The sequence below is a fragment of the Molothrus aeneus genome, chromosome W (genome assembly GCF_037042795.1).
Source record: "Molothrus aeneus isolate 106 chromosome W, BPBGC_Maene_1.0, whole genome shotgun sequence".
Classification (NCBI taxonomy): Eukaryota; Metazoa; Chordata; class Aves; order Passeriformes; family Icteridae; genus Molothrus; species Molothrus aeneus.
In genome coordinates, this window is record NC_089679.1 from 4920398 (window position 1) to 4992486 (window position 72089).

Sequence of the window (72089 nt, forward strand, 5' to 3'; positions counted from 1 at the left end):
ATTCTGTGAGTGCCTGACTACAGCCGCAGCATTGTGCTGAGAGGAGTGGAGTGGCCCTGCTCCATGCAGTCACCCCAGCCTGCCAGCAGCACCTGGCCAAAATGGGAAGGCACAGAGTCCAAGTTCTCCCAGCCTGCTGCCCACCATCTTCTGCTGAGAGGAAGGTGGACTCCCTCCACAAGTTCTAGCACTTGACTGAGTACCAGCCACCGGAGTGTGTCAGCCACCTTCTCTGAAATAGCTGCCATGACAGGAAAGATAAGGGGGAGATGGAGAGACCTGCTGCCATTTTCCCTTTGTCACCCTATACACGGTCAACCATGGAGGGTGCTATCTTGGGGAAGGGGTCACACCATCATTTTGAGTTTGTCTTTGTTCCTGGGGAGTCCACAAGATTTCAGCAACTTTGTAACTAGTGACTATTACTGTTATTTTTTGCCCATTGTTATTTTATTTTTTTAGGAAACTTATTTTTTCAGGAAACTTATTTTTTCACTTATATCGGCTCATATTCATTTCTCCTTATTAGTGGAAAGGGATTGGCTAAAACTATAAGGGGACGTTGTCCGGTTCGGCTGTCTGTCTCTGCCCAGACACAGGTAGGGTGGTTCTGGGGCGGCTGAAATGCTCAGACAACAGCTGCCAATTCCACAATTTGTGGAGAGCCTTGAACTGTCTTCACGTCTGAGTCCCATCCCCCTGTCGTTGAGTTCATCCACGTGATCACTGACTCGTGTGTCTTCCCTGAGCCATCAGTGAACACTGTGATCCCGTCCAGAGGTTCTTCACTTATTCTTGGCTTTGCTCTGTAACATATTTGTGATTGCAACATTTTGTGCTGCGGGAAATTGATTGTGCAGGTTCCTGGAAAAGCTAACAATGCGATTAACAAATCTTTCGATTTTTGCATTGCCCAATCAAAATAATCTTGCTTCAAAGGTAAATGAATCTTTGAGAATTCTCGTCCTGCCATTGTCAGCAACCTTGTTCTCACCTTTATGATGATCTGTGCTGCCATCTCCAGATCTGTCAGAATTGTTTTTGAAGGCCTGTATGGTAAGAAAATCCACTCTGTGATTATCAAAGGATCTCTTTGAGATGAATCCCATTGGAAGAGCAAACCATGGAATTGCGTTTTCTTTCCGAGCACTGCCAACTGAAAAGGCAACGATTCAACGAATCAATGTGCTTGTCTCTTCTGAATAGCATCCGTAACTTTCTCCAATTCTTTTTTCGCTTCCCATGTGAGTGTCCTGGGAGATCAAATGTCTGTGTCTCCTCTCAAGAGATCGAGCAATGCTGGAATGTCGCTGTTTGTGATTCCCAAAATCGGTCTCATCCAGTTGATCTCTCCTAGAAGTTGCTGTAAATCATGCAGATTGTTGACTTTTGTGCTGATCTCCATCTTCTGAGGTCTTAATCATTTTCTCCAAGATCTTCCACCCTAGATATTTCCAAGGCGCGACCTCCTGAATCTTCGAAACACTGATTTCCAGACCTGCCTTTTGCACTTCTGCAATGACACAGTCACGAGCCTTTTGCAGCTCTTGTTGTGTTGATGCCGCAATGAGCAAATCATCCATATAATGAATGATTTTCACCTTCGGAAATTTCTTCTGCACTGGTGACAAAGCTCGTGCCACGTACCATTGGCAGATTGTCGGTGAGTTCTTAAGATCCTGAGGAAGAACCACCCAATGGTACTGCTGCAGAGGCGTTTCCTTGTTAATACTTGGAACTGAAAAGGCAAGTCTTGGCGCATCATCTGAATGAAGCGGAATACTGAAAAAACAATCCTTGAGGTCAATGACCACAAGTGGCCAATCTCTGGGAATCATCAAAACAGATGGAAGTCCCAGCTGAAGCGGTACCATGTCTTCAAGAACTTCATTGATCTTCCTGAGATCGTGCAACAGCCTCCATTTGCCTGATAGCTTCTTTTTGATGACAAACACTGGAGAGTTCCAAGGGCTGTTTGTTGGCTTGATGTGTCCCTTCTGCAATTGTTCTTGGACCAGGTTTTTCAGTGCACTCAACTTTTTCGCTCCAGGGGCCACTGATCCACCCAGACTGGATCATCTGTTCTACAAGTCAACTTCAGTGTGGCGAGTGCCGCAGTGACCCCTACTAAAAATCCACCTCAATCTTCGTGCCCCATTGTGCCAAAAGATCTCATCCCCAAACTGTGATTGGCTTTTGCACAACAAAAGGACAAATGATCGCCGTCTTGTTTCCTGGTCCCATGACAACAATGGAATTCTCACTCTGCAGACACAGAGAAACTCCCCCTATGCCTGAGAGAGATCCCAAGGGCCCAATCAAGCTCCAATTGCGAGGCCAAAAGATGTAAGATATTACTGTGACATCTGCCCCTGTGTCGAGCATGCCTCTGACCGTTATTGTTCTGTCTCCACAAGTCAACTGACAAGTGAGTGTGGGTCGGTCTCGACCTATGTGCTTTATCCATGTAGTGTGTATTTCAACATGCTCCTTCAAAGGAAGCCCTTCCTCATCGAAAATTGACATGACTTCTTCAATGGCATGTGGTGGCAAGGCGAAAGCTCTCGCGATCTGAGTGTTTTCTGCCACGGTCAACAGTGGACGAAGCGCTTTTGCCAAAACTGTCAACTCTGTATTCTTGTCTGCTGAAACAACTGTTGGATAAACAATGAGTCCAAGGATGCTGCTTTTGTCTTGTCCTACTATTAAGAAATCTTGTCTCTTATATGAATCTCCACGGATACCTGTTGGAATCTCTGCATGACTTTCATCCAGAAAGCATACTAATTTTGAGGCTGCCAATGTGCACTGTGCTCCTGGTGGAAGGAGGTCTGGGTCACTGGGGAATGGCTGAAGATTTTGCTGAGGGCGTCTGCTTGATGTTCTCCGATGACTGTCCTGTTTGCTGCTGTGTCACCGCCATCACTTGTGTCAACACGCGCTGACTGTTTGTGGGCGTGCTCCTTTTCCCGTTTCCTGGATATGGTAAAGGATTTCCTTCCACATCTGTCTGAGAATAACATTCTTTCACAGAATGTCTTCCTCTTCCACATCATGCACAAAGTGGCTTTTCTGGTTTTTCTGTCTGCACTTGTGCGTGCGCTTGTGGACAATTCTTCTTCAAGTGCCCAAACGCTCCACACTTGTAGCATTGTCCTCCCGACGGATTGTTCTTTTTCTGGATGGTTGCAAGAATTTTGCTCTGTTGTTGAAGTACTTCTTCCAGCATTTTTTCCAACACCTTGTCTTCCAACTGTTTTTCTGAGTGTTTTTTCATCTGTTCTTCCCATTCTCCTCTCAGCTCATCCCTCACGATTGATGTGACATGCTGAGGTGTTCCCACCTTGCTGCATGCCTCCACCAGCTCTGCCAAGGATGGCCGTCCTGGCATTGCGCTCATGACCCGTTGACAAACCGGGTTGGCATTGCCGAAGGCTAGACTTTCCATGAGAGGTCTTTTCACTGCCTCATCAGTCACCTGTCGATCCACAGCTTGCAAGAGTCAATCTATGAATGACGAGAATGGTTCCGTGGGACCTTGCCTGATGCATGAGAATGGAGTGTCCGGAACTCCCGCTGGAGCAATCTGCAAGTCGCTCTGCGCGCTGCTTCCTTGATGTCATTCAACACTCGTCATGGAAGTCGTGCTGCTTGCTCTGCTGGATTGTCACCTGGAGGATCCCCTGCAAACTGTGCCTCTGGGAGATTTGTGTTTGGCCCACCTTGATAACTGTTTCTCAACTCTGTGAGATACCTTCGCCATCTTCTTTCCCAGATGAGACTCTGTGTGTCTGTGAGAATCATTGACACAAGGCTTCGGATATCATATGGTGTGAGGTCGTACATATTGAATGTCCCCCTCAGGAGTTGTTTGAAGAATTGTGAATTCAGCCCATTATTCTGAATGGCCTTTGCTGTCTTTGACTACTTCATGACCCATCCTTTCCCACCTCGGATTTTCACCCTGTGCATCGTATGTCACTGGCATTATTTTATCTCCTGATCCTTTAATCAAACCCTTTTCTTTTGCCAACATTTTTCTAATTTTTTTCCAGTCCGTTGGTTCCACTGTCTGTTCTTCTTCCTCCTCTGAAAACCCCATTGGTATTTGCATGCACAATGGAATCGTGGAGGTCCTTGGTGATTCTTTGTTCCACATTCTTTGTTTTGAGGTTTTTGGTCTCGCTCCCAAATCTGAAAAAGAAACTTGAGGTTCTCGTGATCGTGCTCATCTTGCTGTATCAAAAGACTGCAGAAGGCTTTTTGCTGCTTCTACTGCCAAAAACATCCATGCCGGAATTCCTTCTGATGCTGTGATTCATCTCATGTCTTCTCCTTGTGGTTGCACTTCATATGAATTGTCTTCAACTTCATGAGATCCTGAAGTTGATGAAGGATTGTCCTTTTGTTGTTTTGTTGTTGTTGTTTTCTTCGATGTAGTTTTCTTTTTATACGTTGTTGGAAAAAATCGCTGCATTGTTGCAGTCTCGCCAGCAGGTGGCGGTGTGGCGCTGTCGAACAGGCCTGGCATGTCCTGCACTGCGGTCATCCCCCCATAAGGTGGCGCTGTCATCTGCCTGGACGACCGTGATGACGACACGAACTCGATCGACTCCTGTTCAACAGACTGCAACGCTTGCGATCATGTTTGAGACCGAGTCTGCATGGCTGTTGACTGAGCTGACAGTGGAGGTTGAATACGTGAATGTCTCCCTTGGATGGAAGAGGTTTGGACCACAGGGATTGAAACCGAAGGCATCGGGATCGGAGAGGGGGTGGAGCCCCAGGATGTCGACCCCCAAGCATGGCCCCTCCTACTCGCCCGAGACGTCACGGGGGATCGGACCCGCCTCTGACCGCGCTCTGCCTGTACTTTCCGCGCACGCGCACCCTCGGGATTGCGTCCTGCCTCCCCAGAACTGACGTCACTGTCTCCGCCCCGCTCCGCCTCCAAAGTCTCCTCCCTAGGATCCGTTCCTGACCCTCTCTCCTTCTCCTCTGATGCTGTATACACACCCCCCATCGGAGCGCGCAGCCCTCCCCCTGGCGGTACCCCCATTCGCACCGCGATTCTGCCTGATCTCCGCGTCCCGACTTCCGGGTTTGACATCATCACCGCACGGTCCTCACGTCTCCCTACGGTAGCTGGCTGGAGCCCTGCAGGTGCCCCACCCTCACTGCCCGTGTCTGACGCTACCGCGTCGGTTTGAGAGCCCTCCCCGGATGTCCCGCGAGCCTTGCCCTTCACGCACACTTTTGACACCGCGCCAGCCGAGATTGCCACCGCCCTCGGCGTTGCGCTCGCAAAAGCCACACCAGAACCCGTGTCCCCCATTGCCTCCGTGCCCCTCCCGCCAGCTAGCGTTGCTGCCGCGCAGCCGCGCCCACCGCGAGAAAGCGCATCGCCCCTCCCCTCTGATCCCCCTTCGGCCCCCCTTCCCGACTCCGCCGCTTGTCTCATCCCGTCTCCCTTTGACTCCTGCGAATCGGGAACGTGCGCTCCTAAGGAGCGACCTGTTTCCTTGATCTCACTGGGAGAAAACCTTAACTCGTCTAGGATTGGAATGGTGTTTTCTGTGCCTGAGTTGGAGCCTGAAGCCCCTGTACTCTCTGGGGTTTCAGGACGTTTTGGAGGTCCCTTGGGCTTTCGGGATGGTGGGACTGAAGGCAATGACATTTCTCCCTGCTCCCCTTCCTCGGGAGCTGTTTCCCCTGGGCCAATTGGGATCAGAGGCAATCTCCGTTTTGAGCCTTGCTCTCCTCCCTCCGCCCCTGTGGGATTTATAGCAAGTTGTTGCCTGGCCGACCCCCTAGACTGAGCTGATGTTGCTTCTAACATAATTCTTGCAGAAGACAGCAGTTTCAGGGCCGTCTTATCATTTTTAATAGCTAAGAGATAGAGGTGCCTATTAAATTCCTGCCAAAAACCCACTTCAAACAACAGACGCGTCTCTGAGTACGGGTAATTACACCGCACCCATACCAACAGATCTTTAAGCTTTTTCTTTGGGATCCCCATAGTGTGTGTTTCTGCCACGCCTTGCAGGTCGGACAGAATCTCTAATTGTTCCTGGGAGAGTACACCCCCCATGTTCTTAATTTTTGACCTTCTCACCAAATTTGTGTTGTCAGAGCAGTCCGAAGGCTCCTGGTCACTGGCCCACAGGTCACAGGAGATGGATTCAGAGGCGCCTTCCCGATTCCGATCCGGGCTGTTCTGCTACGAACCTTCTTCGGCAGAAGTGGAGTGCGATGTTCTCAGCGGCTGCTGTGTCTTCAGACTCCTCTGGCTGCTTTCCCAAGGAGTTATCAGCGCTCTCCTGGGAACAAGTCCAGCTCGGGAGCTGCCCACTCGGTGCTTCGAGGTCGCCCCTCTGCGAGAGGTGCACCCCAGAGCCTACCGGGGCTCAGCGGGTGCCCGCCGTGTGCCGCCGGGCGCCACCTCGTGCCCACCCAGGGACGCCAGATGTCCGGTTCGGCTGTCTGTCTCTGCCCGGACATGGATAGGGTGGTTCTTGGGTGGCCCGCGCTTCAAAGGACGAGTCTGGACTCTTCAGTTTTTCGGTCTTCAGATTGTTTATTATTTCTTATCTACAGAATTTTCTTTCTGCCCAGCCGAGGTCTGACCTGCAAGGCAGCCAAGGGCACTCTGACCACCCACGGGGCGGTTGTGTCTTTTTATACTAAAAACTATGTATATCATATTTACCTTGATTTCTCAATACCTTTCACCCATATTAGCAAGTGCACCTTCACCATGGACCAATCCCCAAGTGCCAACATCACCACAGAAAATGGATGACAAGAAGAAGAAAGAAGAAGGACGAGACACGCCCTGATCCCTCCATCTTGTCTCCATAACCCCCCTGTACCAAAAACCCTAAAATCCATATTTCACCCTGTAAATATATCTTTTTTGCACCCTTCACTCCCAAGTGACTCTCACATCCTCAAACAGGTGCCACATCCTTAGAAGGATCGAAATTAAGCCACCAGATGCTCCTGGCAACATTCCAGGATTTCCGAGCCCCCCAAGGGTTCTCTCGGTAACTCTGAACATCCGGAGTGATGTGCTGAGTTCCCACAGGACGTAACTCATTTTAGAGTGTCCATGTCTTCTATTTGTCTTAAACCAAGACACAACAGCTGTGGATAAACTGGCTTACTAGCTCTGTCAGTTCAAAGAGAAACTTATCCCAGATATGTAAAAATTTTTCCAGTAGGTCAAACAATTCAAAGAGAATGTCTTTCTAATTTTTCCTACAGGATAGTGTATCTATTTTCAAGAATGCTATGTGGATTCGGACTTTTTGTGCTCAAGAAAAAGGGAACTGTGGACCACACAGGGAGCTGAGCAGGTGGTTCCCTTCCTCATGTTAGCCATTCAGGCACAGGGAGGGGCTTCCTCCAGCCATTGGAGATGATTTTAAAGAAGGGTCTAGGGAGCATGGCAAAGACAAGCAGGCAAACAGGGGCATAGTACATCTTTGAGGGCGTGGCATGGCTTTGAGGGCGTGGCACAGCAGTTTGAATGGCAGTTTGCGCAGGCAGGGCAAGCAGGCAGGGTTGCAGCTCTTCTCCTGGTAGTGGGATTTTATTTTGTGTCAGGGTTTTGCTTGTTTTTGGGGGATTTTTTTCCTCACCAATGGTCTCCAGATGATTAAAAACTATAGCTAGTAAAAGTGTACCAACCCAAACAGAACCCCCGTCTCAGGTTACAATGTAAGATGTAACCAAAAGTATGTATTCTATTACCATCTTCATAAGCTGTTAAAACAGGTGGGGCAGTGTTCTTTATCATCTCCATGAGTCAGCCCTGATAACTCCCTCCTGGGGGCTATCTCCACTAATGGGCCATCAAGATCTCACAGAATGACTCATAAAATTACTTCTTCCCTCTGTGAGATGCTCCGCCTATGGGGAGGAACCAAACATTCCTATTTGTATATGATCTGAGGCTTGGAACACCACGGCAGTACTACCCACTGGATTCCCAGAGGACAAGAGCTCAATAACTACCACTAGACCTCCAGAGAAAGACCAGACCTTTCTACAGGATCACCAGTTTGACAAAACCCCATCCATCACTCCAACAGGACTGTAACCACCATTTAATCAGACTGCTACCAACACCCTGACCAACAGGGTGTCAGGTTGGATTCTGACTCTATCAGTTTAAGCCAGTGTTTCTGTACTATTACCTTTATTTTGATTTTCCTATTAAATTGCAGTTCTGACTTGGAATCTCCCACTGGTTTGCTTTCAAACTAGTACACCCCCCAAGAAGGATGCATCTGTCCAGACCCCTTCCTGTAAGGAGTGTTTGAGCCTGTCAGTAGTACCAGGAGATGGTGCAAAAGACACCTGCATGCAGTGCAAACAGGTGAATGAGGATCCAGAAGCCATGGTATAGCAAGAAAGCTATGACATAGTTGCCATCATGGAAACGGGGTGGGATGACACATAACTCAGGTGCTGAAATGGGTGGCTACAGGCTCTTCAGAAGAGACAGGAGAGGGAGAAGAGGTGTAGGGGAGGGCTCCATATATTAGGGAGGCCCTTGACGCCATGGAAATTGAGATTAATGATGATAAGGTTGAGTGCCTATGGGTAAGAATCAAGGGGAAGGCCAACAAGGCTGACATCCTGGTGGGAGTCTGTTATAGACCACTTAACCAGGATGTAGAGGTAGATGACTTATTCTATAAGCAGCTGGAGGATGTTTCAAGATCACCAGCCCTTGTTCTTGTAGGCAATTTAACCTGCCAGACCTCTGCTGGGAACTCAACACAGCAGAAAAGAGGCAATCTAGGAGGTTCTTAGAGTGTATGAAGGGCAACTTCTTGGCACAGCTGGTGAGTGAGCCTACCAGGAGAGGGACTACGCTAGACCTGCTGTTTGCTAATACAGATGGGCTGGTAGGAGATGTGGTGGTTGGAGGCCATCTGGAACACAGTGATCATGAAATTAAAGAGTTTTCAATATTTGGTGAAACAAAGAGGGGCATCAATAAAACTTCCACACTGTAATTCTGGAGGGCAGACTTTGGCCTATTCAAGAGACTTATCCGGAGAGTTCCTTGGGAAGCAGCCCTTAAGAACAAAGGTGTCCAGGAAGGATGGGCATGCTTCAAAACAGAAATCTTGAGGGCACAGGAACAGACTGTCCTTATGTGCTGAAAGATGAGCCAATAAGAAAAATGACCCGCCTGGATGGGCAAGGAGCTTTTGAAGGAACTAAGGGAAAAAAGAGGGTGTATCACCTTTGAAAGGAGGGTCAGGTATCTCAGGAAGTATTTAAGGCAGTTGCTAGGTCATGTAGGAAAAAAAATAGAGGGGCAAAAGCCCAGTTAGAACTCAATCTGGCCACTTCTGTGAAGGATAATAAAAATATTTTTATAAATACATTAATGGCAAAAGGAAGGGCAAGGACAATCTCCATTTTCTATTAGATGTGGCAGGGAATTTAGTAACTACAGACGAGGAAAAGGTAGAGGTACTTAACACTTTTTTTGCCTCAGTTATCAACAGAGTCCTGGTTTAGGGCAAATTTCAGGAGGAAACCTCCAAAGGGGTCTTCTCTAGAAAGCAGATTTCAGTGGCCCCTCCCCCTACCGGGTCGGGAGACAAAAGTCTCCTTTGAGAAAAGTGGAAAAAACCTGTTTATTTAAAAAGCAAAGTACTCACAAGCATGAAAAAATTAATAATATTAAACAATGAAACCTCTTGTTGTCCTGAAGAAATTACAAATTCAGAAAGAGTCCTTCTGTGGGTGTGGCTCAGTCTCTCAGTCACTCCAGGTCTCAGGTCCAGTGTGCCAGGCCCAGTGTGCAGCTTGGGGGGGGGGCCGGGAAATTCTCCTGATGTCCTGAACCAGAGAGAAGCTGAACAGTCCCAGAAGAAGAAGGCACAGTCCAGGTAAAACCTTTCTTGCCATAGCTAATAAGGAAAACCAGTGAAAAAAGCAAAGAAAAACCCCCATGTCTCTCTCTCTGCAAAAGCTGAGAACTCTGATAGCCTTATCTCTCTCTCTCGCTGTCTGAGCTTGGCAGCACAGTGAGAAAAGGAATTCCAGGGGAGTAAAGTGAAGCTTCTGCAGACAAACTGCACGTCACCTCTTCCCCTTCCCTTCGTTCTCCGGTCTAGTCTTAAAAGCGCAGAACTTAATATCCAGCATAAGCAGAACAGACAACTGGGGATACAAGCATCATAAAGTCACCCTAGGACAGACAGGTTGTCCTCAGGACAACTGTCTTCCTGGGCTGGTAGATGGTGTCAGGGAGCAAAATAGCCCCCCTGTTATCCAGGAGGAAGCAGTCAGAGACCTGCTGAGCCACTTAGATGCTCACAAATCTATGGGACCAGATGGGATTCATCCTAGGGTGATGAGGCAGCTGGCAGATGAGCTTGCAAAGCCACTCTCCATCATTTACCATCATTCCTGGCTCATTGGTGAGCTCCCAGATCACTAGAAGCTGGCCAGAAGGAGGATCCAGGTAACTACAGGCCAGTCAGCCTGACCTTGGTGCCCATCAAGATTATGGAACAGATCATCTTGAGTGCCATCACATAACACCTACAGAATGGCCAGGGAATCAGACCCAGCCACCACAAGTTTAGGAGGGGCAGGTGTCATGGTTTGACACTGGCACAGTGCCAGTGCCCCCATGAAGATACCTTCTCCCTGGTTTCTGCTGTGAGATGTGACCAGGAATAAGCAAAGCAGGCTCCCACTTAGGAAAGAAAAGAAAACAAAACTTTATTAACTACACTACAACTATAGATAAAAAGGAACACACACAAGGAAAATGAAAACCTTACAAATACATTTCCTCCTCCCCCCACCAAATTTCCAATACAATACATCTATTCCCCAAAATCACCAACTCTTGGTCCAGCACCACCCTTCAGACAATCAATCCTCAGTTCATCAAGAGGAGAGGAGTTCTTCTTGTACCATGGGCTTCCCCTGGAAACACAGCTGAAGCCTCGTGTGTTTCCGTGTCACTCGTGGCACCGCCCGGAGTACATCTGCCGTTGTGACCTCTTCCTTTCATGTCCAGTGCTCTCACCACTGAACACGGACCAGAGCTGCTTCTAGGGTTGTCTTTTTAAGGATGCTTTGTCCCGATCCAAAAAAGGCACAGTCTCTCCTTTGGGACACCTGTCCCCCCCATATTTGTCACCCCCTGGGGCCGAGGGGCACCAACACTGAACCCTCTTGGTTCTGAGGCATTGCCTCCCCCTAGAATGCAGTCTCTGTATCACAAGAAACATGGTTCTGTCCATGGCTGTACAAAAAGAGTCCAGCAAAAGCCACTCCATCCTCTCTTCCCACTAGGATTCTTCTCTATTCTTCCACTATCTCTCACTCGCCCAGACCTCTCTCACACTTGCACATTTCCTTCCTCATCTTCCACTCTATCTCTCTTCTAGGAAAGGTCAATGTTCTGTAAAGTTCTCATTCTCCGAAAAGGGGTTAAAAGCTCCTACAAGCGGCCGGCTGCACCCCCCCCTTCTTCTCCTTCCCAGCCGTGCTGCCAGCACAGGCCCATGTTTATCAAGTTTCAAGGTTAGTCTCAGGCACAGGCTGTACTCTCTCTCTCTCTTGGGGGGGGGGGGGGGGGCTGTCCGATGCCTCCTGTTACTTCTCCCACCCTTCCATCCTCGGGGGCCTCTTCACCTCCCCTCTCGGTCCAAGCCTCGGCCTACCTCACCCAGCCGCATGGTTCCCCTCCCCCGCCCAGCAGCAGCAGCTGGACGGGGGAGAGATCCGAACTCTTTCCTCACCGGAACCCAAGAGACCCTCCCAGGGGAGAGCTCTGCTTTTAACCCCGTGTTCTCAGAGGCAGATCCATGTCCTAATGGCCACAGTAGATGCCAATATTAAAATCTGAATATCCATTGGCCCAACCATAGCATCCCAAAAAACACATTTCCTGTCAAACCACCACAGCAGGTCATGCCTGACCAACCTGATCTCCTTTCATGACCAGGTGACCTACCTGGAGGATGCAGGAAAGGCTGTGTATGTTGTCTACCTGAACTTCAGCAAGGCCTTAGACACTGTCTCCCACAGCATTGTGGCAGGACATCTACCCCTCCCCCCCCCAGACAGCTGGTGCATAAAGAGATAACCTGGGCTGAAAGGCCCCACAAGGGGTCATCTCTGGCGCCATAAAGGGCTCAGCCCTCAGCTAAGAATCAACATCTTAGTCTGGAGACCAGATGTGGGAAAAGATAAAAGAAATATTCTTGACTAAGAGGCACTTTTACAAACAATAAAAGACACACGAGTTAGCACAGAGGCAGAAGCCTTCTACACACACACCCTGAAAGTGTTCGAGACTTCTCCCTGGAGTTTGGATGCAAATCTGTGGTTACTTCCCTGGGGATTGAGGGAAAGGATCTCGATGTGTGCCTGACCAACAACTGGATGTTAAGATACATTGAATCCTAAGTTATATTATTTCTTCACTAGCTGTAACATTAATAGGTACCTTTAACCTCACGCTGTATATATCTACTTGTAGTTTTTCTTTTTGTCCTTATTCCTGTGTAGTATTTAGTTTGGTTTAAGTCTTATGTTTGTTAGTTTTATGTCTATTAAATAAATAATTCTATAATAGACCAAATCATCAGCCATTATTAAAGAACTTGTGAATGAGAGGGGGGTTTGGGGTGCTGGCTGCCTCAATAAAGCTACTGGCTGCTGCCAGAGGCCTGGGCAAAAGGCAAGGACTTATCTAAACCACCACATCTATTCGTAATACCCTCCTGAACAGCCTGTGGCCCTCCATCCCAGCACTCCAGTTGTGGGGTTCATTCCACCAAGTCTTGCTAATACCAATGACATCATAGCTCTGGGAACTGACCAATAATTCCAGTTCATCCTGTTTGTTTCTCATACAACATCCATTGCTGTACAAACACTTCAGGTACACTCCTGAGCCCTCTGTGATCCCAGGAACGGTGTGTTTCCACTAGCATTGCCACCCTCATGCGATGCTATGCCAATCCTAGCAGAAGCCACTTGCTTGATCAGCGTCACCAACCTGGGCCCATCCAAACAAAACTCCTACATACTGTGGAAAGAGATAAGGTCTCTGTAGTGTGCATAGGGAACTGGTTTGGAAAGACAGGCTGGGTTATTCCTTCCTGGGGAAAAGGCAAACTCATTCATAGAGTTGCTTTTACATGAGGACCTGGATGTACTTGATCAGTAATACATCAAGATGGGGAAATCTGGTGTGTACCTTCAAGGAGATTTAACCTTGGGGGAAATAAGCCATGATGTGAGTTGCATAAGACTATTACTGTACAGTGCTCCAGCAGGAGCCACTCAAAACAGTGGAAAATGTTCCTCATTAGGAACTGGGCAAGTGCAGCAGTGATACAACCTGAACTGCATCAAGTTTGCCTGGGAGGGAATTACCTTTTTTCTCAGCAGCCCATATGGTGCTGTTTTAGATTTGTGACTAAAACAGTGTTGATAACACAACAGTGTTTTAGCTATTCCTGAACAGTGCTGGAGCAGCATCAAGGCCTTCTCTTTTCCCTTCTACCCCTCCTCAGTGAGTAAACTGGTGGGTGGGTAAGAGATTGGGAAGGGACACAGCCAGAACAGCTGACCCCAATGACCAAAGGGATATTCCATGCCATAAAACATCATGCTCAGAAAAAAAACATGGCTTTCCACAGTAGTTGTTGCTGGGAGACTGACTGGGCATCAGTCTGCTTGTGAGAGGTGGTGAGTGATTGCCTTTGCACAATTTGCCTTTTTCCCTCCTTTTATTTTTCCCCTTCACTTAAACTGTCTGGGGGACACCACTTGTTACCAGCAGCCTACTGGATGCAGCACCATCCCCCACCACTCTGGGTCCAGCCATCCAGCCAGTTCTCTACCCAGTGAACAGTGCACCCATCTAAGCCATGAGCAACCAGTTTCTCCAGGAGAATGTGGTGGGAGACAAGTGTCAAAGGCTTTACTAAAGTCCAGGTAGACAACATCCACAGTCTTTCCCCCATTCACCAATCTGGTCACCTTGTCATTGAAGGAGATCAGGTTAGTCAAGCAGTACTTGCCTTTCCTAAATGCATGCTGGTTGGGTCTGATCCCTTAGTTGTCCTCTGTGTGCTGTGTGGTGGCACACAAGAGGATCTGCTCCATAATCTTCCCTGGAACCAAGGTCAGGCTGACAGGCCTGTAGTTCCCCAGATCCTTCTTCCAGGCATTTTTTTAGATGGGCATCACATCTGCCAACTTCCAGTCAACAGGGACCTCTCTGGCTGACCAGGGCTGCTGGTAAATAGTTGAAAGTGTCTCAGTGAGATCTTCTGCCAGGTCCCTCAGTACCCTTGGGTGGATCCCATTTATCCCCATAGACTTATATGTGTCTAAGTGGCATAGCAGGTAACCAACAGTTTCTTCCTGGATTATTGGGATTTCATTCTGCTCCCCGTTTCTGCATTCCAGATCAGTGAGCTGGGTACTTTGAGGACAACTGGTCTTACTATTAAAGACCGAGGCAAAGAAAGCATTAAGCACCTTAGCCTTTTCCTCATGCTTTGTCACTATGTTTCCCCACAAACACAATAAAGGATGGAGATTCTCTTTAGCCTTCCTTTTGTTGCTGATGCATTTGTAAAAGCATTTTGTTTTGTCTTTTCAGCAGTTGCCAGATTAAATTCTAGCTGGGCTTTGGCCCTTCCAATTTTCTCCTTGCATGACCTCATGACAGCCCTCTAGTCCTCCTGAGTGTCCTGCTTCTTCTTCCAAAGGTCAGAAACTCTCCCTTTTTTTTCCTGAATTCTAGCCAAAGCTCTCTGTTCAGCCAGGCTGGTCTTCTCCCCTGTTGGCTTGTCTTTCAGCCCATGGGGACAGCCTGTTCCTGTGACTTTAAGATTTCCTTTTTGAAGCATGTCCAGCCTTCTTGGACTCCTTTGCCCTTCAGGACTGCCTCCCAAGGGATTCTGTCAACCAGCCTCCTAAACAGGCCAAAGTCTGCCCTTTGGAAGTCCAATATGGCAGCTCTGCTGATTCCCCTCCTTACTTCTCCAAGAATGAAAAACCTTTACTGTCACACGTCCCGGCTAGATGGTGACAGTGGGGGGGAGGTGACAGTCCCCCTCTTTCGGGGCTCCGCTGAATCCCAGCTACCAGTGGAGGCGCAACGTGGAACATAAAGGCACAGCATGGGCCTGGGTGGCACTGGGTTACTTTATTTGATGGTAAAACTCCCTGAGTCCGGGGTCCCAGGCGATGGACTGGGGGCAAACAACAGCTTATAAAGGGGGGCAGGTCACAAGGGAGGATACAATGTTCAGCTAATCAGGAGAACTGGGGGTGGAACACAAGGCAGGGAATACAAGGGAGGAAAACTGCTTGGGACAGGAGGGGTTAACAACTGGATGTGGGAGGAAGGGGTTTTAAACTTGGCAGGAAAGTTGCTAAGTAACAAAAGATAAACACCTGGCTCAATTGAATAACAAAGGCAGGTCTGTGTCCCTCTAAAATAGGGGGAGAAAGAGACCCGAAAGAACTACCAAAACACAAATCAAACAATAACCTGCAAAATAAAAACACATTGCAACACTTTACCATTTCATGATCGCTTTGCCCAAGACGGCCTCTGTCACAGTACATCTGGTCTGTAACTGGACAAGGTATATCTGGTCATAACATAAATCCAATTTGGCTAGCCTGGTTCATTCTAGAAAAGAGGTAAAACAAGTCCCTGGGTGAGCAATCAGTGGTTAGATTTGAATTCAGAGACCTCACCCAATCATGTTCCTTCTAGAATGCAGTCATATCACTGGTCAAGGAACTGGGATGATGTTAAGACTCAGATCAACCAGTTGTCTGAGCCCAGGAGTTTTAAACCTCCTATATAAGGAGGCTTCCATAATAAACTGTTGCTGTTGTTGCAAGGATCTCTGAGAGTCTGTGTAGTTTCTGTCTCCAACCAACGACCCCATGTAACAGGACTCCATCCATCACATCACTCACCAGTCCTTGTCTCTTCCCAAACAACAGGTCCAGCAGGGCACCATCCCTATTTGTCTCAGTCACCAGCTGTGTCAGGAAGTTCTCTTCCACACACTCAAGGAACCTCCTGGACTGTGTGCTCTCTGTTGTGTTGTTTTTCCAGCAGATATGGGGTAAGTTGAAGTCTCCCATGAGAACAAGGCCCAGCGATTGTGAGAATTCTCCCAGCTGCTAATCGAGTATTTCATCTGTCCCTTCATCCTGGTTGGGTGTTCTGTAACAGACTCCCACAATATCTGCCTTGTTGACCTTCCCCCTGATCCTTGTCCATAAACATTCAATCCTATTGTGATCAGCATTAAGGTTCAGACAATCAAAATGCTCGATTCCTACCCTACCACCTCTCCTTCCCTACTGATTGCTTCTCAAGAGTTTATAGCCATCCATTGCAGCATTCCAGTCATGGTGTTGCCAGAATGATTTTTTGCTTTTATATATTCTCTATATTCTTTACACATATATTTGTAGCATTGTAGCCTATTATTATATTCATCGCTAGTCCCAGTACATTTCCCTACCTTTTCCTGAGGTAGAAAGACAAAACACATTCCAGAGGCTCCAAGCAGGGGGCCCAAGGCTCCTATCTTATCTTGTTTTTTCCTGGGAGCCAAGGTTGAAACCTGTCGCTGTTGAGTAAAAAATGACATAGACTCACCAGAAGGCTGGTTTGCCAGCATCTTGCTTTACTTCAAAATTCTCTCCTTTATACACTGTTCTGATACAAGACATACCAGATTGGTCACTTAATCAGTACATTTCACCTGATTGGCTAATTAAAAAAAACACCTTTCTTATCAACAATCTTTGAGAAAAACAGGAAAACACCACCTGCAGGTTGTTTATAATAACAAGCTATCATTGTTTCTCTGTGACTCCCTAAAGTCTCACAAGCCAATCCTGGGAAAACTTATCTAGTATTTTGCACTCTGACCGGGCTGGCACATCCACAGGTCCCCCTTTTTGTTTAAAGGAGGAGGCGGTGTTTGTAGTCCTTTGAGGGGCCCCTTGCAGGAAGGAGAACAAACACAGCTCCAGAGGTTCCTCTAGCAGTTGCTAGTTATCAATCAGAACCAATCAATTGGATGCCAATTTAAAATGGTCGGAGAGATCAGATCTTGTGATTCTCTCTTATAAGAAATACACTATCAATCTTAAAATCAGTTACCTATTCTAATACAATCTCAATACTCAGTCTAATATAGTAACAACTTATCATTAATTTGTTCAAAGAAGTGACAGTCTTAGCCTGTCAACAGTCCTTTTTCAGAAGCAAAGAAAGGATGAAATGTTCACTCCCCACTCATGGAGGGGCCATCTGATTGATGGTCGTCATCTTGATCATCATTCGGAGGTTGCCTGTTGGCCACAATCTGTTTTTGCTGTTGCAAATCAGGGCAGACACACCTCGCAGGTACCCATCATACCCCAGTATCTGTGGAAACACATGCATACCTGCGTCCGCAAGTGATAAGGTCATACGGGCTCTCCCACTTATTAGTGGCTAGGTCCCGTATCTGGACTTTCGCTCGAGGAAGGTGCGTCTCACCTGAAGAACGCAACTAGAGAAAATAATTTAAAATGACAGGGTTCTCTGAATTCTGTGGCACTGTAAGGTGGTTGATTGTATATAGAGCTTTTTCCAATTCCAATTGACTGTGGGGGTTTCTCCAGGCATCCCCCTTTTTTTTTTTTCTGTCGATTGAAGGCACCATGAAGGCAAACTTTGGTTTGTCATCAGGATGCAAAGGAATTGTGAAAAAACAATCCTTCAAATCAATCATCAAGATCTCTCACGCCACAGGGATCATGGTGGGTGAGGGCATACCAAGCTGCAATGCCCCCATGCTTTCCATCACTGCATTAATTTCCCGGAGGTCCTGTAGCAGCCTCCATTTCCCAGATTTTTTCTTTATCATAAAGACGGGAGTATTCCAGGGACTCAGGCTCAATGTGTCCCTGTTGAAGTTGTTCCTGAACCAATTAACAAAGGGCAACCAATTTTTCTTCTATCAGGGGCCACTGATGAACCCAAATGGGCTCGTCCACCAGCCACCATAAAGGCGGCGTAGGATATCTTTCGCCCTTCAACACAGTGGCCCCAATTAAAAATCCGTCCCAATTTGCACTCCCCAGGCAGCCAATACATCCCGCCCCCAGAGACTGATTGGAGTTGGAATGACATAGGGCCAAACTGCAGCTGTCTGCCCATTCACATTACTGATCAGCACAAACCCTTGGCTCACCAAGGTACATGCGGCACCCCCCCCCCCCTCACTACTGTTGACCCCATGGGAGCCAAAGGCCAGGTAGAGAGGGAGATGACTGTCACATCCGCCCCTGCGTTGATTAAACCTTGAAGCCCAATCTTCGGTGGGTGGACACCTGGTAGGGTCAGGGTATACACCATCTGGGGTCACTGAGCAGAAATGTCTGCAGACCAGAGGGCCTGTGGCAGTCCCGTGGATCAGAAGCCACCACTCCCACGAGTCTGCTGGTCAGTCCTGGGGACACATGATTGAAAAAGCACAAGTTGAGCAATCTGAGTTCCTGCTGGAATAGTGACGAGGTGGTGGATGTGAAAACTGTAGCCCAAATTTGGCCTGAAAAGTCAGAGTCAATGACACCTGGGTGAACAAAGATTCCTTGGCAGGTGACACTAGATTTTCCCACAAGCAGCTCACTCAGTCCTTGTCCCAAAGGTCTGAACACATCCAAAGGAACCTTATATTCATGACAGGATTCTAAGATGACTGCGGTGGCGGTACGTACATCCACCCTGGCAGAGCCGTGGGTGATGCCTCCGAGCTGACTGGGCAGACCTGAGCCGGTGCCATGCTCTGAGGAATCACTTGTGTCAGAGTGCAACTCCTCTGTGCGCTCATCCTCCTGTTTCCCGGGCCTATAAAAGTTGGCCATTGGCATGAAATTGAGACTTACATTGGTTTGAATAATGACCTGCCCTTAGGCATCTAGAGCACAAGAAAGTAGCACCTGGCCCTGTTTATTTGCATGTTCCTTGCTTTTTCTTGCCCTTATTTTTGTTCTTCTTCTTCTGTTGTCCACCCCCTGAGGGTATCTGGCCTGGATGTAAAGCAACTGCCAGAGCAGACATCCTGTGGTCTACAGAACCTGTCTTGGCACATGCATTGACCTTGTCTGTTAGCGTCGGGTTGCCCTGGAAGAGCATCTATGATCTTCCGGCACTCACTGTTTGAGTTGTCCCGAGCTAACTGCTTGCATAAGATCTGCCTTAAGGTATCATCCTCAATCTGTTTCTCCAGGGCAGCTGCAAGCTTCTCGGCAAATGGCAAAAAAGGCTCACCTGCTCCTTAAGTTATTGATGTATACTGTGGTCTGAGGGAGGCCGTCTCAATAGTGTTTAACAGTGCATTCAACGCTACCCTTTGACTCTGCTCAAGAACAGCAGAGTCCCAGGTAGCCTGAAAATCAGGATTGGAAAAGGGCTGTTCTCCGAGGAGAGCATCCACCCCCATGCAATACCTAGGATCTCCCTGAGGCAAAAGCCTGTTGTTTGCCACAACCCTTTCAGCAGCCTGCCTCCAGTTGTCCAGATAAAACCCCATATTGCACAGGCTGGAACAGTGCCTGAGCAATATGCCTAATATCAAATGGAGCAAGCAGGTCTGAGTTTAGCACTCTGAGAGCCTGCATAAATTGCACGGAGCCAAAGCCATATTTTGCAACCTTCTCTTGCAAATCTTGGACCACCTGCCAGGCAATCACATCATGCCTGTTGGCATGTCCTGAATTTGGGATAGCTTTATACACGGGAAAAGCTTGCATCTCTCCTTGTGGCAGAACATGGTCTCCCTGAACCACCTGTGTCTCCTCCACAGATGCCAAATGAACTGTTTGACCAACATCTGTGGCCCCTTCCCCCAGATCTAGTGTGGTGTGTCAGCTGCACACTGTGGCGTTCCAACCCTGTCCAACAGGCCCCAATCCCCAGCTTCTGAAGCTCACGTCTTAACTGCGTCCCAAAAGCTGTGAGGGTTCTTGGGGCACATGGTCACCTGACAGGGGGGCGAAGTCCAGAGATTATGCAGGGACAACGACTTCTCCTGTCAGTGCTGGCATTCTGCCACCAGGGCACACCCCCACCCGGGGGATAGCCGTTGGCATTCATCGCTGTCGCTGTCTCCATCCAGGGATGGGGAGGACTGCCTGCGGGTGGCAGGGGGTGGTGGGTCGGCCGACGGCTCCGGAGTCAAAGGACCGACTGCAGACTGCAAAGCCGAAGGGCCAGTTGCAAGCCTAGATGCACGGGGGCCAGCCACTGGCTGTGCCATGGCCAGGGGCCCAGCTGCAGGTGGTGCAGCTGGAAGCGGTGGGGGGGGCGGGGCAGCCGCAGCCAGCAGCACTACTGCCGCCACCATGGGCTGCAGTGGCAAAGGTGTAAAAGACATTAAGTCAACCAAGACAGCCGCCGTGCCGGGAGGAAAAGGCGGTTGTTCTGCAACCAAAGATGGGGGAGCGAAAGGGGACACAGCTCCTGTTGTGTGATTTACCCTTTGGAGAGACGGTGCTGATGCAGCAGGCACAACTGCTGTGGTCTGTGCCGGCACCACGGAAAAGGAGGGGGAAGCCGGCGGGGGGTGTGACATTGGCTTGAACAAACACTCGCTGGCAGGTGCTGACGATGGGCGAGGCCGGTACAGCTGTGCAGGCTCTGTGGCTGACGACAAGGGACCTGACGGAGCAACCAGTGTGATCGTGACGAGTGCTGATGGCGGAGCTGATTCCCCCCTCACCTGCAATGGGGGTGGGGGGGGAACTGGAGTTGGGAACTGCAGCTCCTGCCCGCCATGAGAGAGTCGGTCCCTGGTGTGCAGGGGGGGGGCAAAGGTGGGACCGGCTGGTGGGTCCAAGCGGCTTGTGGGGCTGGGCGAGGCCGTCCCCCAGCACCCCACCGAATGGAGGAAGGCATCACTGGTGGCCGGAGCGGGGCTGGCTGCCACAGCGGCTTGCCAACTACTCTTTGCAGGAAAGGGGAGAACCGACCTGTCAGCCGCAGCGGTGATAGTCTTGGCGCTCCCAGTGGCGATGGAGGGGCTGAAAGCGGCATAGATGGAGACGAGCCGTCCCCCGGGTGCAGCCGAGAGATGGCTATCGCTCTCAGCGCCATTGGTGTTGCGGGAAGAGGAGACGGTGGCCTCACAGAGTCGTAAGGACAAGGACTTGTTGGTGGAACATAATCTCCAGACAAGAGATAGGTTCTGTAATATATGTTAGAAATAATTCATGCTATAAAAGAATGTATTTTATAAAGATTGTAAAACCCAAACAAGTCTCTGACCACAAGCAGCCTGAGAGGCAGATGTCTATTCAAACTCCAAAATTCCTGGAGATGGCCAGATAACGATCGGCATTTAGCTCAAGAATAAACGTACCCAGCACGATGATCACCATTACCCCGAGTCATCAGAAAACGCCTAAGAGCAATCATCACCCTGTGGATAACATCGACCAAGATAGCTGAAGTCGCCAAAAAGATACATGTGAATACATGACTTCCCGGGATTCAATCAACACTGGCTATCAACCAGGAAACGGCGATTGTCCAGCTCTGCACAGTGAAAGAACAAACTATGAATATGCAGAGTTACAAAAGAAACTTGGACTCCTTTGCCTCGGGCATAATAAACTGTATAAAACAACCTTGCAAGAAGCGGCTCTCATGAACAGGGGGATTCGATGCGATAGAGGTTGGATCCAGGTTCACCCAGCACCGATCCCGGGCTCGACGCTGTCTCTTTGGCTGTGGTGGTTTTGAGGACCGTATTTTGGTCGCGGAAAAAGATAAATAAATCTTTTCACAATTTTTGATAATTTGGCTTTCAATTGATCATTTACAACAATTCTGGTGACCCCGACGTGATTTGAATTTGGGGTTTGGGGACCCCTCTCTCATCAGGAGGAGCTCCACTGATTTCAGCGGCCTGACAAGATTGGGAGTCAGCGAAACCAATCAAACACTGAACCGAAGCCAGAACCACTGCCAAAGAGGGATAAAACGGGCCCATAGCTCTCGGAAACTAGGAGCGATCGGATGTGGGATCTCTGAGGCTGCGGTGCTTTTTTTTCACTCGGAAAATCAGCGTGCATGAAGAATCCATGCGGGAAAGGAACCGTGAGTACCGTGTGGTTGAGTGGGGTGTGATAGAGTGTGTGTGAGACGTGATTCTATCATGAAGTGAGTGTGGACCCCATGATTGCAGTTACACTCTCCCATGAGGGAAGTGGTTGGTCAAGGGGGAAGCAAGCGCTTTTTCTTGTCACACGTGGGACCTGGGACTCGTAGAGAGTTCAGGGGATCGATCACGGTTGGGTCAGGAGGGGAAAAAGGTTCCAAAAATATTTCGGGAGCCGGTCCGCCTTCTCATCCGGAGAATCAGGTAAGAGAGCTCGATACCAGTCAAAAGACTTGTGGAACGGTTCTCCGCATGGCTGAGTAGACTGGTAGTATTTCACAGACTTAGGAAATCAACATCGGACAAAGACTTGGGACTTGAGTTGAGAATCTCAGCTGAAGGACACAAGGTGAGAAAATTAGCGAATGGGGTGTTTTTTTGGAAAATGGGATTGAGAAAGAGTAAGTGCGAGAAAAAGCCCCAGGAAAAACCTCCTCAAGATCCCAAGAAGGTCCTGCCTGAAATCCTGAGGGGAAGCCTGTTGGGATGGATGTTAGAACACTGGGACGACAGCCGCAGGAGGGTGGGAAAGTCCAAGGAAAAGATTATACAATTTTGTATGGAAAAATGGGGGGGGAAGGAGATTGAGAAATGCGTGGTTTGACCAGTGTTCTGCACTTTTGAGATATGGACGTGTGAATCCCTGTACAACCACCTAGTCGATCACTGCCCGCAGGATTTTGAGGAAATTGAGTACACTGAGATGTGGAAATACGCTTGTTCGAGGTTATACCCGATCAGAGCTCTCAGATGCTCAGCAAACCTGGGCAAGGAGTGGGAACCGCTGGAAAACCTTCCACCTCCCTACCTTGTCCCTCCACTCCAGCCCATGCCAGCCCAGGTACCTCCGGTGCCCGCATTGCCTCCCAAGGCATCGATCCCGCAGGAACAGGCTTTGGCGCCACCACTCCCACCGGAGCTGGCTGCAGCACCTTCTCTCCCACATGGGCAGGCAACAGCTCCTTTGCTCCCATGTGAGCAACCCCAGCCATTGACCTTTCCCAAGACTGAGGAGAAACAGGTATTTTCCCCAAAGAAAGCAAACTCTCCTCCAGCCCATCGAACGAGGTGGAGAACAAGGAGGGCAACCACTGGAGACAGTGATAAGGAGGAGGAAAAGCCCGGTGTCGTCCCTTTATGGGAAGTACTGACAACTCTGGGTATTATCAGCTTCATACATGCGCCGATCGACACCGAGGACGTGAGGGCTTTCAAGAAAGAGATGGGGAAACTGATGGACGATCCTTTGGGGGTGGCAGAAAGACTAGATGAATTTCTAGGAACCAGCACCTACACGTACAAGGATCTCAATGCGATCCTGAGGTTGCTGTTCAACAACAAGGAGAGAGAAATGATCAGACAAGCCGCAGTCAGGGATTGGGAGAACAGGAATCCCTAGGGGGAGTGAGGGGATCAGAGGTGGCCGGACCAAAAGCCATCTTGGAACGCCCAGACTGAGGAAGGGAGGCAGAAAATGATAAATTTGAGAAATATGATAATACAAGGTATTAGGGAGGCTGTGCCAAAGGGACAAAATATGAGCAAAGTACTCAGGGAATGCCAGGGAAAGGACGAAACCCCCACGGAATGGCTGGAAAGGCTCCGAAAGAGCCTGAGAATGTATTCCGGGACGGACCTCAATTCTCCGATTGGGGCAGTTTTGCTGAAGACCCAATTTGTGGCGAAATCATGGGAAGACATAAGGAAGAAATTGGAAAAGATAGATGGATGGCAAGACAGGGAACTGCAGGAACTGCTCCGGGAAGCCCAGAAGGTCTACATGAGAAGAGACGAAGAAAAGCAGAAGATTCAAGCGAAAGTGCTGGTGGCTGCAGTAAGGGAAGCACAGAAACTGGAACAGTCAGATACTCGGCAAAAATGGTGCCGGCAAAGAAGCAAAATCCTTCCCAAGGAAAGGGTTCGAACAACCAGAAGAAGGACATCGAGTGCTACCACTGCAAGCAAAAGGGACACATTTGGTGGAATTGTCCCAACAAGGTCAAGGATCAAACTATGTTTCAGGAAGATTAGGGGTGTCAGGGGCTTTTCAGTTTGGGGTCCGGAACACAGAGGGAGCCCTTGATAAAATTGAGAGTGGGACGCCACAGGCAGGATATTTGGTTTTTAGTAGATTCCGGGGCTGAACAGACCATGGTGCAGCTGTTACCACGAGGGTGCTCTCTGAGCGATGATGCAATGATGGCAATTGGAACAAAAGGGGAACCTTTTAAGGTTCCGATCATAAAGAATGTCGAAATAGAGACAGAAACTAAAAAGTGTATAGGAAATATGTTATTAATAAAAGATGCAGACTTTAATTTGCTGGGACGGGATTTGATGGTGGCATTGGAAATTGGTTTAGCAGTGGAAGATTCCCAGCTCAAGGTGAGATTGTATAAACTCACCACCCAGGATGAGGAGAAAATCGATCCAAAGGTTTGGTATGTCCAAGGGGAGGCCGGGAGGCTGGACATAGAGCCAATCCACATTGAAATTGAAAGGCCAGAAGACCCCATTCGGGTCAAATAGTACCCCATCCCCATGGAAGGGAGGACGGGACTGAAACCGGTGATCGACCAATTGATAAAGAAAGGAACGTTGGAGCTGTGCATGTCCAGGCATAAAACCCCGATTTTGGCAGTGCGAAAGACGAATGGTAGCTACAGGCTAGTGCAGGATTTAAGGGCTGTGAATCAAAGGACTAAGACACTGTTCCCCACAGTCTCGAACCCTTACACCCTGCTGAATAACATCTCTCCCGAGGACACGTGGTACAGTGTGATCGATTTGAAAGATGTTTTCTGGACCTGTCCTTTAGCAGAGGACAGCAGACATTACTTTGCATTTCAGTGGGAAGACCCAGAAATGAACAGGAAGCAGCAGCTCAGATGGACATCGTTACCTCGGGGCTTTGTTGATTCCCCAAACCTTTTCAGGCAAGCACTCAAACAAGTGCTGAGTCACTTTGTACCAGCAGAGGGAACGAAATTGCTACAATATGTAGATGATTTGTTGATTGCAGGTCCAAGGGAGGAGGTTGTGAGGATGAGTACCATTGAACTTTTGAACTTTTTAGGGGAAAAAGGATTGAAGGTGTCTAAGTCGAAGTTGCAGTTCACAGAGCCCGAGGTCAGATATTTGGAACATTGGTTAACCAAAAGGAAAAAGAAGTTGGATCCTGAAAGGGTGGCAGGGATTATTGCCCTGCCACCCCCACGGACAAAACTGGAAGTTAGGCAATTGCTGGGGTTGTTGGGAAATTGCCGGCAGTGAGAAGGTGAAGTTTTTGTATGAAAAACTCACCACGGACAGAATCAAATAGACAGAAAAAGATGAGGAAGAATTCAGGGGAGTCAAGGAAGCGCTCACAGCAGCACCAGTGCTGAGCCTCCCGGATGTGAGACGGCCATTCCAGTTGTTCATGGATGTGAGCAATCACACAGCACCTGGTGTGCTGACACAGGACTGGGCAGGGGTCAGGAAACCGGTAGGTTACTTGTCTAGGCTTTTGGACCCTATTAGCAGGGGCTGGCCCACGTGCTTGCAAGCGATTGTAGCTGTAGCATTGTTGGTGGAGGAAGCCAAGAAAGTAACTTTCGGAGCATCTTTGGTAGTATTTGCACGGCACAATGTACAGGGTATACTACAACAGAAGGCAGATAAATGGCTCACGCGTGCTAGATTGCTGAAGTGTGAGGCCATTTTGATTCACTCACAGGATTTGGAATTGCGGACAACAACCGTGCAAAACCCGGCTCAGTTCTTGTTTGGGGAAGCTTCGGAGGAACTCATCCACGATTGTGTGGAAGCGGTCGAATTGCAGACGAAGATAAGAGCAGATTTGGAAGAAGAAGAATTAGACAAAGGGGGAAAATGGTTTTTAGATGGCTCAAGCAGAGTGATCGAAGGGAAAAGGAAATCAGGATATGTAGTCGTGGACGGGCAAACAGGGAAAGTGATAGAAGCAGACCCCCTGAACGTGGGTTGGTCGGCACAGGCTTGCAAACTGTACGCAGTTCTAAGAGCCTTGAAAGGACTGAAGGGAAAGAAGGGAACAATTTTTACAGACTCTAGGTATGCCTTTGGGGTGGTTCATACCTTTGGGAAAATTTGGGAAGAAAGGGGGTTGATCAACACACGGGGATGGGGACTGATGCACGGGGAATTGATCTGGCAAATTCTGGAAGCAATAAGGGAGCCGGAGGAAATTTTGGTTGTCCATGTAAAGGGACATCAGGCAGGGATGCAGTTCCGGACCCGGGGAAACAACTTGGCAGACCAGGAGGCCAAAACCGCGGCATTGATGATGGTAAGTACCCCAGAGATCAAAGGGATCGAGGTCCCCGATGACCCTCCTCAACCCTCCCCAAAGGAGATTGAAAGTTATGAGAAGACTGGGGGAAAATTGTAGGAAGGTAAGTGGAAATTACTGGATGGGAGAGAACTAGTCTCTAAAGGTTTTACCAGGAGAATTTTGAGGAGACTGAACCAGTGAACATATTGGGGGGCTCAGGCCCTGGCTGAAAAGTTTTTGAAATTTTTCGGGTGCAGAGGAATTTATGAATTGGCCAAACAAGAGGTACAGGGATGCCTGATCTGCCAGAAAATTAACAGAACAAAGGCAAGACAGGAAATCTTGGGGAGTTGCCCCATTGCGTACTGACCTTTTGAAAGAATTCAAGTCGATTTTACTGAATTTCCCAAGGTGGGAAGGTTCAAATTTGTGCTTGTAATAGTAGACAAATTGACCCATGGGGTGGAAGCTTTCCCCAGTCCAAGGGCAATGGCTCAGGCAGTGTCCAGGAAATTGCTGGAAGAAATTGACTCAGATCAAGGGACTCATTTTACCTCTAAGATTAAGCAGATGGCAGAGGCACTGGGCATTCGATGGGAATACCACACCCCGTGGCATCCCCAGAGCTCGGGACAAGTTGAAAGGATGAATCAGACTTTGAAGGCGCAGTTGTCTGAATTAATTTTAGAAACCCGGATGTCCTGGCTGAAATGCCTCCCTCTTGCCTTGCTTAATATCAGGACAATGCCTCATTCAGAGATGGGGCTCTCACCCTTCGAAATGCTATATGGGATGCCATATAATCACGGGATGCCGGTGGGACACCCCAGATTGGAGGACAGCCAAATTCAACCATATTTAGTAGCGATAAACAGAAATTTACAGGAACTGAGAAAACAGGGGATAAGTATCTCAGAGCGCCCCTCTGAGATTTGCTATCCACAAAATTCAACCGCGTGACAGAGTACTTGTGAAAGTATGGAAAGATGTACCCCTCTCCCCTCACTGGTAAGGCCCCTTTCTTGTCCTTCTGACAACAGACACAGCCATTCAGACAGCAGAAAAAGGTTGGACACACACATCCAGAATGAAGAAGGTCGAGCATCAGGAGGAGGCTCCTGAGTGGAGGGTCTCCTCTTCTCCAGGAGACCTGAAGATCAAGCTCCAATGTCCTCATAAATGACCGATGGTGAACATTTAGGTTGTATACTGTCAGATTGTGTATGCTATCCGTTTGTACACTTCAAGTGTGAATATTGTCAAGGGGATTTTGTTATACATTGCAGAAGGGGCAGAGGCCAAAGGGATTGTGCACCCAGTGTCTGGAAGAGGACCTTGAGCTGACTGACCGTATTCTAGCCCTAGCCACAAATTTAGGAATTATCGAATTAGACTCACAAGAGTGGTTCCACATTTTTCAGAATGGAGTGCATGGAAAACTCAAATCTAAGACAGAGATTTTAGATGTGGAGTGTCGGAAGTCAATCAAAGTACCGTGCAGCTCAGATGCTGTCAAGATCTCAAGGTGGGGCACCTTTAAGAGGAGGTATGCAGCAAGGTCTGAGAATGTATTCCCAGAAGAATACTCCTGCTGCTGCAAAAATGGTCTTCCTCGCCTCTGGTGGCACCCTAGGGGGCGGAGGCAGAGAAGTATGCCTGGTGGTAATCCTGATTGGCCTGAGCCTAGCCATGTGCGGGACGCAGACTCTGCACGCTGAGACCCTGATCCATGACGGAAACCAGAGTTCCATGGATGAGTGTAGTAAGTGCACTCAGATGGTCCCAATTGAGCAAAGGGACAGGGGGATCTCAGCATACCAAGACCCAGAGGAATGAATCAGGAAGTCTGGCAGGTACTGTTTGATAAACGGCACTCGGGTCAAATTGTGCAGATCAGGCAAAGAGATCTTGTGTTTAGATCTGAAGGCTGGGACACAGAATGGGCAGTCAGACAAGCACCAACACCGAGTACTGAAAAGGAATGTAGAACCAATGTCGATCCCCATTTGCAGTCAATGTAACCGAACAATGTGGGTTGGGGGAAAGACAGAATCAATTTTTGTAGCATATCACCAGGTGAATCCATTGTGTTATGACAATTCGAAACTGGGAATGTGCATGATGAACGGGAAAATGTACTGAGTGGGAAGAAATATAAAATTTGATAGCAAATTCACCCTGAACAGAGAGCCAATCATATTGGACTTAGCACAGACAAACGATGATAGAGTCTGCCTGCAATATGATAGGGCTGTCTGTTGGAATCGATCTTGAGGGCAAAATGAGAGAGATTACTCAGGAACTGGAAAGGAGGGAGTCAGAACTGAGAAAGAAAAGGGTGGAACAGGAAAGATTGAAAACTTTGGGCGAGCAGTAAGAACAGCTCAAGAAACAATACGTTGATGGGGAACTACCTTCCCCAGACCGGAACTTATTCATTGATTTAATGAAGGAAATTGCCACGGAATTGGGCTTGTCAAACTGTTGGATTTGCGGGGGGCTGAAATTGGCAGAGAAGTGGCCTTGGAAGGGTGAAGTTTTGGCTCCGGAACAGCTTTTGAAATGGGACAACCCAAGGGTCTCAAAATTGGCACAGAGACCTGAGGGATGGATGTTGGATCAGCGAGTGATTGGGACGATCTGCATCAGTCGAGAAGGGAAAGAATATACTGAAATGGTGGGATACACACTGTGTATAACCACTCTTACGGTAAATTCGAACAGCAAGAGCAAAGTCTGGCAACCAGAACCTCCTACAGGGTACTGGAGTCAGAAGAATGAAACAAATTGTGATTGGAATAGTCAAATAGGACTTTGCTGGGTCAAGAGTCCCGGAGCTAATCCTTACCAATCCTTGGCAGGCCTGAGACAATATTGGGGAGACCCAGGGAAAACTAATATCAGATGGAATTTATTGGATTTGTGGAAAGAAAACATACAGTGAGTTACCTCCAAGGTGGAAAGGATCATGCACTTTGGGCATGATACGGCCAGTTTTCTTCACTCTCCCCCGAACAAAATGTAACCTACTAGGGGCTCCTCTGTATGAGACCTTGAGGAGGGAGCGAAGAAGCTTGAAGAAAATAATACCTGTCATAAGTGGCAGGCAAACTTGGGGGGAGGAGGAGTGGCCAGCAGCAAGGATAATTGATTATTATGGGCCTGCCACATGGGCTCAGGACAGAAGCTATGGATATAGGACTCCAATCTATCTACTGAACCGGTTGATCAGGCTGCAGGCAGTGGTGGAAATTGTGTCAAATCACACCTCAAAGGCCCTGGATTTGTTGAGTCGACAGCACACTCAGGTACGAGCCTTTGTGTACCAGAATCGAATAGCTTTAGACTATTTGCTGGCCAAAGAAGGGGGAGTGTGTGGAAAATTCAATTAATCGGAATGTTGTATTGAAACTGATGATTATGGGGAAACCATAAGAGGATTGGCAGCCGAAATTAAGAAAGTGGCCCATGTCCCAATTCAGAAATGGAATTCGATCTTGCAGTCATCTTGGTGGGACAGATTATTTGATGGGGTCTGGTGGAACAAAATAATGGTTTTTGTGCTGTGTTCAGTAGCGGGAATCCTATTCCTCCCGTGTCTAATTCCTTGTTTTATTAGACTGATACACTCCGTGGTACAGGGTATGCAGATAGCTGTAGTGCCCGTGGACCTGGAGTTGGCTTCCGGAAACAACATGTCCAAGATCATGAGCCTGGGAGAAGGGAAGTGTGCAAGCAATGCTGCCAAGGTATTGGCAAAATTTGAGAAACAGGTCAAAACAAATGGGAACAATTATAATGGTTATCAGGGAATCCCGCAAGGAGAGCATGGAATGAGAATTTAATAAAGCCTTCTCTATGTAGGAGATCCTAAAGGTGGAGGGTAGAAGTAGGAAGTAAATAGATACTAGTAATTTGGGATGTAGAGGGAGCATGAATTAATGGGTTGATATTAAAGGGGAGGGATTGTAATATATGTTAGAAATAAATCATGCTATAAAAGAATGTAATTTATAAAGATTGTGAAATCCAAACAAGTCTCTGACCACAAGCAGCCTGAGAGGCAGATGTCTATTCAAACTCCAAAATTCCTGGTAGACGGCCAGATAACGATCGGCATTTAGCTCAAGAATAAACGTACCCAGCGCGATGATCACCATTACCCCGAGTCATCAGAAACTGCCTAAGAGCAATCATCACCCTGTGGATAACATCGACCAAGATAGCTGAAGTCGCCAAAAAGATACATGTGAATACATGACTTCCCGGGATTCAATCAACACTGGCTATCAACCAGGAAACGGCGATTGTCCAGCTCTGCACAGTGAAAGAACCAACTATGAATATGCAGAGTTACAAAAGAAACTTGGACTCCTTTGCCTCGGGCATAATAAACTGTATAAAACAACCTTGCAAGAAGCGGCTCTCGTGAACAGGGGGATTCGATGCGATAGAGGTTGGATCCAGGTTCACCCAGCACCGATCCCGGGCTCGACGCTGTCTCTTTGGCTGTGGTGGTTTTGAGGACCGTATTTTGGTCGCGGAAAAAGATAAATCTTTTCACAATTTTTGATAATTTGGCTTTCGATTGATCATTTATAACAGGTTCCATGGGGAGTCCCCACACCTCCCGCTGGCCCTCGCTGAGCCAGAGAAAAGACGGCAACTGCCCGGTCTGGCGATCTTCCCCCGGGGGGTGCAGCGCCCCTAGAGGCAACACCTCCACCCTCCGAAATCCCCATTTCCGACTCGCATTCCCCCTGGATGTGGGCTTGGAAGGCACGGAACAGGCGTCCCCATACAAGCATAAGTGGACGCATTGCAGAATCCCCTTTAGAAATCTCTCCCAAGAGCCGGTGGTCCAATGCCTCCCACAATTGCAGACTAAAAGCAGCATCCACATTCACCGGAAAGTCAGGAGACTTGGCCCATGTTAAGAGAGTGCAGAGTGAATCATCTGACACAAGGACTCCCATTAAGGAAATCATGTCCCTCCACACAGTTACAATCGTGTCTTCTTCCTTAGAAGCGTGACTTCCCATCACGGAAACACCTGCCCCCAACCCCCAGCAAAAGTATGGACTGTCTGCTGCACTGGGGAATTCGTCCCTGCCCGTTCTTCTAAGCTATCAGGGCAAAACCACGATCCCAGTCCCTTCCAGGAGGAAGCAGGGAAAGGTTGTTACCTCTCGGGGGGAACAGAGGGTGTCCGGATGCTGGCGGACTGCGTGGGTGCCACAGGGTCCCGGCAGAGGTCCGGCAGGGATCCAAAGTGCCTCCATCCGTCCCATGAACCATGAGGGGCCGATTGATGTGAAAAACAGTGTGGTCTGGTTCAGGTGTGTCGCTGTTGAGTAAGAAATGACACAGACTCACCAGAAGGCTGGTTTGCACAACATCTCGCTTTACTTCAAAATTCTCACCTTTATACACTGTTCCGATACCGATAGACCAGATTGCTCACTTAATCAGTATATTTCACCTGATTGACTAATTGTCACGATCCGTCCTTACGAACGGGGTTTGTGAAGGTTCGTGGATTGATCTCAGGGTGCAAAAAGAACCGACACGGTACAAGGGGGTTTGCAGTGATAATCAAAACAAATGCACCTTTATTGAATGACCACAGCAAAATGCGATAGAGAGATTAAGGGAGAGAAAAATATAGAGAAAGAGAGAGCAAAGAGAGAGAGAGGGGGATATAGCTACCAAACGTAGAGACAAAGTCCTTTGGTCCAGTCCAGTCGAGGATTCGCCTGTTACGTCGGGGAGATCTCAAAATCTCTAGCTAACTCAGAGGTTTTTATTATGATAATTCTTTTGAAAATTTTGAGGGGTGGAAACAGATACAGTAAGGAATAGATGTAACAGGTAGTCCGTGTTCTCAGCAGTAAACGAGAGCCATTGTTTTCTTGGTCCAGTGGTCACACCTGCAGGCAAACATCTCGCTTTGGTCAGCTTGCCTCCCCCCATGCACCTCCCCCGGGTTAGGGGTTTCAGTCCCAGTCCTTGGAAGGAGGAGAGGGGCCTTTTCACATGGGGGTTTCATGTCTCAGTCCTTGATGGAGAGGCTTCTTACATCTCAGTCTGTCTGTCACAGTGGTTGCAAACGAGTGAGAGGGGTCTTCTGCAGGGGACCACCCAGAACTCAGGAGAAGTCCAGCCAGGCCGAGAGGTGGGACAGCTTCCAAGGCTATTGTTGCAAAAAGGGCACGGTGCCCCTTTCTTTGGGCTCAGTGTAGCATACAGCAAACAACACCTGTGAAAACAATAGCTTAGCACTGTGCTCTCAGGTCTCAGGCCTGTGGCATGTGTAACTTTCTCCTACAGAGAAGACAGGGGGGTCTTCTCTTCACTGGTCCCCAAATGACGATCGTGAGGCAGATGAGGGAAAATTCAGACTCTCACACTAATTAACAAAAACACCTTTCTTATCAACAATCTTTGAGAAAAACAGGAAAACAGAGAGTAGGAAAACATCACCTGCAGGTTGTTTATAATAACAAGCTGTCATTGTTTCTCTGTGACTCCCTAAAGTCTCACAAGCCAATCCTGGGAAAACTTATCTAGTATTTTGCTCTCTGACCAGGCTGGCACATCCACAGAAACCAGCTCTTGGAGACACATTTTCATAAACAGAGTTTAGATCCTATCTGAGGGGGCAAGATTTAGAAAGGGATTGAACTGGGTGGGAATTGTCTTACCACTTATGTCTCTAATTGTGGATTTTTGTCAATTATGCTAATTTACTAAACTTATAAAACTGTATTCACCCCATACAGGGGGGGCAGGGGGGCATTAGGCATTTTACATATCTGCCCCTTGGAAGCCTCCTATAAAGACCTGCCTTTAAATAACCTCCTATACTAATATTATCTTGAAAATGTGTTGTTTTATTTCCAGGTCTTTGAGGCATCAATGGGAGTCATCCCATCATACCTCCACATTTCTGACATTGTCATAGTTTTCCTGCAGCACAATGGCTTCCAGGTCCTCCTGGTTTTGCTCATGCTGTGTGCATTGGTATAGATGCGATTCAGTTGGACTGTCAATCCCACCGCCTTTTTGGAGGAAGAAGTTTTAATTCCTCTGTTACTGTTTGCAGACACTTCCATGGTTTCTAACATGTCAAGAACACTTATCCTTGCTGCCGCATGGATCTTCATCCCCTACCTCTACTGATAGGGCAGACCAAAGGACCTCAATAGTATACTATCCCTCAAACAGTGGTGTGCTGCCCCATGTCTTATCTATAGTGTTCCTGGTTTTATCTCCTTCCAATACAGTTCAAAGCTCTCAATGAGCCCTGTTAACTCCTGAGCAAAGATCCTTTTCCCCCTTTGAGATGGGTGGACCCCATCTGTTGCCAGCAGGCACAATGTCAAGTAAACTGACCTGTTGTAGTGGTTTTGCATAGGAAGCACTCACGGAAGTGATGCAAAGAGAAAAGCTGATACACCTCTGTGAACACCCATGTAAAACATGGAAAATCCCAGGAACTCACGTTTCCGGTAGGCAAAGAGGTAACGGGGGCTGGGTGGCCCTTTGCCAGGGGGCTGGGCTCCTTCCCCCAGGGCGCCTGCTGCCCCCCCCACCATCAGCTGCTGGGCAGGGGAGGGGAGGCTGCAGAGCCGATGGCTGTGACTGCTAACATCTTGTTGTTTGCTAAGCCCTGCGCCCCCCCAGCCTGGGACCAAGCTGAGTCCACTGGCCCCCTGGAGCAGCCCCAGGCTGGGCCGCCTCAGCCAAGATTCTACCACCATTACCACCATTGAGATTCGCCCGCAACCACCTGGCAGGGTGTAGAAAGCTTTTTGGATAATTGGTTAGCTGAGAAAGGACATTTCGATGTGATACCAATGGATAAGGATAGGGGAAACAAGCTGGGAACTGAGCAACCAGTGTCCAATCACTGACAAAGGTCACAGTGACCTTCTCTGAAACGGGAAGACGGGGGAGAAAATCGCTTGCCAGAAAATGTAGTTATCTTAGGTAGAAAAGTTAGAAGAATGCAAACATAGAAGCAAAATAATTGTTAGAAGATAGAAGTAGGTGTGGTTGATCTAAGTGTGCTTTAACCAATAATGAGCTCAGCTTTTGCAATATGTATAAGCTTCATTAACACCAATATAAATATGTGTGGGGTTTCAATAAACTTCAGGATTTGCTATTCATCGCATATGGTGTGTCGCATTTCTCCCGCTGTTCACGACAAATGGTGACCCCGGACGTCTTTCTGCGGGAATAGCCACGGTCGGCGGCGTGAGCGAAGTCAGGTCCTATCGCAGCTGAGGACGGCAATAAGCACCGCTGAAAAAGGGAAGGTGCCGGCCCCAGGCGACTCCACAGGGGGGCCCGGCTGATACGTGCTGCCGGAAGCCTGAAAAGAGCTGCAAGAAGCACGCTGTTATCGTTTAACATGGATAAGGAAAGGCAAGCAGCATATGATTTATTTACTGATTTTCTACGAGGGCATCAGGTTAAGGGTATAGATTTACAGAAAGAGCTTCCTGGGTTGTTAGCTTATGGGTGTGCACAGGGGCTTTTTCGTAATCCGCACACGGTGCATGAATTGTCGGAGTGGCGTATATTTGGGGATAAGCTGTGGCAGGCAGTCATAGATGATGATAAGACCACGAGAAAGTGGGGGAAGTTATGGCGTGTCGTTCATGATGAATTGCTAAAATACCAGGCAGAGGAAAGAGCTGCCCGGCAGGCCAGCGCAGCTCATGAAAGGAACAGGAGTTATGGGGACTGGTTTGGTTCCCCGCTGCCTCCTGTTACACCCACTGTAAATCTGCCGCCGGCATCGCCTTCTACTTTAAACGGCAGTTCCCCACCCCCATCGGCGCCTGCTCTAAGCAGCACGGCCCCGCCAGCTTCGGCGCCTGTTTTAAGTAGCACCCCCTCACCGATTTCGGTTCCTGCCCCATATGGCGGTCTGCCGCTGGCACCGGCATCTGCAATAAGCGGCGGCTCCCCGCCAACCCCAGCCCCCGCTCCAGACAACGGCTCCCCGCCGCTACCAGTTCCTGCTTCGGGCAGCAGCCCCCCGCCTGCGTGTCCTCCGGCCGTGCCGTCCGCGCCGCCTGTCCCGGTGTCAAGCCCTACACCTCCTCCGCTTAATGGTTCGCTCGTCCCCGGGTCAGACAGTGACCTTGCAAGGGCCGTTGCTCAGCAGCGAAGGGAGGCATGGGCAGCGGTAGCTAAAGAATTTATGGACACGGGGGATGAGGAGGCAAGATCGGCTGCTATGGAAATGGCTTGCCCGGTGGTTTATTCTCCCGTGGCAGGGGGAGGATTTCAAGCCACAATAACTGCCCTGGATTGGAAACTGTTATCGCAGTTACGATCCACGGTTAGTCAATTTGGAGTAACTAGTGAACCTACAAAACAAATGCTGGATTACATCTGGGGCACTCAGGTTTTGCTGCCGGCAGATTGCAGGACGGTAATACGGCTCATTTTTACTCAACACCAACAGCTTTTGTTTAATGCCCATTGGCATGCGATTTGTAGGCAATGTGTCGCAGTGGTACGGCAACCAGGGGACCCGTTATACGGGGTGACCCTGGAGGAGTTAATGGGGTTCGGGCCGTTTCTTAGAACGGAGGCACAAGCATTAATTGGGCCCGAAAAGTGCAGGGAGGCTATGCGGTTAGCACGTTTAGCTATCGATAGAATTAAGGATCCGGGAGGAATTCCTTCTTACATGGGGATGAAGCAAGGTACGGAAGAGTCATTCGGAGCTTTTATAGACAGGGTAGCCAGCGCTATTGAACGAGCAGGAGTCCCTGAGTTCATGAAAGGGTCCATGCTTAAACAATGCGCTCTTCAAAACGGCAATCAGCTTACCAAGAATGTTATAAATACCCTGGGAGCTAATTGGTCTATAGAGGAAGCTTTAGAACGATTAGCTAATGTCCCGCTGGGATCACAGGCAATGTTAGTAGATGCTATTAAAGAGCTAGGGGTCGGGTTACAGAAGCAGGCAGAGTCTTCCCAAAACCAAGTACTGGCGGCCCTCGCCCCGCTCCAGGCAGCAGCAATCAATGCTCCGCGAGTTCCATCGACTAGCCGATTCAAATGCTACCAATGTGGAGGACTGGGACATGCGCGGCGGGACTGTCCCGCCGTCAGTGTTTGGTGTAAAGATTGCCGCCTGGACACCCACAACACCGGAGTCTGCAGACGCCGCTCGGGAAACGGCAGAGCCAGCGCGCCCGCCAGCTGCCGCGCCCAGACACAAATAGCAGCGGTCACAACTTCGGCTCAACCTGCCTCCAGCCCGCAACTGCCAGGAGCCTTGGACTAGACCTCGAAGCAGCAGCAACCGTGACTTTGATGACTACTCGCCCGGAAAAGGTTCCAACTGGGGTAAAAGGACCACTCATTATTGATGGATTACCTATGGGAGCTCTGCTTTATGGCGTTCCTCGGCTACGATGATGGGATTATTTGTTTTATCTGGAGTGATAGATGCTGATTACACAGGAGAGATTTCTATTATGGTGCATACTCTTTTTCCACCGATGCGGATCGAAAAGGGACAAAGGATAGCTCAATTAATTCCTTTGCAACAGTTGGCTAAAACTGTACCCCCTCGTCAGGCACAGTCCAGAGGAGAGCATGGATTCGGATCCACGGGGGGCCTTGCCTTTTTGACAATGAACTTAAATGAACGGCCAAAGAGCACTGTGATTTTGGACTATCAGGGCGAAAGGCAAACCTTGGAAGGACTGTTAGATACTGGCGCAGACTCCAGCATTGTGAGTCCGGATTTTTGGCCCCACAATTGGCCATTGCAGTCAACCACGATGCCAGTAACCGGAGTTGGAGGCCTGACACTTGCAAGGAAGACACCCATGCTATCTGTGACTGTTGAGGATAAAACTGTACGGGGTGTTTTGTCAGTTGTACCTTTGCCTCCTACTGTGCAGTGCCTTATCGGTCGGGACATTCTGGCTCAGATGGGTGTAGTCTTGACAAATGAACACCCTTTAGGCTAAGGGCCATTGCATGGACTTTCCCAATCCCATTAACCTGGACCACGGATGTTCCGGTATGGGTTAAGCAGTGGCCTTTAAAAAGGGAAAGTCTTGAGCAGGTTCACATGCTGGTATACGAACAATATAAACAAGGACATTTACAGCTGTCAACAAGTCCATGGAACACGCCCGTCTTTGTGATTAAAAAGAAGTCGGGAAAGTATCGCTTAATACATGATTTGCGAGCTGTGAATGAACAGATGGAGCCAATGGGAGCCCTACAACCTGGTTTACCTAACCCGGCTATGCTACCAAGGGACTGGCCACTTTTGATTATTGATCTGAAGGACTGCTTCTTTACTATTGCTCTGCATCCTCGAGATACTCGGAGGTTTGCGTTCACTCTGCCGTCTTTAAACAGGGCAGAGCCGGACAAGAGATTTGAATGGGTATCTCTTCCCCAGGGCATGCGGAACAGCGCCACCTTGTGTCAATTTTATGTCGATGCAGCTTTACAACCCTTGCGACATGCCTGGCCTGGCACAATCATTTACCATTATATGGATGACATTTTATTTGCACAACCGGAACCTTTTGCACGTCAACAAATTCAGGCAATACATGATGCTTTGAAGCTCCATGGACTGACTGTAGCTTCTGAGAAAATTCAGTTATCTGCACCGTGGAAATATTTGGGGTGGACACTTACTGATCAAATTGTTACCCCTCAGAAATTGCAATTAAACATTAAATTACATACATTGCATGATGTTCAGAAATTACTGGGGGACCTACAGTGGCTACGCCCCATTGTTGGTATCCCTAATGACCTCTTGGATGAGCTTCGACCTTTACTGAAGGGGACTGATCCGGCACAGCCTGTTCGTATAACCCCTGAGCAGGTTGAGACACTGCAGCAGATATTGGACTGTGTTACACAAGGCAGTGTTCGGAGACGTGATCTCGATCTTCCTATACAGTTGACAGTTTGGTGTGGACCAAAATTTTTGCTGGGTGCACTTACTCAGCATAACAGAAAAGCGGGGGAGACATGGGCCTTGGAATGGATATCTCCTCCACTTCAACAACATAAAACTCTTCTTCAGAAAATTGAAAGTTTAGCTGATCTGCTCAGAAAGGGCCGTGAACGGACAATACAGATTATGGGAAAGGAACCTGATCAGATACAGATACCAATGAAAAAGGATACATTGACATGGTATCTGGCAAACAGTATGGAGTTACAAGAGGCCCTGTTGGGAGCCGGTAGCGTGACTGCCACTGATGATATTCCCAATGTACCATTGAATTGGGTAGGACAATGGGGTTGGATTCAATGCCCAAAAAGATCACTGAAGCCCTTATCGGATGCTATAACTGCCTACACTGATGCAGGAAGAAAATCCAAAACTGCTGCAGTGACCTGGCGAGAAAAGGGACAATGGCATCATCACATACTCCGAGCTACTGAGGTGGACACTTTACAAACGATGGAGCTATTGGCTGTTGTATGGGCCATGATGCATTTCTCTGGACCTCTTAACATTGTAACAGATTCTTTGTATGTTGCAGGAGTGTGTGAGCGAATAGAGGATGCCTCTATAAAAGAGGTTCAGAACAAGAGGTTACATGAGCTGTTTATGCAACTACAGAGAGCAATTAAGCTAAGAAAGCATTCTTTTTGTGTTATCCATATCAGAAGTCATAAATGGAATATTGGTCTGGGAGAAGGTAACATGCGAGCAGATAAATTAGTCTCAATCACACAAACAACTCCGATTCCCAAACAAGCCATAGCCAGGGAGGCACACTCTATGTTCCACCAGAATGCAAAAGGCCTCCATAGAGAATTTCAGATATCTATGGAGGAGGCTCGGGCAATAGTCAAAGCCTGTCCTATATGCAGTCATCATAATGGAGGCTGTGGCTTAGGTCTGGGAGTTAACCCGAGAGGGCTGAGCACAAATGAGACCTGGCAAATGGATGTCACACATGTGGCAGAGTTTGGGAAGTTGAAGTATGTACATGTTACCATAGACACTTACAGTCATTTTATATGGGCCACAGCACAGACTGGTGAAAAAGCAGGGCAGGTAGAGAGACATCTCAGCAGTTGTTTTGCAGTAATGGGAGTGCCACAGCGCATCAAGACAGATAATGGGCCTGCTTACTGTAGCAAAAGAATAAAGCAGTTTCTGCAAATGTGGGGGATAGAACACATAACAGGCCTCCCCAATTCTCCTACAGGACAAGCGATTGTTGAGAGAGCAAATGGTACCTTGAAAAGATATCTGAGTAAATATAGGGATACCAGAGAGCCACAAGAGAGATTGTTAAAGTGCTTGTTTGTCTTGAACCACCTGTGTGTCTTTGGGGAAAATAAGGTTCCTGCTGTGATTCGTCACTATGTACATGAAACAGATGGTGTAAAGAAAGATGTATGGGTGAGATACAGGGATCCCAAGAGAGGACAATGGCAAGGTCCTGCTAAGGTGTTATACTGGGGCCGCGGATATCTTTGTGTTTCTACTCCTACAGGACCTTTGTGGGTACCTGCTAAGTGGACCCGAGCAGCTGTGTTTGATGGAACATCTCGACCGGCTGAGCGAAGGGGATCGTCAGCGGGTGGAGACGAAGCTACTGATCATCCTTCGACCGATACTTCTCAAACTGAAAGGACAGTGTGATGCTGCCATCGATCGAGCAGTTGATCGGTGCAAATCTCTTGATAACATATTAAGCTTGTATTCGATGATTTCTGAGTTGGAATTTGAGGGGCCTAGGAATTTAGCTTGTATTAAGTGTCAAGATAGACGTTGTACTGCATGGGTACTGCTTTTTTGTGGAGGTTGTCAGGAGACTAAGTGGGTACACCAAACTCGATTACCTGAGTTGTGGTGTGAAAGATGTGGCTTCTATTGGCGGTTTCATTCTTGGCACAGAGATCTTACATCGTTCACAGGACTGCCTGGTTTCCAAGGGTTACAATTGTATGAGTCCCCAGAACAGAAGATCCTCGCGTGGTTTAGGTGGGAAATACAACATTTAGTCAGACGTATTCTGGGGATATCTCAGTCCTGTATTTTGCAGACTAAGTGTGCTAGAAATATTCCTCTGGCACAGGCGAACGTGATAGGTCCTATTTTGGTGGGTCAGGATCCCAACCAAGTGTGGGAGGATTGTCTGAAAAGCTTAAAGGGGCTGAAGCTAAGGAGAAAGAGACGTTCTTAAGAGTTTGTGACAGGCATGATGGCCGAGTGGCCCAAAAGGGTGCCTGAGAAAATCAAGGAGGGATGGAAACTTTATGTTGTTGCTTTATCAATTTTTGCTTCTTTTGGGGACAGTGTAGACCATCAGGCATGGGCCCCACTGCAGCCCAAAACTAACATATGGGTCACCCTGGCAAACTTGACTAAACAGGAGACTATTTGCCTGTCACTATCTTCTCCTGGCAATCCATTCACAACCTGTTTGGTTGGATTACCAGCAGATCCCTGGCCGTGCCCTTTACATGTGCCAACTTGTAAGGTCAGCAATGCTAGGATGAGTGTGGACAATTGGGATCAGTGGATTTCCCGCTTTCCTCTAGCACCACAGGAGCCCCAAGAGTTAGAGTTGTTAGGGTCAGTGATGGCAGATGCATGCATTCATTTTAACCATAGAAGCCTGCTGTCAGTCAAGAACCATTCTAATGTTGTAACTTCCAGCATAGCTGTCTACCGGAATGCATCGGCCTGGTGCAGTTATACAACAAAGAGAGTGTCAGTCTCATCAAATGACCCTATTCAATTGCCAGCAGGATATTTCCTAATATGTGGAGACCGTGCTTGGGCCGGTATCCCATCAATGCTGCATGGGGGACCATGTACACTTGGACGGCTGTCTCTACTTACACCCAACATGTCCATGATACTAAACATGAGCCGCCGCCATCGTAGAGGCAGACGAATGGCTCATGCATTTGCAGCAGACTGCCGGGACGATGTAAAGTTTTGGTCCCCAGCGGCCATAGTTGCAGCATCTTTCTTAACCCCAGGGGTATCAGCAGCACGTGCTCATGCTATTTTAAATAGGTTAGGGTGTTGGCTTGCTAAACAAACAAATGCAACTTCTTTAGCGATTTCTAGTCTTTTGCTTGATGTAGATTCTATTCGCCATGCGACACTTCAAAATAGAGCTGCAATTGATTTTCTCTTACTTGCACAAGGCCATGGCTGTGATGAATTTGAGGGCATGTGTTGCATGAATCTCTCTGATCATGCACAATCTGTACACTCACAGCTCTCTGAGTTACGGAGGTTAACTGGGAACTTACAGGTGGAATCAGGCCTTGGTATTGATGGATGGCTCAAATCTTTAAACTTAGGATCATGGTTACGTTCTATTGTTAAGATTAGCATTGTAGTAGCTATTGTAGCTTTGTTGTTAGTATTAGTCTTGCCTTGTTTTTGTATATGCTTACAGAATATGGTGCGAAAGATGATAACTACCGCATTTAATCAAACCATGCTTGTTCAACAGAAAAACAGGGGAGATGTAGAGAGCTTTTTGGATAATTGGTTAGCTGAGAAAGGACATTTCGATGTGATACCAATGGATAAGGATAGGGGAAACAAGCTGGGAACTGAGCAACCAGTGTCCAATCACTGACAAAGGTCACAGTGACCTTCTCTGAAACGGGAAGACGGGGGAGAAAATCGCTTGCCAGAAAATGTAGTTATCTTAGGTAGAAAAGTTAGAAGAATGCAAACATAGAAGCAAAATAATTGTTAGAAGATAGAAGTAGGTGTGGTTGATCTAAGTGTGCTTTAACCAATAATGAGCTCAGCTTTTGCAATATGTATAAGCTTCATTAACACCAATATAAATATGTGTGGGGTTTCAATAAACTTCGGGATTTGCTATTCATCGCATATGGTGTGTCGCATTTCTCCCGCCGTTCCCGACAGCAGGGGAGAGGGGAAGCCATCAGCCCCCGCCCCGGCCACAGCCCCAGCCACCAGCTACTGGGCCCAGCCGGGCTCAGGTAGGCCCCGGGCTGGATGTTAACTCTGTCAGTGCTTCAATCCTCCCTTGAGTGAGATAAAACAACAAGATGCAAGCCTGTAGAGGAGCAACATGAAGACATCAAGGTCAGTGAAGAAGTCAAGTCCCAGATGGGAGGGATGAGGAGATGCCTTTAGTTTTAGGATGAAATCCTCTTGTAAAGATATGGAGAAGGACTCTTTTTCCCTATAAGTCATAAAGGTATGGGGACATGAAAGTGTTCAAATTATAGATATCAATCAAAGTCCTCCATGCTAAGTAAGCAGATGTTAAAGTAGCTGTGATGCTATGAGAAGTTTGAACAGAGAAGGAGAAAAGAGTGATGAAGATCCTGTGCCCCCAGGAAGAAGATGATTCAAGAAATAGATAATGAGAACTTTTGCCTTTGAACAGTTCACCTTTAAAACTGTACCCCATAAGTTGATATAGCCCATAAACACAGCTGTGGGAAAAGCTTGTGGGAAAGGGGAAGGATTTCACAATTGCAGATTTCCCAGGGTGGCTGCTATTTGTGACAAATTGAGAGCCATGAAAGAACTATTTTCTTGTGTAAAAGTCTCCATAACACTAACAAGATGGGCTTCTCTCCCTAAGTGAACTGAAGAAAGACTATTCTAGAGATGGTAAACTGAAATTTTAGGTTTTGTTTCTTTACATTGTCATTGGGAAAGAAAAGGTTGTAGGGGGAGGAGAAGTGTCCTGAAAGTTTTGTTCTGATTCCTATTACTCTTTCTTTTAGTTACTGTTAATAAATTTTTCTTATACCCTTTTAAAGTTTTGAGCCTGCTTTGCCTTTCTCCTTGCCCTACCTCACAGCAGGAAATGGGTGAGTTCATCCTTGTGAATGCACTTGTGAGAAACAGAATTCACTGCTTAGAATTTTTAAAACTTTAATAATAATAGGATAAAAAAGGACAATATTTCCAGCACTGGGGTGCTCCTGGCCAACAGCCAAAGAACAAGCCAGTGTATACAGACAATGTGTCCTGGTTTGAAAAGGAAGTGAATTTTTTGGGATGCTGTGGTCAAACCAACAGGTGTTCAGATTTGAATATTGGCACCTAGTGTGGCCACTGAGGACATGGATATGCCTCTGAGAACACAGGGGGTTAAAAGCAGAGAACTCCCAGGAAAACTTTCTCTTGGTTCCGGTCTGTGAAAGAGGTCAGACCTCCCCTGCCAAGCTGCGGGCTGGGCAGGGGGAGGGGAAGCCATGTGGCCGGGTGAGGTAGGCCAGGGCCTTGGACAGGGAAGGGAGGTGAAGGACCCTGCAGGATGGAAGGGTGGAGGAGCACTGAGAGGCATCGGGAAGCCCCTCCCAGGAGAGAGAGAGGGAGAGAGACAGTGTGTGTGCCTGTGCCACCTTGAAATTTGATATCATGTGCAGACAGCACGGCCAGCCAAGAAGGAGAAGGGAGGGGGCGGAGAGGAGGTGCCCGGCAGTCTTGGGAGAGTTCTGGGCAGGCAGAGCCCGAGATTTTAACCATTTTCTTGGATGATGGAAACCTTACAAATGCTGATCCTCCTGGAGCTGAATGAGAAGAGAGATAGAGATGAAATAGGAGGAAATGGGCCAGTGTGATGCAAGTTTGTGCAAGGGAAAGATGTCCGAAGAAGTTGAGAAGACTCCTAGGTGGGAGGAGATGATGGAGTGGCCTTTGGCTGGACTTTTCTTGTATAGCCATGGACAAAACCATTTTTCCTGTGACACAGAGACTGCATTTAGGGGAAGGCAATGGCTTGGAGCCAAGAGAGTGCAGTGACGTTATGTGAAGGAGTGGCATGAACAGAGACGTCGGGTAAGGAGGGTGGTTGGTGCCCTTGATCTTCAGTGAAGAAGATCTCTGTTCTCAAGACCCCTCGGCCCCAGGGGGTGAATTTGGGGGGGACAGGTATCTTAAAAGTGAGAGATTGCTTTTTCTGGAACTGGGCAAAGCATCCTTAAAAGGGGAACCCTAGAAGCAGCTCTGGTCCATGTGCAGTGGTGAGAGCACTGGACATGGAAGGAAGATTTCACAATGGCAAATGTTCTCCGGGCGGTGCCACGTGTGACATGGAAACACAAGAGGTTTCAACTGTGTTTACTGGGGAAGCCTATGGTACAAGAGGGACTCCTCTCTTCTTGATGAACTGAGAATTCATTATCTGAAGGGTGGTGATGGACTGAGAGTTGGTTATTTGAGGGGTGGTAACTGAATTGAGAATCTAAGGGTTTGTCCTATTGTGATGTATTGGAAATTTGGTGGAGGGAGGAGGAATGGTTTTGGAAGGTTTTCCTTCTGAGTTCTGTGTGTGTTTCTTTTTACATATAGTTGTAGGTTATTAAAGGGGTTTTTTTTCCCTTTATTCCTAATTTGGAGCCTGCTTTGCTCTATTTCTGGTCACACCTCACAGTAGACACCAGGGAGAATATATTTTCATGGGGGCACTGGCATTGCGCCAGCATCAAACCGTGACACAATGTTAACTTTATACTGTTACATTGCTGAGAGACATGCACATTCATGTGTTTCATGCATTATTCAAACATTCTTGTGAACTTTCTGATGTTTTGGGCACTCCTTTGTCTGACTTCTTCACATTCCAGCTTATCTGCATGACATCCTGTATGTCAGGTCCATATATTTTATTTCTTCTTGTGTCTCCATCCTGCTGTTTCACATCCTCTGATGAGGATTCAGTATGTCCTCCTTAAATTTAACATGGTGTTCTCTAATTGTCCTCCAGTGCTCTGGTTTGTGTCATGGTTATCTTATCACTTGGACAGGTTGGTCTGTGGATGGCCTTACACTGTTTTTAGTTACATAAAAGCCTTTTTTTATCTTATGTTTTGCTAAGGTCTATAACACAATACATTAATCACACTATTATTTCGGTAAGTGATACATAGATATTATATTCATTACACTACTATTTCTATGGACAACACAGTGCATACTTAAGCTGATAGATTATATTATATTAAAAGAGTTATAATTGATGCTATTTGTAAATACTTATAATCACTAACAACATGCATAAGCTAATACATAAATGCGAAAGCCAATATTATCTGGTCATTTTTCACACACTGGTGATTGGCCAGCACTGAACCCACCACACTCATTGGTGCATTGGCTGGGAAATCTCAAATTGGCAAACCAAAACCATTACACCTGTCACCAAAAAACCACAAATTCTGCCAGTAACACCAGGCTCTTAGACAGGTATTTGTGTGTATTATTTTCCTTTTTTTGTCTCTATAATTTTACCATTTCTACACAAATAATTTCCTGCAACTGTGTCCTAGGGTGACATTATGATGCTTGTATCCCCATTTGTGTGTTCTGTTTATGCTGGATATTATGTTCTGTGCCTTCAAGACTGGTTCTGAAGAGTGAATGCTTTGTTTTGGTTTTGCTATCAGCCACTCCCCCACGGCTGGCAGGACACAGACAGGGCAGTACTAGTGCTGCTTTTGCTTTTTGCTTAGCTTTTCGCTTTGCTCTTGCTTTTTGCTTCTGCTCATTAGTTAGTTTAGCTAAGCAGTCTGAATTTTTCCTGGACTGTTTCTCCTTTCCCTTTTTTTGGACCTACTCGAACCTGCTCTGGACTGGGACCTGGGAAACACCGAGAGTTTGCACCTTGTGGTTGCAGCAGCTACCCCAGCGCCAGATGGACTGATGACAGAGCGATCACCCCCAAGAAAGACTTTCTGAATTTGTCATCTTTTTTCAGAGAGGTGAAAGAGTGGTGGGGGGTGCTGTGCCTGTTAAATAAACAGGTTCTTTCCACTTGTCTCCAAGGAATCCTTCCTGACCCGGTTGGGGGGAGGGGCCGTGTGGGTTTGCTTTCTGGAGGGGCCCCCTTTTGGAGGTTTTCTCCCAACTTTGCCCTAAACTGGGACAAACTGACAGGACAGAAGAAGGCAGGACTGGCAGGAGAGGAAGGGATTCACCTGCTGCCATGAGCAGAAATCTGTTTCTATTTTCCTTTGTCTCTTAGGTCCCCTCCTTCTGCCTAGTGGACAGAAGGTAGGGGATCCTTCGATTCTTGTGGTGCAGCCAGCTGGTGCATTTGTGTCAGGGGTCGTAAAGAGTGGCTCCACCAGTCAACCTTCTCAGAGTCCCTGATGCTGCTTAACCTCACTTCCTCTCTTAGCTCTTCTACCAGGATGATCAGACCTGGTCACACCGATGCCTAAAGATTTTAGCTTTTTATACATTTTTCATATATTTGTAGCTTTGTAGACTGTTAATACATGGTTATATAGCTCCTGGGCTTTTTCCTACCCTTTCTCTTAGATTTTAGAATAATAAGCTAACCCTTCGAACACATACTTGGAATTCTGTTTAGTCTTACTCTTAAGAAGAAGAACCCTGACAAGGACATTTGGTTTTCAACTAGAACTTAGAAGACATAACAAGAAATGGGGCAAAGAAGCCCCTGGAACAAGTCCAATGGGGCAGAACCCGGGGGAAATTACCTAACCAACTGCTCCTCTAATTGGACAATACTTGTTATATATGCTAATTTGTTAAACTTAAAAAAATTGTAGAAATCTGACACTGGCTATGCCCATAACCCCATGGGGGTACCTGGAAGCTTCCATTAAAGACTTGCAACTTGCTTTTTATATTTTTATATTATCTATATTAATATTGTCTAGAAAGTGTTTTTTCTTTCTCGATTCAGGCGACACCACCTCACACAGCTGTTTTCTCTACTGCTGTCCAATACCAATGACTTTAACATTTAAGAAGTGCCATGTTTCCTGATACTCTGCTGAATGACTTATTTTCAAAGAAGAAATCAATAGCTTCAAATGTAAACAGCTTCAAATCCTGTTACACAGGCTTTAATTATTTTGTTTGTTAGCAAGAATGGCTTTGGACTTTGGATTTGGAAACTGGGAAACAATTTGAATTTTATCATTTAAGCTAGTGTGTGTGTGTGTGTGTGTCTTGGCTTTTTGTAATGGCTGAATAATTGTGGTAATGTTTTAGGAGTGTGTGACAATTTTACCTAAAATAAGGATTGCTTAAAATGCATATATAACTTAATATCACAATCACTAAAACATTCTGTTTTGTTATTTATGTACTCTATGTTTCCTATTCTTTGTATTGATAAAATATGCTGCCTTGATATTAAGAATGGCTTTTCATTTGTTTTTTAACTGTCCAGTATTTCCACTTCTTGTGTTAGACATAAGCATATTTATTTTAGTCTTTATGCCTTGAAATTTTTGGAAAAAGACTTGATTACTGTCACATTTGATGCTTCTGTTCTGTTCAAATTCCTCAGTATTTACTGTTCTCCTTTTACACAGTTTCATTAGTGAGTGTTTTTCCAAAGAATGCTGAGCATCCATGTCTATATTTCACTTTGTAAAATATGTGGGCAGTCAGTGTGAAAAGATATGGCTTACAGTTCTTGTTGATGACACAAAATTTATTAAATATTATCTATCATATCTTTATTTTCTTACTGTTATAATTGAAGTAAGGATACTTTTGTATAATGGTATTAATCCCCCTTGTATATTCTGGCTTCTAATATCTAAAGCAATTGTTATGATCTTCTTTCATTTGCTGAATCATGTATTGAATAAAAGCCTACTGAAAAAACCCCATTGAATTGATGTCAGTTCTAGGCATTAATGCTTTGGTTAAATGGTTTTGAATGGACTGTTTAGTAAGTTGAGTGACAAATGGGAAAGACTGAGATGTAATTTTATGTTTAAGTATGTTGTGAGGTTTTTTCTAAAATGTTTAAATCTAGCATCTTCTCTTATTTTTGTAGTGCTAATGGTAGCCCAGGATGGCTGCAGCTTCAATGATGGTGATGAAATCAAATGCAAAGAAAAATCTAAAGATAATGAAAAAATCTAAATATAAAAAATAAAAATGTCACCATCAAAATGGCAGCAATGGGAAAAAACACACTGATGCAGTGTTATAGTTTTGAGCTTTGCAGGTCTTGTTTTTCTCTTTTTCTTATCTCTTTCCTATGTGAGCTCTCTTTTATTTTAATTTTGTTACAGATGAATAACTGCCTTCTGATTGGTCCAGAGTGCCTCTGCTAATTTTGTAACACACAAAACATGTCTCAAGCATTCCATGCATGTGATTGTTTTCAATCACAGTAAGTCACACACTCATACAGTGGTCTTCCACCAAAGTAATTTTTTCACATCATTCTCAGCAAACACACGAATTACCAGAGTTTTTATGGTTAACATTCTCTTGTTCTAATCTTGGTTAGGATGCCAGGTGTTGGCACCATTCCCACACCTCGTATGACCAGTTGTTAACACAAGTTGAGGCATTAAAGATGGATGGAGCGGTGGCCGAATAAAAAGCAAAAAACCCAGGCTAGATGAGTGTCCAGCCAACCTCCAGCCAGTAAGGCACTTCCCCAACACGAAGTCAGGGCCTTGTGCCCAAGGCGATGTCAAGCCTTGCGGACGTTGGCCGCTGTGATTCTCCAAGGTCACAGGACGAAAGGAAGAGGCGACTCTCAGTCTCTTCGGGGTAGGAGGTTTTATTGGTAGGGGATGCGGAGGGTTTAGAGGAAGAAGCTGAGAGCCCCGAGGCAGGGAAAGCCTCGGGTTTTAAAGAGGGTGGGAGGGGTGAAAGATAGCAAATCAGAGAAGGCTACATTAAGGATTGGCATAATCGGAGAACCAATCAAACACAGTTGTGGGGGGGACCCTGGCCCCTAACCCAATCACCCGACACCCTGGCCCGAACTTTCTAGAAAAAGAGGCAGGGGTGTCGAGTGACAGGCAGGCAGCCAGGGGTGGGGAAGAAGAAAGATACATTTAGTAACCAAGACAACTGGGGAGGGGTTTGGGGATTGACACAAACTGGTAACAGGGCAGGACCTTCTGAGAGAACAATGGGGGGAAACTGAACAAACATAAAACACACCACAACAGATGGAGAACTCCAACCTTTGACAAGAGCTAGAGGACACCTCAAATCATCTAACAAAACTGGAAACCAAGGAATCTAATATGAAGATATTGCAACCTATATGTCTGTATCACCATTTCTGTTATTGCCTTTTGGTTTTGATTATGTATGAGTGTTTTAGTGGACTGGTAGCTGCTCAAGGAATTTTATGTACTTTTAGATTCCTACAGAAATGCCTTTTCAGGCTGTGTAGGGAAAAACTGTTACTCAAATCTACTTGACTATGAAAACTGTTTTTGAAATTTGAAAACTAAAGCAATAATTCAAAACAGTTTTTAGATACACTTTTCCATTTTCCTATCTTCTTTTCTGGTCTGTCATGATAAGCTCTACCATTTTACCACTGCTGTAATTTCCAGCAGGAAATCCAGTCTGTATACATAGTTTATGACAGAGCAGGCATTGCTCAGCTTTTGAAAACAGTGGAGAGATTGAAAATTTTCACTGTTTTAAGGTAAGTTTAAAACGTTTTAGGTTTATTACAATATTTACTTAACATTCCCAAAAGAAAAGCTTCATTTAAAATAATACCAGAAGTCTCCAGTGTCTCCTAAGGCCTAAATTTATACTGATTAGTTACACCCAAATGAGTCTGTGTAGTGTTTATTGGCTAGGTCTAGACCTTCAGAGTCACCTGTCCATGAGGAAATACTAAGCTCCAATGGAATTTATCTTCCTACTGCTCAAAATCCATCTATAGGTACAGTTGTATTTGTGTAATACATGGCACTGAACGAGGCAGAATTTCACAAGCAATATAGCTGCATTAATGTAGCATTTTCTGAGCTGACAGATCCTGTTTCTTGGTGCTACAGCTGGGAAAAGTGGGCTCCTTTTGGCACCTAACACCACTTAGACATTTTTTCTATCTCTGCATATACTGTATAGTGTAGTCATACTCTAAACATTACACATTTGTATGCCCATCTCCTTGATTTACCATGTTCATGTGGTACATTTTTACTTTATAATGTTCCTGGCGTGGCTGCTATCCCCATTCCACCCCCCATCCTCCCTGGCTCTGGGACTATTGTGATGAATGGGAGCCAAGCCAGGGTTTCTGGAGGGAGTTGGGGGCAGGGTTTCTGCGGGTTTTTCCTGCTTCTTTTTTGGTTTCTTTAGCTTTGGCATTGTGACTGAGCTTGCTGGCTTAACTTCTTTTGCTGCTTTGCTGTCAGGAAGCCCAGAGCCAGTGCGTGCCCTGCTGGGACCTGGAAACATCCTCTTTTTTCCGCCCCACTCCTCCCCCTCACAGCCCAGTCCCAAAGGACCAGCCAGCGCCAGTGAGAAATCCTGGGGAGCCTTTCCCCTACTATGTTTGGGAGCTGGGCTGCTGCTGCCCAACCTCCACTGTACCTCTGCCATTCATCTGGGTTTGTGCTATACTGTAGCTTTTCACCCTCTGCCTGCCGGGAGGTCCTGATGTTCCAGCTTGCTTCTCCTGAGGTTCCTGCTACAGCTCCTTTTGCTATCTAGAAGGAGTGTTGGGATTGGCTGCCCCTGGGCACTTGTAAAGGAAGCCTCTTCTCCATCCCTTTCTGCTGGCTGCATCTGCCATTGTCCATGTGAGAGAGAGATGGCTGGAATCGTGCCACAGTACCCCTGCAGCCACAGGTGAATCATTGCACCTGCCCTGCCTGGCTGGGGAGCCACCAGTGCCCTGCCCAGCTGGGGAGCCACCAGTGCCCCTGCTGAGTGCAACCGTAACTGCACCAAAGGGGAAAGTGCAGCCAAGAGAAGGCTATTATTGGGTTTTGGAGGGGGGTGTGTGTATGTAAGGTTCCACAATTTCAATATCTAGCATTTATTCAAATTTTTTCTTTCTTTTTCTGTGCCTTGTCGGTGTCCTTATTTTTTTTTTGTTAATAAACTGTATTTTTTTTCACTTTCACCCCCTGGTATCCATTTCTCTCATTGGCAGAAGAAAAGGGAGTTCTTGAAGCCCTTTCTCTTTGGAGGAAACACTAATTCCAGGGTGTTTTCTGCTAAAATTTGTTTCTAAACTGAGACAAGATGTCAAAAAGGCCTCTTTCTTTCCAGGTGGCCCCACGTGCATGTACCACTCCAAAGGCATATTTTGAATTAGTCCAAATGTTAACTTGTTTTCCTTTACTCAATTCCAAAGCTCAAGTGAGGGCAATTAGTTCTGCTTTCTAGGCCAAAACATCAGAGGGGAGTGCCCCCAATTTGATTACCTCATGGTATGTAGTCACTGTGTATCCAGAGTCCCTTTCCATTTTGGACAAAGCTGCTCCCATTGGTAAACAATTCCCAATCAGGTCTTTCCAAGGGGCTGTCTCCTAAGTCAGGTCTGCTGCAATACATTTCTTCTATAGTCTGTAAGCAAACATGTGCTGGGGTTCCTTCTACTTGTTGGGCAGATAAGAACATAGCAGGGTTAATGACAGAAGTTGTTTTGAGTGTCACATTGTCTTGCTCCAGCAAGACTACCTGATATTTTAGCATCTGTCTAGGAGATAGCCAGTGGCCCCCTTTTTGCTCGAGTACTGGCTGCACCATATGTAGCAGATAAACATCAATGCTTTGTCCTAAAGTCACGTTTTGAGCTTCCTGGATCAAGAGAACAGTAGCTGCTACTGCCCTCAGACACCTAGGCCAGCCCTGGCTGACATTATCTAGTTGCTTTGAAAAGTAGGCCACAGCCCTCCTCTGGTCCCCAAGGAATGGTGACAGCACTCCCAGTGCTATGTTTTGTCTTTCATAGGTAAATAGTTCAAACGGGTGCATGGGGTCTGGCACCCCCAAAGGAGGGGCTCACATAAAGGCTCGCTTGAGTTGTAAAAAGGCAGCCTGTGAATCATCAGTCTAGACTATAAAGTCCTTCTGAGCCATCTTCAAGAGCTCATACAGTGGCTTTACCAGCAGCCCATCATTGCTGATGCACAGGTAACACCATTCAACCATCCTGAAAAATGCACACAACTCTCTTACCATTCGTGGCTGTGGGAGTTGGCAAAATGCTTCTTTTCGTTCCTGTTACAGCCTCCTTCGTCCTTGGAGGATTTCAAATCCCAAGTAGGTTACTGTGGTTTGGACTATTTGTGCTTTGTCTTTGGATATCCTATATCAACTTAGTCACAGAAAATTCAACAATGCCACAGTCTGATCCCAACATTGCTGTTTAGTTTCAGTGGCTATCAGAATGTCATCTACACACTGTAACAAGACTCCAATAGGGTTCAGATTTTTCCATCCCTCCAGTTCTTTTGCCAATTGATTTCTGAATATGGTGGGGCTATTTTTAAAACCCTGCAGTGGAATTGTCCAAATCAGTTGGGTTCTTCTCCCTGTATTTAGATTTTCCCATTCAAAAGCAACGTGCTCTTGACTTTCAGTATTCAAAAGGATACAGAAAAAAGCATCTTTCAAATCTAATTCTGTAAACCATTTTAATTTTTCAATTAAGGTTGTTAGCAAGGTATAAGGATTTGCTACTACTGGGTATATATCTTCTATTATCTTTTTTATGGCTCTAAGGTCCTGTACCAGCTGGTAGTCCTTTCCATTTGCTTTTCTAACTGGCAAAACAGGAGTATTAAATTTGGATTCGCATTCCTTTAATAGGTGGGTTTTATAGTTTTTTCCACAATAATAGTAATAACCCCTGTTCTGGTTTTGCACCACAGAAGTGATGTTTTAAGAGAAGCTGTTAGCAGTTTCCTCCGTGTCTGACAAAAAAACAAGCAGTAATTAGCTTTGAGAATTGACAATCTGTTAAACCACTGAGAAAGTTGATATGCCTCTGTGAACATACATGTTAAAGAGGAAAAAGCCCGGGAGGGTCTCTTTTCCTTCTGGTTGGCAAAGAGGTAACATGGCTGGCCCGGCCCCCATCTCAGCCGAGCCAGGCTGGGCAGCCCCTGCCACGGGCTGGGCCCCTTCCCAGGGAGCCTGCTGGGCCCCATTAGCTGCCAGGCAGGGAGAGGGGAGGCCGCGGGGCCGAGGCTAACCTCTTACCACTACTAAACCCTGCCCCTGCCGCCAGCCCAGGCTGAGCTGGGTCCACTGAGCCCCAAGAGCAGCCGGGGCTGGGCGAGCTCAGCCAAGATTCTGCCGCCATTGGGGTTCGCCCGCAACCACCGAGCAGGGGGACGAGAAGCCATCAGCCCCCAGCGTGCTGGCTGCTGAGTTCTGGCTCCAAGCTGCACCCCCCCCCCCCCTCCGCCCAGCCACAGCTCCAGCCACATACTACCGAGCCCGGATGGGGTCACGTGACCATCTGCAGGCCCCAGGCGAGATATTAACTGTTTGCAGACCTTTAATCCTCTATCTAGTGAGAGAAAAGGATGGAGTGAGAACACATAGAGAAACAACATGAAGACACTAAAGTCAGTGAAGAGAAAGTCAAGTCTCTGATGGGAGGGATGAGGAGATGCCTTAAGCTGAAATTCTCTTGTAAAGCTATGGAGAAGAATCTAATTGATACATCAGACTCTTTTTCCCTGTAACACATAAAGGGATGGGGAGATGAAAGTGTTCAATTTTTAGATATTGAGCAAAGGCCTCCATGCTAAAGTAAATAAATGTTAAAGTAGCTGTGATCCCATGAGAAATTTGAACAGAGAAAGAGAGAAGAGTAATGAAAACCCTGTGACCCCAGGGAGAGAAGAAGAAGACCTCTGTTCCTACAGATGAAGATAATTTCAAAGATAGATAAAGAGAACCTTTGCTCTTGAAATGCTCATCTTAAAAACAATACCCCATAAATTGACATGGCCCATAAACACAGCTGTGGGAAAAGCTGTGAAAATGGGAGGGATTTCATGATTGCAGATTTTCCAGGCAGTTGCTATTTGTGAAAAATTAAAAGCTACGAGAGAACTACTTTCTTGTGAAGAAGTCTCCATAAATTGACAAGACACACTTCTCTCCCTAAGTGAACTGAAGGAAGACAGTTCTAGAAGTAATAAACTGACTGAATTGTTTCTGTACATTGTTAGTGAGAAAGAAAAGGTTGTAGGGGGGAGGAGAAGTGTTCTAAAAGTTTTATTCTGATTCTTCTTATTCTTTTTTTTTGTTACTATTAATAAACTTTTCTTTATACTTTTTTAAAGTTTTGAGCCTACTTCGCCTTTCTCCTAATGTTATCTCACAGCAAGAAATGAGTAAGTATAGTCTAGTGAGTGCACTGGTGTTCAGCCAGCACTGAAACCCACCACAGTAATTGGTGCATTAGCCGGGAAATCTCATATTAGCAAACCAAAACCACTACAACTCCTTATGACTTTGTATTTTCAAAGTGTATTGCTTTTGCCTTACTGGTCCCACTCCAGGTTTCAATTTAATTCTTACAGGCTCTGCTCTTTTTTATCGCCCAGGCACCTCTCCAGCCCAGACTATTGGAATCACTGCATCCTCAAGTGATGCTGGCAGATGGATCATGTCTGATTTCAAAGACTGTAGTGCAAAAATAGAGGCTTTCACATAATTAGATTCTGGAATAATAATCTGTATTTTGCCATTTTAAAATTTATTTTCAGCATTTAGTTTTTCCAGTAAATCTCTCCCAATAAGAGACTTTGGTGAGTTGGGTGGATACAAAAACTGGCAATTCATCCATTGTTTTCCTAATTTAAAATCAACGGGCTTGAAAAATGGCCAAGTTTTGCAATCCCCTGTTGAGTCAATGATTGTTATAGAATCATTACTCAAGTTTCCTCTTACTGTATTTACCACAGAGTAACTAGCTCCGGTATCTACTAAAAATTCTACCTTGTCATTTACCTCCTGATTCCCCATCTTAGCTGAGAGAGGGCCACGAGACAGGGGCTTTTATGTTGCAACTGTGGACAATCCCTTTTCCAATGCCCATCTTTTTTACAATATGCACACTTATTAAGACCAAGTCTCTCGGGGGAGTTTGAGGTAGGTTGTCCCCACCCTTATCTCCTTCCTTTCCCTGAGGGCACCATTCTTTGGAAATTCCTTCCATAATTGCAACTTTTTTTTCTGTTTTTTTTGTTTGTTTGTTTTTTTAATATTAGAGGGTAGGTGCCAGCCATCAGGTGCTGCAGTGCTGGATTTCTTCAGCCCGACTAGCTCCCAACACCATTGGTGGGAGTGGGTGGACTGCCTCGAGGGTAGGAACAAGGAACGGGGAGAGGTCTTCTGTATGTTTTCCAAAGGTGTTTATTCCCAGGAGGATCAGGGAGAGAAAGACACTGAACAAAGGCATACATCAACTTATATACAGGGGAGGTCCCAGGGGAGGATACAATCTTTAACCAGTTGGGAGAAACTGGGGGTGGAACACAAGGTGGGGGATGCAATGTTTAAACCAATAGGGGATTACAGGGGAGGAGAACAACTTAAACAAACCAATGGGGCCTCGAAGGATACAAAATTGAGAGGGAAGTTTCTAGAGAAAGGGGCAGGCATGGGAAGGGATTGACATTCAATGGGAGGAGGAACTGGGAACAAAAGGACAGGTCTTTGGGGAGATGGACAACTACGGCAAAACCAACTACACAGGGGGAAGGAACAATCCATTGGTAATAAAATATGCCATAACAATACAAAATAGGTAGGGGGTTTATAAAACTGACTATTAAGACCGAATTCCAATCAAAAATACACACCACAACAATCAACTTCAAATTATTAAGGTCTGTTACTGAAAACAGCACTTTTACTGTGATTGGACCATCCATACCTACCCCCTGACAGAGGAGCTACTATCACATCTCTGTGTTTAGCTCTAATTCTCCCTGTAATAGGACTAAAACCCTCTGCTCCTCAATATATCCTCTCTACCTCCTCTATCTTCTACTCTGTTCCTTGATACAGCCTCCCTATCCTCTCTATCTTCTATTCTAGATGTCCTAAATCTGCCTCTTTATGTGCCAGTTCCCTCATGAGTCTTGGCAGCCTGAGTGTCTGTTCCTCCATCCAACCTGAAGTTAGGACTGACCAGAAGATCTAAATCATACTCCTTATCAGGGAGATGTTTAGAACAAATTTGTCCTATGCTGCATATAGAAGAACATTTTAAATATTTTCCTTGATTCTCCTTTCCAAGAGCCAGCACAAAAATGTTTGAGGGGGCTGGATTCAAGCCACAGTCTTTGTGCCATTTCAGATGATTCCACAAAGTGAAAAACATATCAGCATACATAACCTCATCCTACTTTAGTTCCTGTCTTAAAAACAACATTAACTGTAACAATGTATTATAGTTCAAGGTTGCATTTTGTTGCCATTTTTCTCCAGAGTCTAGTTTGTATAATGGCCATCATTGATACTTAATCAAATTTTCCCTGGTAGATGTTCCCCCAGGGGGACTGCAAATCTTTCTGCAATGTTGCATAATGCAACCAAGTGGGAATTTTTTCAGAACGTCCCCTTTAGATTGTCTACTACCCATCTCCGAATAGTAGATGCAAAATGTTACAATACAGATACAAATACAAAACAAATATCAATTGATAAACCCAAGTCAAACACCAAATTCTGGAATATCAACCCACCCACTGTGCTGGAAGATCGACACATCTTATACAGGCAGGATTCCCAAAAGAATGCCTATTATCAAATGGGGACGTACCTGTGTCCCAGACTGATACAAGGGTCTGTGGTCTTCTCCAGGAAAGTCCCAGTGCTGGTGTGAAGATCCAAAAACCCCTCAGATTCAGGGGAGATCAGGCAGAGTGTCTCATCTGGAGTCGCCAATAATGATTGTCTCTCAGTAATATCCCATACCTGAACCCCAGGGAGGCAGCAGACCTCCCTGTGGGATGGGTCCGGTCAACATATGGGCCACTCTGTTCCCCTCAGAAGGGAGTCACCCACTATGACTGTTGCTATTGTGTAAGTGTCCTGGTTTAGGGCAAATTTGGGTGAAAACCTCCAAAGGGGGCCCCTCCAGAAAGCAAACCCACACTGCCCCTCCCCCAACCAGTTTGGGAAGGATTCCTCAGAGAGAAGTGGAAAGAACCTGTTTATTTAACAGAAAAAGCACCCCGAACCCCCCAGCTCAAAAAATGAACAATACCGGATGACAATACTCTTTCACTGCTCTGAAAAAGATGACAAATTCAGAAAGTCTCTCCTGGGAGTGGTGGCTCTGTTATCGGTCCCTCCGCACTGGGAATGGCTGCTGGAGGCCACAAAGTGCAAACTCTTGGTGTTTCCCAGGTCCCAGTCCAGAGCAGGTTCGAGTGGTTCCAAGAAAGGGAAAGAAAAACAGTCCAGGAAAAATTCAGACTGTCTAGCTAAACTAACTAATGAGCAGAAGCAAAAGCAAGAGCAAAGCAAAAGCAAAGCAAAAAGCAAAAGCTGCCCTATGGACTGCCCCCGTCTCTGTGTCCCGCCAACCGCTGGGGGAATGAGCTGGCTGATAACAAAACAAAACAAAACTTTGCTCTTCAGAGCCAGTCTTGAAGGCACAGAACATAATATCCAGCATGAACAGAAGACACGACTGGGGGTTCAAGCATCACCCTCTGACAGTAAGAAACGACACAGACCTGCCAGAAGGCTGGTTTGCACAGCAGTAGCTTTAATACGAAAAACTCTCTCTTTTTATAGACTGTTTCAATATATTTCACCTGATTGGCTAATTAACAAAAACATTTTTTTTATAAACAGTCTTTGAGAAAAACAGGAAAACAGAGTAGGAAAACATCACCTGCAGGTTGTTTATAATAACAATTTATCATAATTTCTCTACAACTCCCTGTCGTTCTTCTATTATTTCTCTAGAGTCCCATATTGTTATTATTAGATTTCTAAAGTCCATACCTCTCCGGTGTATTCTCATGGCTGCAGATCTTCACAGCATGGACTCTTTCTTCTGCATGCTGTTCTCTCAAGTCAGGGCTCCTCCAAGGCTCTCCCTGACTGGCTATCCCGCCCCCTTTTATCCTGGACATCTTCATCGGTTACAGCTGCAGCCCAATTAAGGGCATCACAGCTGCAGCCCATCGAGGGCAACCAGGACCTCTGGGGCAAAGCCTCTATACAGATATTTAAATACAATACATATCTTCTACTATATTTCCCCCTTTGTTTTTACTTAAGTTAACAGTTATACAGATGTTTAAATACAATACATTTTCTCATGACTCACAGGCCATGTTCAACACCCACATTCTCCCATGACTCACAGGCCATGTATAACCCACATAGCTCCTTGCTCAAAGGCCATACTCTTTCACAGCTCCCTGACCCAAAGGCTATGTTCCGTCGCAGCTCTTGGCCGCCACAGCTCTCGGCTGTCTTATCTTCTGCTAGCAACCACCGCAGCTCTTGGCTGTTCCGTCGCAGCTCTTGGCCACCACAGCTCTCAGCTGTCTTATGTTGTCGCAGCTCTTGGCCGCCACAGCTCTCAGCTGTCTTATGCTCTGTTAACTATCACGTCGGGGTCACCACTTGTCATTCTTCTATTATTTCTCTAGAGTCCCATATTGTTATTATTAGATTTCTAAAGTCCATACCTCTCCGGTGTATTCTCATGGCTGCAGATCTTCACAGCATGGACTCTTTCTTCTGCATGCTGTTCTCCCAAGTCAGGGCTCCTCCAAGGCTCTCCCTGACTGGCTATCCCGCCCCCTTTTATCCTGGACATCTTCATCGGTTACAGCTGCAGCCCAATTAAGGACATCGCAGCTGCAGCCCATCGAGGGCAACCAGGACCTCTGGGGCAAAGCCTCTATACAGATATTTAAATACAATACATATCTTCTACTATAACTCCCTAAATGTCTCACAAGTCCACCATGAGAAAACTTATCTGGTTTTCTCGCTCTCTGACCAGGCTGTCACATCCACATACGACTACCCTTCTTTTCTTTTTGATGTTAGAGGTGGTGATCCGTCTGACAGATGAAGCATAATTGGGAGGCCCACTGGGCAGATCATTTTCTTCTACATCATCTGGCTGACTCTCTAGATCCAGGGGTTCATACCTGTTGTGAAATGGCACCTGAGTAGGTGATGGGGGTCAGGAGGAATTTTTATTACCTCCCCAAGTAGGAACCCATTTCCACTCCCCTTCATCCACCAGGTATCCTATTGTGTGACAGTGGGAGGCATGGGAGTCCTCTGACTCCTGGTGGGCCTCCCTCAAGGATGGAAGGGTGGAACTCCACCAATCTATTTCCCTCTCACTTTCCCTAATACTCCTTAGTCTTTCAACTTCCTCCCTAAGCTCGGCCACCAGTGAAAAATCATTCACCTGTTCACATTGCAGGCAAGCTTCTTCTGTGACGCCCCCTGGTACCACTGATGAGCTCAAACACTCCATACAGGAAGGTGTCTGGACAGATACATCCTTTTTGGAGGGTTCTATTTGGCTACATACACTTTTACTAACTGCAGTTTTTGATCATGTAAAAACCATTACTAACAAAAAAACCAACGAACGAACAGAAACACAACAAACGACAAACTAAAAACCCCACTAGCAGGAGGAAATCTGCAACCCTGCCTGCTTGCCCTGCAGCACAAACTGCCATGCCATGCCCTTAGAGATGTGCTCTGCCCCTGCTTGTCTGCTCCTGTTCCCTTCGATCTTGAGAGCTCTCTTTTAATCACCCCACCCTTCTCCAGAGGAAAGTTGGGAAATTTATGGCGGGTCGTGCATGCTGAATTGTTGAAATACCACGCAGAGGAAAGAGCTGCCCAGCAGGCTAGTGCAGCCCGTGAAAGAAACAGGAGTTACGGAGACTGGTTTGGGTCCCCGCCGACACAAGTTCCTGCTCTCAACAGCAGCTCCCTGCAGCTATCAGCTCCTGCTTCAGGCGGCAGCCCCCCCCCCCGCGCGTACTCCAGCCGTGCCGTCCGCGCCTTCAGCCTCCCCGCCGCAGCGCGGCCCGCGGCCACCCCGCCGGGGGGGCTCGTGCCGGCCCCAGCCCTAAGCGGCTTAGCAGCTGCAGCGCGGCCGACTCCCGCTCCGCTCCGCAGCCGCCCCGACCCCCGAGCCGGGGGGGCGGCAGGACGGGCCTCCCACCCTCCGTGGGGAAGCGGGCTCTGGTGAGTCCGCCCGCCCCGCAGCTGCCCGGCACGGTTCTGCTTCCCATTCACCAGCTCCCCACGCCCGGACACAAGCAGCAGCCACAGTAACCCTGATGTCTATCCACCCAGAAAAGGTTCCAACTGAGGTAAAAGGACTGCTCATTATTGATGGATTACCTATGGGAGCTCTGCTTTTAGGACGTTCCTCGGCTACAATGATGGGATTATTTGTTTTACCTAATCCGGCTGTGCTGCCAGGGGACTGGCCACTTTTGATTATTGATCTGAAGGACTGCTTCTTTACTATTGCTCTTCATCCTCGAGACACTGCAGCAGATATTGGACTGTGTTACACAAGGCAGTGTTCAGAGACGTGATCCTGATCTTCCTATACAGCTGACAGTTTGGTGTGGACCAAAATTTTTACTGGGTGCACTTACTCAGCATAACAGAAAAATGGGGGAGATATGGGCCTTGGAATGGATATCTCCTCCACTTCAACAACATAAAACCCTTCTTCAGAAAACTGAGATTTTAGCTGATCTGCTCAAAAAGGGTCGTGAACGGACAATACAGATTATGGGAAAGGAACCTGATCAGATACAGATACCAATGAAAAAGGATACATTGACATGGTATCTGGCAAACAGTATGGAGTTACAAGAGGCACTATTGGGAGCCGGTAGTGTGACTGCCACTGATGATATTCCCAATGTACCATTGAATTGGGTAGGACAGTGGGGTTGGATTCAGTGTCCAAAGAGATCACTGAAGCCCTTATCGGATGCTATAACTGCTTACACAGATGCAGGAAGAAAATCCAAAGCTGCGGCAGTGACCTGGCAACAAGAGGGACAATGGCATCATCATATACTCCGAGCTACTGAGTTGGACACTTTGCAAACGATGGAGCTATTGGCTGTTGTATGGGCCATGATGCATTTCTCTGGACCTCTTAACATTGTAACAGATTCTTTGTATGTTGCAGGCGTGTGTGAGCGAATAGAGGATGCCTCTATAAAAGAGGTTCAGAACAGGAGGTTACATGAGCTGTTTATGCAACTGCAGAGAGCAATTAAGCTAAGGAAGCATTCCTTTTGTGTTATCCATATCAGAAGTCACAAATGGGGCATTGGTCTGGGAGAGGGTAACATGCGAGCAGATAAATTAGTCTCAATTACACAAGCAACTCCGATTCCCAAACAAACCATAGCCAGAGAGGCACACTCCATGTTCCACCAGAATGCAAAAGGCCTCCATAGAGAATTTCAGATATCTATGGAGGAGGCACGGGCAATAGTCAAAGCCTGTCCTATATGTAGTCATCATAATGGAGGCTGTGGTTTAGGTCTGGGAGTTAACCCAAGAGGGCTGAGCACAAATGAGACCTGGCAGATGGATGTCACACATGTGGCAGAGTTTGGGAGGTTGAAGTATGTACATGTTACCATAGACACTTACAGTCATTTTATATGGGCCACAGCACAGACTGGTGAGAAAGCAGGGCAGGTAGAGAGACATCTCAGCAGTTGTTTTGCAGTAATGAGAGTGCCACAGCACATCAAGACAGATAATGGGCCTGCTTACTGTAGCAAAAGAATAAAGCAATTTTTGCAGATGTGGGGGATAGAACACATAACAGGCCTCCCCAATTCTCCTACAGGGCAAGCGATTGTGGAGAGAGCAAATGGTACCTTGAAAAGATATCTGAGTAAATATATGGATACCAGAGAGCCACAAGAGAGATTGTTAAAGTGTTTGTTTGTTTTGAACCACCTGTGTGTTTTTGGGGAAAATAAGGTTCCTGCTGTGATTCGTCACTATGTACATGAAACAGATGGTGTAAAGAAAGATGTATGGGTGGGATACAGGGATCCCAAAACAGGACAATGGCAAGGTCCTGCTAAGGTGTTATACTGGGGCCGCGGATATCTTTGTGTTTCTACCCCTACAGGATCTCTGTGGGTACCTGCTAAATGGACCCGAGCAGCTGTGTTTGATGGAACACCTCGATCAGCTGAGCGAAGAGGATCGTCAGCGGGTGGAGACGAAGCTGCTGATCATCCTTTGACCGATACTTCTCAAACTGAAAGGACAGTGTGATGCTGCCATAGATCGAGCAGTTGATCGGTGCAAATCTCTTGATAACATATTAAGCTTGTATTCGATGCTTTCTGATTTTGAATCTGAAGGGCCTAGGGATTTAGCTTGTGTTAAGTGTCGGGATAGACGTTGTACTGCATGGGTATTATTTTTCTGTGGAGGTTGTCAGGAAACTAAGTGGGTACACCAAGCTCGATTAGCTGAATTGTGGTGTGAAAGCTGTAATTTCTATTGGCGGGTTAACTCTTGGCAGAGAGATCTTAAATTGTTCACAGGACTACCTGGCCGCCAAGGGTTACAGTTGTATGAGTCCCCAGAACAAAAAATCCTTGCATGGTTTAGGTGGGAAATACAACATTTAGTCAAACATGTTTTGGGGATATCTCGGTCCTGTATTTTGCAGACTAAGTGTGGTAGAAATATTCCTCTGTCACAGTCAAATGTGATAGGTCCTATTTTTGGAGGTCAGGATCCCAACCAAGTGTGGGAGGATTGTCTGAAGAACCTAAAGAAGCTGAAGCTGAGAAAGAAGAGATATTCTTAAGGGTTTGTGACAGATATGATGGCCGAGTGGTCCAAAAGGGTGCCTGGAAAAATCAAGATGGGATGGAAACTTTATGTTGTTGCTTTATTAATTTTTGCTTCTTTTAGGGACAGTGTAGACCATCAGGCATGGGCCCCACCTCAGCCCAAGACTAACATATGGGTCACCCTGGCAAACCTAACTAAACAGGAGACTATTTGCCTGTCATTATCTTCTCCTGGCAATCCTTTCACAACCTGTTTGGTTGGATTACCAGCAGATCCCTGGCCGTGCCCTTTACATGTACCAACTTGTAAGGTCAGCAATGCCAGGACGAGTGTGGATAATTGGGATCAGTGGATTTCCCACTTTCCTATAGCACCGCAGGAACCCCAAGAGTTGGAGTTGTTAGGGTCAGTGATGGCAGATGCATGCATTCATTTTAACCATAGAAGCCTGCTGTCAGTCAAGAACCATTCTAATGTAACTTCCAGCATGGCTATCTACCGTAATGCATTGGCCTGGTGCAATTATACAACAAAGAGAGTGTCAGTCTCATCCAATGACCCTATTCAATTGCCAGCAGGATATTTCCTAATATGTGGAGACCGTGCTTGGGCCGGTATCCCATCAATGCTGCACGGGGGACCATGTACACTTGGACGGCTGTCTCTACTTACACCTAACATGTCCATGATACTAAACATGAGCCGCCGCCATCGTAGAGGCAAACGAATGGCTCATGCATTTGCAGCTGACTGCCGGGATGATGTAAAGTTTTGGTCCCCAGCGGCCATAGTTGCAGCATCTTTCTTAACCCCAGGGGTATCAGCAGCACGTGCTCATGCTATTTTAAATAGGTTAGGGTGTTGGCTTGCTAAACAAACAAATGCAACTTCTTTAGCGATTTCTAGTCTTTTGCTTGATGTAGATTCTATTCGCCATGCGACACTTCAAAATAGAGCTGCAATTGATTTTCTCTTACTTGCACAAGGCCATGGCTGTGAAGAATTTGAAGGCATGTGTTGCATGAATCTTTCTGATCATGCACAGTCTGTACACTCACAGCTCTCTGAGTTACGGAGGTTAACTGGGAACTTACAGGTAGAATCAGGCCTTGGTATTGATGGATGGCTCAAATCTTTAAACTTAGGATCATGGTTACGTTCTATTGTTAAGGTTAGCATTGTAGTAGCTATTGTAGCTTTGTTGTTAATATTAGTTTTGCCATGTTTTTGTATATGCTTACAGAATATGGTGCGAAAGATGATAACTACCGCATTTAATCAAACCATGCTTGTTCAACAGAAAAACGGGGGAAATGTAGAGAGCTTTTTGGATAATTGGTTATTACACTATTATCACACTTCGATGTGATACCGTTGGATAAGGATAGGGGAAACAAGCTGGGGATTATGTAACCGGTGTCCAATCACTGACAAGGGTCATAGTGACCTTCGCTGAAACGGGAAGACGGGGGAGAAAATTGCTTGCCAGAAAATGTAGATATCCTAGGTAGAGAAGCTAGAAGAATGCAAACATAGAAACAAAATAATCATTAGAGCGTAGAAGTAGGTGTGGTTGATCTAAGTGTGCTTTAACCAATAATGAGCTCAGCTTTTGCAATATGTATAAGCTTCATTAACACCAATATAAATATGTGTGAGCTTTCAATAAACTTTGGGATTTGTCATCCACGCATATTGTGTGAGGCATTTCTTCCGCCGTTCACGACACCCTTGGATCCAAAGAGTCAGCCAGATGATGTAGAAGAAAATTATCTGCCCAGTAAGCCTCCCAGTTATGATTCACCTGTAAGATGGATCACCACCTCTAACATCAAAAAGAAAAGAAGGTGAATAGTAGTGGGTGACTCCCTTCTGAGGGGATCAGAGGGGCCCATATGTCAACCGGACCCATCCCACGGGGAGGTCTGCTGCCTCCCTGGGGTTCAGGTATGGGATATTACTGAGAGATTTTCTGCGCTGATTCAGCCCTATGATTATTACCCACTGCTGATACTCCAGGCTGGCAGTGATGAGACTGAAAAGAGGAGTGTCAGGGCAATTAAAAGGGACTTAAGGGCACTGGGTCAAGTGGTTGATAGGGCAGGGCACAGGTAGTCTTTTCCTCAGTCCCTTTGGTGGCTGATAAAAATGGTAAAAGGAATAGGAGAGCTCACATTATCAGCAAGTGGCTCAAGGGTTGGTGCCATCAGCAGAATTTTGGGTTCTTTGATCATGGGGCAACATTTACGGCACCTGGCCTGCTGGAACCACATGGGCTCTATCTCTTTGTTAGGGCCAGAAGGATTTTAGGTCATGACTTGGCAGAACTCATTGAGAGGGCTTTAAACTAGGTTTGAAGGGGGAAGGGGATGCAGCTGGTCTGTCTGGAAGCAAGCCCAAGGGTGGTAAGCCTGAGTTAGGGGTGAAATCAGTAGCCCAGCTGAGGTGCATGTATACCAATGCATGCAGCATGGGTAACAAACAAGAAGAGTTGGAAGCCATGGTGCAACAGCAGAGCTATAATGTAATTGCCATCACAGAAACATGGTGGGATGACTCACATGGCTGGAGCACTGCACTGGATGGCTACAAGCTCTTCAGAAGAGACAGGAAAGGGGGAAGAGGTGGAGGTGTTAGCGTTCAAAACACATAATCACATAAGCGATTATATGCGGTGCTTTTTATTCAAGAGCTCTGGGAATCGGGGTAGTTTCCACCCAAATCTGATTCTGACCATACATTCGAGGTGAACGTGTTTTACACTCTATTGTTATATAACTTTCATGATAATTATCAAACTTATATTGTTTTATTGTATATACAGATTTCAGCTAAACATAGCCCCCTTTAAACTTCCAACATAGTTTCTCACGATTCTTCTTATGGTTATATAATAATTATATTTAATTACTAAACAATCATCACATCTAACAATTATATCATTTATCATACTGCTTATGCAGGTGCAGTGATCTGAGAAAACACAAAGCCTAATATTTTCAAAGACTATTTTTAACATTTTCCAGGGCTCCACTATCAGAGGGGTGGCCCTGTATATTAGGGAGGCTTTTGATGCCATAAGTATTGAAACTAATGATGATGAAGTTGAATGCCTATGGGTGATAATTAAGGGGAAGGCCAACAAGGCTGACATCCTACTGGGAGTCTGTTATTGTCTACCCAATCAGGAAGAAGAGGTAGGCAACTTATTCTATAAACAGCTGGAGATTGTTTCAGGCTCATCAGCTCTTGTTCTTGTAAGCAACGTCAACTTGCCAGATATCTGCTGGGAACTTAATACAGCAGAAAAAAAAGCAGTCCAGGAAATTTTTAGATTGTGTGGATGACAACTTTCTATAGCAGCTGGTGGGTCAGCTCACCAGGGGAGAGACTATGTTAGATCTGTTGTAGTTAAATAGAGATGGGCTGGTGGGAGATGTGGTTGTTGGAGGCTGCTTGGGGCACAGTGATCATGAAATTATAGAGTTCGTGATATTTGGTGAAATCAGGAGGAACATCAATAAGACTTTTACATTGGACTTCCGGAGGGCAGACTTTGGCCTATTTAGGAGACTTATTCAGAGAGTTCCTTGGGAAGCAGCCCTTAAAAACAAAGGAGTTCAGGAAAGGTGGGCATGCTTCAAAGCAGAGATTTTAAGGGCACAGGAACAGACTGTCCCTGTGTGCTGAAAGATGAGTCGGTGAGGCAGATGTCCAGCCTGGATGAGCAACGAGGTTTCAAAGGAACTTAGGAATAAAAGAAAATGTATCATCTTTGGAAGGAGGGTCAGGTCTCTCAGGAAGTATTTAAGGGGGTTGCTAGGACATATAGGAAAAAAATTAAAGAGGCCAAAGCTCAGTTCAAACTTAATTTGCTAACTTTTGTGAAGGATTATAAAAAATGTTTTTGCAAATATATTAAAATATATTAACGTCAAAAGGAAGGGTAAGACCAACCTTTGTTCTCTACTAGATGCGGGAGGGAACTTAGTAACTGCAGATGAGGAGAAGGCGGAAGTGCTTAATGCCTTTTTTGCCTCAGTCCTTAGTGGGAAGACAGATTGACCTCAGGACAACTCTCCTCCTGGGTTGGTAGGTGGTGTCAGGGAGAAGAATGGTCCCCCTGTTATCCAGGAGGATACAGTCAGAGAACTGCTGAGCCACTTGGATGTTCATAAATCTATGGGACCAGATGAGATCCATCCCAGGGTGATGAGGGAGCTGGCAAATGAGCTTGCAAAGCCACTCTCCATCATTTACCAACAGTCCTGGCTCACTGGTGAGGTTCCAGATGACTGGAAGCTGGCCAATGTGACACCCATTCACAAAAAAGGTGGGAAAGAGGATCCTGGTAATTATAGGCCAGTTAGCCTGACCTCAGTACCTGGTAAGCTAATGGAGCAGTTTCTACTGAGTGTTATCACGCAGCACTTACAGGATGGCCAGAGTATCAGACCCAGCCAGCATGGGTTTAGGAGGGGTAGGTCATGTTTGACCAACCTGGTCTCCTTTTATGACCAAGTGACCCACGTAGTGCATGCAGGAAAGGCTGTGGATGTTGTCTATTTGGACTTCAGCAAGGCCTTTGACACGGTCTCCCACAGCATACTCCTAGAAAAGCTGGCAGCCCACAGCTTGGACAGGAGCACTTTTTGCTGGGTTAAGAATTGGCTGGATGGCCGGGCCCAGAGGGTGGTGGTGAATAGTGCTGCATCCAGCTGGTGGCCAGTCACCAGTGGTGTTCCTCAGGGATCTGTGCTGGGGCCAGTTCTTTTCAATATCTTTATTGATAATATGGATGAGGGTATTGAATCTTTCATTAGTAAATTTGCAGACAACACTAAGCTAGGATTGTGCGTCGATCTCTTGGAGGGTAGGAGGGCTCTGCAGAGAGACATGTAACAGTTGGATGGATGGGCAGAGTCCAATAGGATGAAGTTTATTAAGTCCAAGTGCCAAGTCCTGCACTTTGGCCACAATAACCCCCTTCAGTGCCATAGTCTGGGAACAGTGTGGCTGGACAGTGCCCAGGCAGAAAGGGACCTGGGGGTACTGGTCAACAGCCGACTGAACATGACCCAGCAGTGTGCCCTGGTGGCCAAGAAGGCCAATGGCATCCTGGCCTGCATCAGGAATAGTGTGGCCAGCAGGACCAGGGAAGTCATCCTTCCCCTGTACTTGGCACTGGTGAGGCCACACCTTGAGTACTGTGTCCAATTCTGGGCCCCTCAGTTTAAGAAGTGATTTGCGGAAACTAAAAAACTCCACATCTTTGTAAAAGTATTAAAGCTGGTATGTTTATTACAGCACTGGATGCATGTGGGGATCATTCCCCCTAAAGGACATGCGCACCCCTGAGAACTCCCTATCCTTTTTTTATCCCCCTTACTTGTACATATGCATGGAGTTTCACAATAGGTTAATGCATATTCATTTTACTGGTTTCGCGTTACAACTTGCAATTAGTCCTTGTACAGAGAGAACACTCTCTGGTCATCCTGTCCGTCTCTTGCCTTTGTTTCAAAGTTCAAGCGGCCCTTCCTATCTCTTTAGCTTGGAAATTTGCATTCCGTTTTCCTTGACTGAGGCAGTTTTTGTGAGTGCAGCAAAGCTAACTGACTAAACAAATTAAAATAGCATATCTCAGCTATGCAAGCAAGCTACAGACTTAATAATTCAAAGTGGCACATTTCATCTAAATCCAAAATGGATTCCTACCCTGGTAAATTTTCACTCTGTTTCAGAAGGACGTTGAGATGCTTGAGTGCATCCAGAGGCAACAAGGCCGATGAGGGGCTTGGAACACAAGCCCTATGAGGAGCGACTGAGGGAGCTGGGGCTGTTAAGCCTGGAGAATAGGAGACTCAGAGGTGACCTTATCACTCTCTACAACTTCCTGAAAGGTGGTTGAAGTCAGGTGGGGGTTGGTCTCTTTCTCCAAGCAGCAACTGACAGAACGAAAGGACAGAGTCTTAAGTTGTGCCAAGGGAAATATAGGTTGGATATTAGGAAATAGTTTTTTACAGAAAGGGTGATAAATTACTGGAATGATCTGCCCAGGGAAGTGGTGGAGTTGCCATCCCTGAATGGGTTTAAAAAAAGACTGGATGTGGCACTTGGTGCCATGGTTTAGTAGAGGTGTTAGGGCATGGGTTGGACTTGATCTTGAAGGTCTCTTCCGACCTAGTGATTCTGTGATTCTGTGAAGGAAAGGGAAGGCTGAAAAGCCTCATCCCCTGCTCCTCCTCTAACAAATTGAGTGCAATTACTAATAAACCCCCAAAACACGCTACTGGAACTGGGACGCAGGGTAGGATTGTTAGTATAGGGTTAAATATTTCTGAAAATCATGAATAGCTAGGCCGAAATAATGCTTAGTGTTTGGGATAGTTTAGCAAGCTAGAATGTTTATAGTAACGAGGATCAGTATTTAGAGTTTCTAAGATACCTATTGCGACGGTGTTCACAGGAGTCTTAGGATGAGGGAAGAGATGAAGATCTGACTCCATGTTTCAGAAGGCTTGATTTATTATTTTATGATATATATTATATTAAAACTATACTAAAAGAATAGAAGAAAGGATTTCATCAGAAGGCTAGCTAAGAATAGAATAGGAAGGAATGATAACAAAAGCTTCTGTCTCGGACAGAGAGTCCAAGACAGCTGACTGTGATTGGCCATTAATTAGAAACAACTCTATGAGACCAATCACAGATCCACCTGATGCATTCCACAGCAGCAGATAATCATTGTTTACATTTTGTTCCTGAGGCCTCTCAGCTTCTCAGGAGGAAAAATCCTAAGGAAAGGACTTTCCATAAAAGATGTCTGTGACAACCTATAGATACGATTCGTACATGTCTGTACAAGGTCAGGCTAAGTTCTAATGAAGCAATATTGATAAGGTTGTCATAGTGATTAGTGCTACAGCTGAGATTGTATAAATATGTGCACTTTGGACAAAACAACGCAGCTAGATTTGGGTTGCTAATACCCCTAGTTCCCACACACCTCAATAAAGCACCTGCATATAATCTATCTGTGATTATGTGTGTACCTGAACGCTAACAAGATGAAGAAACTATAAACCATACATATCTTAAACTCCAATTCCTTTGTAAACTCCCTATAAATCATTATTACCATGCCCAGAAAAATAGCTATTCTAAAACATGCCCCTCTATTGTAAAAGCTATGTGTTAGGGACAACACTGGAGCTATCTCCGGATAAGAAAATAAGCCTAGGGACTAGAAAGGTATGAAAACCTCAAAAAAGCCTAGGGACCAGAGACACATGAAGGCCTCCACCCAGAGGGACATTATGAATTGAAGCAATATGGCTACTTGTAAGATTGATCTGATGGGCTGTTCAGGTCCAATCCAGCTAGCTATGGACCTTAGCCCTCACAATCTTACATAGGACAAAAGCAAAAGATGAAAGGTGCTTTTTTCCTCTCGGGAACAAAGTCCTATTTTATTTCCTAGATAGGAGTCACCAGGTGGTCCAGGTGACTTCCCAGGTGAAAAAGAGACAGAAGCCTCATGGCGGGAGAATTTTAAGCTTGGGGGAATGGGGGGTTGGGGAAGAGGACCTCAGCCAATGGGATACAGGTGAGGAAGGGGCATGGGGAGGAGTAAACCTGGGACAAACCATTACCACTGGGGCTTTTGGGGGAAGGAAAGACCATGTGATATAAGAGGGGAATCCCATGAGGATACAAACACACTTATCTGTGCAATAATACAGAACCCAGTGCAAAACAACTAAATAAACTATTTGGTGCAATTCAACAGCTACTGACTGCTTTATCCCAATACAGAGTAAGTGCAACCAAAATGCAATCAGTATGTTGCTATAGAGCCCTACATGGCACAGAGCACCAGGACTCAGTTAGAAGGCTGTATAGACTTATTTATTGAAGCAACATGTTGCTTTTATAGTTTTATAAGATACATTTACTGAACGAACACATACACTGCCCATTGGTCATAAAGAAAAAAACAAAGCCCTCAATAGGTGAAAGGAACCATGCCACTGTGTGAACCAACCAAATTCCAGATATTTTTACTTGCTCTCATTTTTCACGTTGTCATGGTGATAGCCTTGGTAAATTCCTTGAGAGAGATATGAGGCTTTCCTTATACCCAAGAAGCCTTCGCTGGCTCACAAGAACAGCACAGAAATATCATTCTCACATCAGTACAGGTTTTTTTCATTTTCTTGAGCCACACATTGGGCGCCAAAAATGTATTTGTCCTGGTTTAAGGCAAATTTGGGAAGAAACTTAAAAGGAGTCCCCCTAGAAAGCAGATTCTAGCAGCCATTCACCCAGCTGGTTTGGGAAAAGATTTCCTTGGAGAAAAGTGGAAAAAACCTGTTTATTTAACAAGTAGAGTATTCACAAGCATAAAAAATTAATAATAATAAACAATAAAACCTCGTGCGGTTTTGAAGAGATGGCAAACTCAGAAAGTCCTTGCCATAGGGTGTAGCTTGGCTTGCTCAGTCTGTCATCAGTCCCTCCTCCACTGGAAAATGCTGAGTCCCGGGCCCTGGTGGGCCACAGGTGTGAGCTCCCGGTGTTTTTCTGGGTTTTTAGTCCAGAGCAGGTTTGAACAACTCCAAGAAAAAGAAAAGCCACGGTCCGGGGAACGTTTCTGCCTCAGCTAGCTAAAAAAACTAACTAAAACACAAAGGAGAGCTCTGTCCCACTGTCGGTGCTGCAGACAAAACAGTCTGTGAGAAAGACTGCTGAAGCTCTTATTACTATGTGATTGAATACAGCTGCCTCAGACATTCCACCACTTCTTCTTCTCTCCCCCTTCATTCTCAGATCTAGTTTTAAAGGTACAAAACTTATTTCTGGGCTAAACTGACAAATGGGGATACAATTCAGCATCATAAAGTCACCCCAGGAAGCCCATAATGACCCT

General features: G+C 46.5%; 1 long non-coding RNA gene across 1 annotated transcript; it reads left to right on the plus strand.

Annotated features, from left to right (window-relative positions):
- The first annotated feature begins 34872 nt into the window (after positions 1-34872).
- Positions 34873-42454, plus strand: LOC136568529 (uncharacterized). The gene is made up of 2 exons (XR_010785236.1): positions 34873-34986; positions 40080-42454. It is a non-coding gene; the product is annotated as an uncharacterized lncRNA (long non-coding RNA).
- The last annotated feature ends 29635 nt before the right edge of the window (positions 42455-72089 follow it).